General features: G+C 32.9%; 3 protein-coding genes and 1 long non-coding RNA gene across 5 annotated transcripts; 2 read left to right on the top strand and 2 right to left on the bottom strand.

Annotated features, from left to right (window-relative positions):
* Positions 1-3,920: 3,920 nt before the first annotated feature.
* On the bottom strand, positions 3,921-5,606 carry LOC139505190 (uncharacterized). The gene is made up of 2 exons (XR_011659603.1): positions 5,369-5,606; positions 3,921-4,745 (listed from the first exon to the last, which is right to left on the bottom strand). It is a non-coding gene; the product is annotated as an uncharacterized lncRNA (long non-coding RNA).
* Positions 5,607-14,414: 8,808 nt separating this feature from the next.
* Positions 14,415-15,095, top strand: LOC139505194 (uncharacterized). The gene has a single exon (XM_071294956.1). It carries the CDS (start codon positions 14,415-14,417, stop codon positions 15,093-15,095), a length of 681 nt encoding a protein of 226 aa, XP_071151057.1.
* Positions 15,096-21,724: 6,629 nt separating this feature from the next.
* On the bottom strand, positions 21,725-30,550 carry LOC139505193 (mediator of RNA polymerase II transcription subunit 28-like). 2 transcript variants are annotated; one of them, XM_071294955.1, is made up of 4 exons: positions 30,409-30,550; positions 23,703-23,769; positions 22,974-23,086; positions 21,725-22,526 (listed from the first exon to the last, which is right to left on the bottom strand). In XM_071294955.1, the coding sequence occupies exons 1-4, from the start codon at positions 30,469-30,471 to the stop codon at positions 22,119-22,121; spliced, it is 651 nt and encodes a 216-aa protein (XP_071151056.1). In that variant the 5' UTR covers positions 30,472-30,550; the 3' UTR covers positions 21,725-22,118. The 2 variants fall into 2 exon arrangements, with proteins under 2 accessions (XP_071151056.1, XP_071151055.1); XM_071294954.1 differs by lacking the exon at positions 30,409-30,550 and adding an exon at positions 27,357-27,544.
* Positions 30,551-31,236: 686 nt separating this feature from the next.
* Positions 31,237-38,517, top strand: LOC139505191 (transmembrane protein 127-like). The gene is made up of 3 exons (XM_071294953.1): positions 31,237-31,713; positions 34,474-34,644; positions 35,701-38,517. Exons 1-3 carry the CDS (start codon positions 31,341-31,343, stop codon positions 36,021-36,023), a joined length of 867 nt encoding a protein of 288 aa, XP_071151054.1. The 5' UTR covers positions 31,237-31,340; the 3' UTR covers positions 36,024-38,517.
* Positions 38,518-62,239: the final 23,722 nt, after the last annotated feature.

Genomic DNA, 62,239 nt, shown 5'->3' with positions numbered 1-62,239 from the left:
CATTTAGAAATCCATGTACTGCTCTAAGACGGATGTAGCTTGTTCTAATGTTTCTAGCGGGCATGTTCAGTATAGAATCTGACTGTTCATTTGTAATGGCTACATATAGGTCAATATCAACTTTATCCCATTTGACAGCTCGGTTTGTACAGTCCTTAGTTAGATTTTTGCAATCAGCATCATTCGAGATTCCATATAATATTTTCATTTTTATAGGATGATGGTCCGACGTGTTGTTCATAACGCTGTTCAGCACTTGTTTGTGTGTTGGCTTGATTTTTCCAAGTTTATGTAGGAAGTAGTCCAATTCTGAGCATTCTTCTCCATTGACTTTTACGAATGTCTTTCCTTCATTGTCGTATTTAAGTCCAGTCTCTTTTACAAATTTTTCCAGATAGTCCTTTCTCTTATTTATTCTATCGATGTTTCCTAAGTCTTCGTTTAGATCTCCTCCAATTATTATGTAATGTGTATCTTGATATTTTAGCACTATTTCATTAAGTTGGTCTATAGTGTCTTTAAATTCCTCATAATGATCTCGACTTCCAGTTGATGGCAAATAAATAGATATTAATATCAGATTGTTATTATCTTTTCCTAAGACTTCCACGCATTGTATACGCTCTCTTCCGTCATCTAATGTTTTAATTATACTATCCAAATTCATTTTCCATATTATAGCTACTCCTCCATAACCTCTTGGCAAATATATCGGTGGGAGTGGATCATACTTATCCACACCTTTAGCGGCATAGTTCACATTTGCATCGATTTCTCCTATCAGATTTAATTGTCCTTCAAATAGCCAATGTTCTTGAATAAGTACAAAGTCATTTTGTCTAATCAGATCCCTAACCGTTGCACTGCATGATTTAATACTTTTACAGTTGAATGATACTATTTGCAGTGTAGTATTTGAGGCTTCTGTTGATTGTGCTACCTAATCTGCCATTGGAGGCTTTGTTGGCCTAAAAAATGCTGTTGGTGATTTGGAATTAACGGGTTGGCAACTAAGACTTGTTGATTGAGATTAGTTGACTCTATGTCAGAAACATCGGTTCTAGCACTATTGTTTCTGCTTTGCTCGTTACGTCTCCGGTCTTGTACCGTAACATGTTTTCTATTATTCGGTTGTATGTACTGAGGCCTGTTGATTGATGTTAATTTTTGCGGCAATGATGGTATAGTGGGTCTTTCCTGTGGGGCAGTATTATGTACCAATGGCATCTGGGTTATGATGATAGGTGTCATTTGTCCTGTATTCTGGTGAGCATTATACATAGGCGGCGGAAAGTTGTACCGAACAGTATCGTTGTTGTTGATAGCATCAGGGCCTAAGACTTGTCCTCTATGGCCTTCATTTACATTATATCCTGGTGTCATTATATTGCACCCTGGTTTTAAGTTTGTAGACTCTATTCTTGGCGGGTAATTCATATTTACTTGTGCTACGCCGTTGCAAACTTTGAGAGGGTTCTGGATGACCTCAGGGTTTGTAGGTACGCTCGGGCTTACTGTTGAGGCTATATTCATTGCAGCTCTACCATTTTCTTGATTACTTTCATAGCTTGGGTTATTGACCCTATTTTCATGATGTATGTCTAGTCTTTCATCAGTGATGTTAAGGCTCTCTGCTACTTTCTGTAGCTGATTTTCTACCTGATCCATAACGAGATTTGTTAATTTTTCATGGAAGGCTAGTATTCTGTTGTTAATTTTTCCTTGCATTTGTTCATTTAATGGTGTTGAATGCCCCATACCTTGCGGATTACTGATATTAGTACTAGTGTACATGTCAAGTCTACGTTTCATTGTATTGACTAATGATTCCAATTCACAATTCTTGGATTCTAGGTATTGGCAACGAGTTTCCAGGAGCACTATTTTAGACTGTTCTTCTTTGAATATTTTTTCTTTCATTTTCAGATGTTCTTCTGCCTTTCGCAATTTAAGTTCTCTCTCACGGATCTCTCTTAGTTTTACAATTGCAACCTCATCTTGCTGAATACGCTCTGATGTTGATTGTTCATGAGTTGGGAATGGATCAAGGTTTGTCCTTTGTGTTGTTTTTTTCCCATTTCTCTGGTTTGTCTTTTTCTCTTGTGCATATTGTTGGTTGTTATTTGCTATTTCATGATTGTTATGCAGTTCCTGCCTTTTAGGCCTATTTGTTCTTATAGTAGCCATCTCCTGGGATTGCTCTGGGTTGTTTTCTTCATTTTCAGGCAATTCACAAGACTTTATAAATGTTTGGCTAGTATCGATCTGTTCATTTTCATCTTGAGTTGGTTCCAGTCTTTCGATTGTGTTGCAGCAGGAGTGGCATGTGAGACTGTTACCACTGATTGTCATGCACTCAGGATGAGCTATATCATTACAAATATCACAGATTTCATATTTATCTTCAATTATGATTGTGTCACATATATTGCATGTTTCAGGACTTTTTTCAGTTGAGTCATCATTACGGCTACTGCTTATTTCTTGGGTGATTGCTTGTACGTCATTGTGATGGTAAGACGTTTTACTGTTTGCACCTTTTTTTACTGGAGACAATACTTTTTCTAATATTTTCAGGTTGACATCTTGGCATATTCGACATGTGTAGTCTTCAAGTTCTTCCTTTTCTAACAATTCGATCTCCTTTGTTGAGAGGCGTTGGCAGTTGTAGTGTACCCAATGTCGGCCTGAGTTACAGAATGTGCTTTTTGTTCTACAATTCTTGGTACATTTGAAACATTGAATGCTGACTTTTTCATCTTTATCTGCATATTTTGGTTGTACTCTTTTTCCTTGTAGAGCTTGTTCAAGTTTGCTTTTCATGATCTCATTTAATTTAGTGATGGTTTTGTTCTTATCTCCATTATTCACATTTTCTATAAGCTTATGTATTTCCTTTATGTCTCTGTCGCCAAAATTTTCAGGATTTTTCCCATTTACCATTAATGTACAGGTAGTAAGGTACAGGTTGACTGTGTAGGTTTTGCCACATTTTTCTTTCATCTTTATAGTTATTTGCACCGTGGCATTTTTCGAACTGTCAGTTTCTCTTTGGATAGTGGCTTTGGCTATATTGCATGGCAATTCCTCGAAATAAGCAACAGTTGCATGTTTCAGAAGTTCAAATGTTGCTGCATCTGCTTTAATGACTAGTCCTCCATTTGTTTGCTTGTATTCCATGCTTGTGGAGCGCTGAGTTGCTTCTAGCTTTTTTAGCAGTGCTTTATCTACATTAAGGGAATAATTCTTTATGATCTCTCTGTGTATTTTTGCATCCTATTTCCTTCTTACGACTTGCATTTCAGAATTGCTCGCCATTTTTATATTTGTTGTCTGACTTGGAGAAAAAACCTCTTCCCACAAAACACAAAAACGTTCAGGAAATGTTCTAGGAACGTTTCTGTTTCGTTGTGAGAACGTTGTGATTTAACATTGTAGAAACGTAAAAGTGTGGACTACCAGTTACGTTGAAAGAACGTTATGATATAACGTTATGGAAAACCAACCTGGAACCTAAATAGAACCTTGTGTAACCAAACTGGAACCTTGATAGAACCTTGTATAACCAATCTGGAACCTTAATAGAACCTTGTGTAACCAATCATAAACCTTTATAGAACCTTGTGTAACCAATCTGGAACCTAAATATAATCATTTGCTATCAATCTGGAACCCAAATTTAGCCTAGTCCCAGACAACCTTTGTATGTTGGCACAACAATGGCCCAACGTATCTACATTCATTGGCTCAACGTTGTTTTTCTCTCCATCTTCCTGAACATGCATGAACATTTTGCCACTGGACGTTTTAGCAAACAACAATCAATTAATCTTTCTCGCCAGGAATTGTACCCATATTTGAATGAATTAAATCAACACATTCATGTTACCTATTTTTCTTAAATAATGAATACAAAGATATGAATACAAATACATAATTTATTTTAGCTAGACAAGGAGCAAATTCTTAAAAGTTTAATTTTATGTATCTACACGTTGCAACATCAGATCTAGAATGAAAATTATAAAGTATATTCATGATGTTTCATTTCTGTAAATGTAATTCACTTCATCAGGTTCATACAGTTATTTCCTAGTTCTGTAATTCACTTCTGACATCAGTTATTTCCTAGTTCTATAATTTCACTTCATCATCTTCATACAATTACTTCCTAGTTCTATAATTTCATTTCATCATCTTCATACAATTACTTCCTAGTTCTATAATTTCACTTCATCATCTTCATACAATTACTTCCTAGTTCTATAATTTCATTTCATCAGATTCATAAAATTATTTCCTTGTTCTGTAATTTCACTTCATCAGGTTCATACAGTTATTTCCTAGTTATATAATTCACTTCATCAGGTTCATACAGTTATTTCATAGTTATATTATTCATTTCATTAGGTTCATACAGTTATTTCCTAGTTCTGTAATTTCACTTCATTCGGTTCGTACAGTTATTTCCTAGTTCTGTAATTTCACTTCATTCGGTTCGTACAGTTATTTCCTAGTTCTGTAATTCACTTCATTCGGTTCAGACACTTACTTCCTAGTTCTGTAATTTCACTTCATCAGGTTTATACAATTATTTCCTAGTTTTGTAATCTAACATGGGTTGTATTCACAAGAGTGTTTCTTTTGTTTTCTGCTACACTTTCATTTGGCACTTTTTCTGAATCCGTCTTTTGTTTAATTCTTATCCAGTGTAGCAAATCTTCATAAAAATTATTTCACTGCCCCTGTAATAAAGAAATGAACAAATGAGTACTCAATGTATACTTCTTATGAATATAATAAATCTTAAAAGACTCTTGTTTAAAACTAGACTATACAAGGCGATGCCATAGGGATAAGGCACTCATACCACATCTTCCAACATCTATTTAGATTGTTAGGCTTCACTGTGATAGCTAAGTTTAGCAGGAAAATTGAGGGTAGATATGGATACAGGAAACAGAACCATGTAGAAAAATGTTCTAACTAAATGAATATTTCTAGTGAAAAAAATACAAAGTCAAATCTAAAAACAATAGCATTATCGGTATTATAATATTTAACATTTTAATTTTGCATGTATATTTGCAAATTTCGAATCGGAATACTAAAAGTAATTTATTGTGCATTTTGTCCTATTCTTTTAAATTTGTATGACCTAAAAATATTTAAACAACATTCTGAAACAGTATGTAATAAGGAAAATTCGAAAATACACTAGGGTTATAAATGCAATCTTCACATCTAACAAAGATTTCAGAAATAAAAATAAGTTTTATTTGTGGTTAAAAAACATGTATTATTTGTCATTCATAATCATATACGTATACATGGTATATCAGAATTGTTAAAGTAACACTCAACTTACATGTTTCTTTCTCTTTAGATGATGCGATTTTCTCTTTTGTTTTCTTTGTTATCACTGCTTTCTTACAAATACACGACAGGAAATAGTCTCAAAAGTGACTATCCCATTACACTTAGATTTCCTATAACCTTAATTACCATAGCAACTATCTTTGAAATTTGTCTGACATCTGGTCAACATCATTCTATAGGTCAACCTTATCAGAATATGCTTGATTAACATAATGGCTGTATCAAATATCATTATATAATTGCTAATTATGTTTCACAAATCAAAGTTGAATGAAAAAATTTATAATAAATAATGAGAATAATGAATTTTAACTTTTAATCGAGTAATCTATATGTTTAAGGAACAAACAGTTATTTTGTTCTTAATACAGTGTCGGTTTTTTAGTTTTAAAAACTATCAGCATTCACTTTCTGAAACAAAATAAAGGTTTGATTAACATGCAAGACGGCAAACATCTTCATGATCTTACTTGCATTTTTTGCTATTAATTTGCTATTTTTTTGGAAAGATTATTTTTTTCAAAAAAAATGAGGAACATTATTCGAACGTTTTAAGAATGTTAGTAAAGTAACGTTAAAAAGTAACTAATATTAAACGTTTCTACAACGTATTATTTGTAACATAACCAAACTGAAACTTCCACACAACGTTAAAACAAAACGTTCCTAGAACGTTGAATTGTAACGTTTCATTTTAACGTTCTCACAACGTTCGTGTAACGTTAAGGTCCGAAATAACCTTACAGGAACCAATCCACAACGTTCTTTAAACGTTATGTGTTTAGTGGGTTACTACTGATCAGCAAAAAGGTACGTCGTGGATAATCCCACTATCGACTGCAATTCACTGACCAGCAGTCTTTATTCAGAATATAATATGGGAGAGTCTATACGTACAAAGAGAATGTTTAAGTCAAGATTATTTCCTTTTTGATTGTTGATTTATGGTTCCCAGCTGTTTTGTATTCACTATTTTTATATGGTATTATGTCAGTATAATGGATGGCACTTTTTAACTCTTTAAGCTATGGTTTTGTTATATCCTTGTTTCTTCGGGTTGGAATATATGGGTCCAATGCACTAGATTACGATTGATCAGCAATAAGGTACGTCGTGGATAATCCCACTGTCGACTGCAAATTACTAATCAAACGCACTCTGTGTCTACTCGTGGCCTGAAGTTGTTATGGAAACAGCAAGTTAATAATAATATAGTTGGTATTGCTTTAAAGTTCTTGTTGGTATTGGTTTAAAGTATTTGTTGATATTGCTTTGAAGTTCTTGTTGATATTGGTTTTTAGAGTTGTATTCTTTATTTAAATTTAGGTGAAACAGTCGGTTCGCATAAGTTTGCCAATTTTACGCATCCAAACTTGAGCCAGGAGGGGATCTGGATGTACTCCGTCCTTGTATAGAGTAAAGTTGTACTTGTCTGCTAGCCTTTTGTGGCGATTTTTTGAGTTTTTGCTTTGGCAGTGGCTTAGGTCAACGGATAGTGAAGGTGATACAACTCCAAGTTCCTGATTTATAGTCCTAATGTTTTGATTTAGTTGGTAGATGTATCTGCTTAAGGCACTGTCTTGATTAATGAATTGGTTGGTATCAGGATGTTTCTGTTTAATATTCCACTGTTGAATTGAGTATGGAGGAGTTTCAATGAAGGTTAATTTACAGTTGGCATATGGACGTAGAAGTTCTGCAATATTTCGAAAATTTTGAGTGGCGGTTTCGACAGCTTCTTCAGGTTTAGGGTGTAGTGTGACGTATCTTGTCTTTGGATCGAATGCTGTCAAATCGCATGTACCCAACCATATATATATTGATATATTATCCAGGTGGCCAATTTTATGGGCTAAATTTTGCTGTAGCCATTGAAGTCCTTTAGATGTTGTTCTGGACTTTGCACACCAAAATTTAATGTGGTGGTCAATGCCTGGTTTGATTTGCTTTTCAAGGTAGTTGCCTTTACTGTCTGCAAAGAGTACAGGTGTTAGTTTCTTCTTTCCAGTTATTGGAGTGGTTGGCTGACGTAAGTATTTATTGAGTTTTGTTGTTGACATACCAGTTATCTTCACTTCTGGGGAAGGGGAAGGGGAGGGGGGACAGCGTTCTCTGCCAGACTTTACTCAAATTTAAATTTTAATTGAATTTACTAGAGAATGATTAGTTATACAGTATTTAGTTATATTTTTACAATAAAATTTAAGAAACAATATAGGGGAAAAGAGTTTGCCCTTAAGTAAAAATGTTACCTTGACAGATATTAACCAGGTAGTTCTACCGGCCCGTAACAATGGATATCCGAAAAATCGGTTATTTACACAAATTTATGGTAATTTATGGAAATATTTATATCATAAGATGTATTTCAATTAATTTATATGTTTTTAGATAATGTGTGTTGTCACAATTGCTTTGTTTCTACTTATATCACAAAATTTTCTTCTCAGTTTCAAGATGTCGTCTTCTTGCTTCGACCTCGTTTTCAAACTCACTTTACCAAAAGAGAAATATTACGACAGTGGTCTAAAATCTTTGATCCGCTTGGCATACTTAGTCCCGTGACAGTGAAAGCTAAGATACTAATGCAGTCACTATGGAAACGTAATTTTGGATGGGACGAACGCTTACCTGAAGATGTAACTACGCAATGGACTACTTTATCTACAGATCTTAAAGTTACAAAATCAGTTGAACTTTCCAGACTACTTAACCGTGGATTATCGCTACAAACAGCTAGAATACACATTTTTACCGATGCTAGAAAACAAGCTTATGGAGCATGCGCCTACATTGCACAAGGAAAACAGTCGCAATTTATAGTTATAGCTAAAAACAGAGTTGCACCGCTTAAAGTAATTACTTTGCCGAGATTGGAGTTGATGGGTGCCGTAGTTGGAGCAAAATTAGCTATACATGTGTCAAATATTTTAGGAATTACAGAAATTACATTTTGGTGTGATAGCCAAATCGTTCTGAGTTGGTTGTTGTAATAACAACCACAGTTGAGTTGCACGTTTTATTTTAATAAGGGAAGTTACAAGGATGGGGAAGGTAACGAAGTCACCTAGGCATAAGTATTAACTACATGATAACAGCAAACTACATGATAACAGCAAACTACATGATAACAATTGAATGATATTACAATTTTCTCGCAAATGAAACTAATTAAAGAATTTTAAAAGTCTCTAATCGCACTCACAAATTGAATTAAATTGAATTGTCATTATATGAAAATTTCGGATTTCGGAACTAGCAACTTTAAAGTCTATTCTAATGAAAACTAAAAAAATGAAACTCGCTCATAAAGTTCTACGCTAATATGAGAAAACTTAAAAGTCTAATTCACAAAATTTTACAAATCAAGCTTCTCTGGTTTCTTGACAAGCCTTCCTGATTTAGTCATTGTCACATCTGAGCGCATCACTTCCTCGTCGCGTTCTTTACTTACATCTAGCTTATTGTCATTTGCTTCTTTCGGGGCGGTCTCGATTCTATTAGGTAGATTGTCTAATTCAAAATTGTCACTTGTTGTCTCACGGTTAATGTCCTTGGAGGCTGTTTCGGTAGAAGTACGCAAGTGTTTACGATTTCTCCTGTACAAGCGATTGTTTTCTGAATCGGACCTTTGCACAATATAAGATCTCGGTTTGTCGCTGTGCTTGACAATAGTTCCTGGTTTCCATTCCTTCGAGCATGGTAAAGGTGTCATACGCACGGCACATTTATCATTTATTGTTGGTAATTCTTTCACTCCTCTGCGTTTGTCATAATAAAACTTTTGCTTTTCTTTCTCGCGGTCAAAGTGTCTTTTTACATTCATTGAGTTGTTCATATTAGGCTTCAGCACTTCTTTTAACGCAGGCAGAGTATTTCTCGGTCGTCTACCCATTAGAAGTTGGGAAGGCGACAAGTCAATTCCTTCTAATGGTGTAGTACGGTAATCTAATAGGCTCAAATGTTTGTCATCAGATTTTCTCCAGAGATTTTTAACGGTTTGTATTGATCTTTCGGCTTCACCATTTGCACTTTGAAAATGTGGACTCGATGTTTGGTGGTCAATTCCGAGTTCCTTACTGAACTTCTTAAACTCGGACGAACTAAACTGTGGTCCATTGTCTGAACGTAATGTAGTTGGTATTCCATGTGTTGCAAATATGGATTTTAGCGCTTCAACTATAGCTGCAGTATTGGTTGAATTCAACGGTAAAACATCAATGTACTTAGAATAATAATCCACGGTAAGTATGTAAGCTTTACTCTGAAAGTCAAACAAGTCACATCCAACTAACATATACGGTAGATCCGGGGTCGGAGTAGGTTTAAGCGGTTCAGCTGGCTGCTGATTTTGATATGACGCGCAAAGCGCACAATTTTCAATGTATCGCTCAACTTCTGTATTCATACGTGGCCAGTACATTACTTCTCGAGCACGTTTCTTGCATTTTGTCATGCCAAGATGAGATTTGTGTATGAGTTTTAACATATTGTCACGCAAACTGGGCGGAATCACAATTTTAAGTCCCTTGTAAATAATTCCATCAAGAACAGATAACTGATCACGAGAATCCCAGTACTCTCGGACTTCAAACGGAGTTTCGACTTTGAGATCTGGCCATCCTTTAAGAATTATTTCATTAAGATCAAACAATTCGGATTTTGTTGCATCCTGTATTTCGGAATATTTGTCTTTGCTGACTGAAATCATGCAAATCATGTCCTGGACGATATCTCCTTCTTCAGTATTGTTTTCTACGGACAAAAATGCTCTTGATAAAGCGTTGGATATTTTCATGTTTTTTCCTTTCCGATAACACACTTGAATGTCGTACCATTGTAATTTTAACATCATTTTCTGTATACGAAGCGGTGCTGCTAATAATGGCTTTTTAAAAATTTGTTCTAGCGGTTTATGGTCGTTATGTATGATAGTTTTCTTCCCAAAGATATAACAATGAAACTTCTTCGACTGAACACTATGGAGAGCATCTCCTTCTCAATCTGTGCATAACGTTTTTCAGACTCAGATAAGGAACGAGATGCATAAGCAATAACACGGCCTTCTTGCATTAAAACGGCGCCTAGCCCTTCTTGACTAGCATCACACTCGATTTCAACAGGTTTCTTAACATCGAAAAATGCAAGAACTGGAGTTGTACTACACAAACGCTTCAATTCATGAAAGCTCTTTTCCTGTTCGTATTCCCATATGAATAAAACATCAGATTTCAATAGTGTCCTCAACGGAGCATCCACTTGACTGAGATTTGGTATTATCTTTGAAAGGTACTGAACAAGTCCTAAGAATCTACGAACACCTTCCTTGTTTTGTGGAGCAGGCATTTCAACTACAGCCTGAATTTTAGCAGGATCCGGTAGGAGTCCTTTGTCGGTGATAACATGGCCCATGTACGCAACTTTAGCTTTTCTCACAAAGCATTTATCAAAATTTAAACGTAAGTTATGTTTAGTAGCACGTTCAACCACTTGTTTCAGAATTTTGTCATGTTCTTCCATGTTTCGGCCTGCAATAAGAATGTCATCTATAATAGCGGTAGCTCCTATAATGCCTTCGAGCATCTGATCCATAATACGCTGGTATATTTCTGGTGCGGACTTGATTCCGAAAGGTAAGCGTAACCATCTATATCGGCCAATCGGAGTATTGAAAGTTGTCAAATATGAAGACGGTTCTTCTAGTTTAATTTGTAGGAATCCAGACTTAGCATCTAGTACAGAAAATACCTTTGCATCTGGTATCAACGGTATTACGTCTTCAATTGTCTTTAACGGATAGTTTTCACGTTGAATCACTTCGTTCAGATCTTTCGGGTCGATACAAATTCTTACTTTGTCCTTTCTGAGTGCGACTACCATGGAACTGACCCACTCTGTCGGTTCTTCAACTTTTGTTATGTAACCATTTTCTTCCATGTTTCTAAGTTCAGTTATCGCTTTTTCCTTAATAGCGGCAGGAATTCGTCTCGGTGCATGCACTACACCCTTTGCATTTTCAGCTACTGTGAGCCGATATTCACCTGGTAATGTTCCAGAAGTTTTTATCAGTTCTGGAAAGTCATGTGACAATTCATTTGGCTTAGCAATTTCCTCTATAGTGTCAATTGTGTCTATTCTTTTCACGAGATTCAAACTCTCTGCAAAGTCACCACTGATAATATTGTCCTGTTCCATATCGACAATTTCAAAAGTTTCATGAATTTCACGATCCTTGAACATAACCGGAAGTCTTATTTTACCGATCTGTTGAATCTTGTGTCCTGTGTACGATTTCAGAATTTTCTTCGAATCGGTAATTTCAAACACTTTACTCTTTAATTCTAATTTATTGAGTGATTTTTTGGAAATAATACTACACTTTGCACCTGTGTCAATTTTGACCGGAAGTGCCTTGTCACCGATGTGAACGTCTACAATCCATCTATCTTCTGAGTTTCGCCAAGTCTCGGTTTTTGCGGTTGATATGTATAATAATTCATCTCCACTATCTTGACTATCACAACTGTTCTGATCTACTTCTTGAATCATGTTGATTTTTCTAAGTCTCTTTCTACAAACTTTTAACCAATGATCAGGCTTTTTACAGTATTTACATGTTGTGCCTTTTGCTGGACATCTGTTGTTTCCATGCGTTGTTCCACAATTTCCACATTTTGACTGATGATCATGATGATAGGTATCTTGTCTTCTTTTATCTTGTCTATTGTTATTTTGAGTGTTTACAGGCGGTCTACGGTATTGTTGTTTTGTACCTTTGTGATCTTTCTTTTTGTCGTAAGAGTGTTCACTGACGCGTAGAATTTCTTCGCCACGAATCATTTTGAGTTGTTTTTGTGATAGTTCAAATTGTTGCCCAATCTCAATAGCTTTTGCTATAGTCAAATCTGAGCCTTTGTCAAGCATTCTCTCTTGAACTTTTGAATGTTTAACGCCACTGATTATTAGATCTATCAAGATATCTTCGGTGTTTCCATAGTCACAGTCCATCAATAATAATCTGAGGTCTTTAACAAAATTATCAAAGTTCTCACCTTCAGTTTGTTTCCTTTGACATGCTTTAAATCTGGCTACACGTTTATTTGTCCTAGGGCGGATGTATGTTTCCAGTTTTCCAAGAATTATGTCGGGGTCGTCTTGCTCATTTTCTTGCCACACAAAAGTTTTGTAGACTTCACGTCCTTGTTGTCCAATCCATAGTCCTAACCAACCTGCGCGGTCAGCAGGCTCTGCCTTAACTAGGGGACCCTTGAATGTAAACTCAACATGTTGTTTGAATCTTTGAAACTTGGTACACGTCTGGTGCACCCCAATTTAATGATGGGTGTTCGAACTGAAACCCGGTTGCCATACTTGTTACTGATCAATGTCACCTGTTGTACACAAATTGTGCAATAATATTCTCTAAAATATCTTCCGGACGTTACTGCTGACAGGATTAATTGAATTGTTACTTAAATTCCGGCGTGTAATACGTCAAATCATCTGACACCATGTAATAACAACCACAGTTGAGTTGCACGTTTTATTTTAATAAGGGAAGTTAGGCAGCAACCATTTGATTTTCTGGGGGGGGCTATGGTTTTTTTTGGAAAAAAAAGTTTGTTTCCAGTTTTAGGAGAAAAAAATAATTTGTTTTTGATTCTGAGAAAAAAAAATTGTTTGTTTCACCCTCAGCTGCCACTATATGTAATGCTAAAATTGAAAGAAAAAAATTGTTTTCGACTTGTCGCGAAAAAAAAAGATTGTTTTTCGCCGCAGGCGAAAAAAAAAGTTTGTACAGAAAAAAAAACCATAGCCCCCCCCAGAAAATCAAATGGTTGCTGCCTTACAAGGATGGGGAAGGTAACGAAGTCACCTAGGCATAAGTATTAACTACATGATAACAGCAAACTACATGATAACAATTGAATGAAATTACAGTTGTATTCGTCAAAAATACAAAAACCATTTATAGCTTATAGAATTACAGAAATACGACAACTTGTGGAAAATAAAACTTGGAGGTATTGTCCAACTGACTGTAGCCCCGCCGACTATCTTACCCGCGGCATGTCTTCATCTAAGTTTTTGAATAATGATACTTGGTTCAACGGACCAAAATGGCTTGCACATGAAGAACAGTGGCCGCATTGGGATCGAAATTACGTTGCTATGACAACAATTACAGACAATGAAAGTAAAGACATAGACCGGCAAATTCAACAAAATGATGACAGATTCACAGTTGTAAAGGAAGTCATCAATATAGAGAAGTTCAGCAGTTTTCCGAAACTGCTTCGTATAATGTCTTACGTATTGCGCTTTATAGCGAATTGTAGAACACTTTCACAAAACAGGAAATACCAACATTTAGAGGTAGACGAGATTCAAAATGCTTCACTCGTGTTGCTACGGAATGTACAGCAAACTATTTTTATGAATGAAATCCGCAATATTGTTTCAAAGGATACTAATCGACTACCTATTGTACGTCAGTTACGGTTATATATCGACGAAAAAGGACTACTACGTTCCGGCAGAAGAATTGACAATGCGCTCGTAAGCGAAACAGTGAAATATCCTTATTTACTTCCGACAAAACACCCGTTGACAACATTGATAATTTTGGACGCACACAAACTACAAAATCACAGTGGAATAAATGGGACAATTACGTTAATTCAACAGACGTATTGGATACCGAAAATCCGACAAAGAGTGAAAACCGCATTACGGAATTGTATTCCCTGTAGGAAGATATATATATAATTAGTCGACCGTATGTGGCGCCTGACCCACCACCACTACCAAAGGATCGTCTTGGAGAAGACCCGCCATTCAGCGTCACGAGAGTTGATTTCACAGGAGCGTTACATGTATGACAAAATGGTAACAAGGAAACAAAAGCGTATATATGTCTTTTTACGTGCACCTCAACCAGAGCTGTTCACATTGAGTTAGTTCAGGATTATACGACACATTCATTTTTATTAGCTTTTCGCAGATTTGTTAGCCGTCGGTCTTTACCGAAAATTATGATATCTGACAATGCTTCTACGTATAAATCTGCAGCGACAGAGATTTCAAAAATATTCAAATCAGAAAAAGTGCACGGAAAACTTAGTGAGTTAGGAACATTGTGGAAGTTTATACCCAGCAGAGCTCCTTGGTACAGAGGTTGGTGGGAGCGACTTATTGGACTCACAAAAACTTCGCTCAAGAAAACATTAGGACGTGCCTGTATCGACTTAGATATGCTACATACCGTTATTACAGAAATCGAGTGCACACTGAATGACCGACCGTTAACGTACATCTCTACTGATGAAAAGGATCCAGAACCACTTACGCCGTCTCATCTTTTGTATGGCAGATTAAAGACACTTCCGTATCCTTTAAGTGACAAAAGCGAATTTAAAGACACTAGAAAAACACTAACTTGCGCTCATGCGCTAAAACGTAACAAACAACATCAAGATTTACTACAACACTTTCAGACGAGATGGAAGAAGGAGTACCTTACATCACTACCAGAATTCCACAGAGCCAGTGGCAATAATTTAAAGAGGATAAAGACCGGGGACATAGTACAGATTCATGATGACTCGCCTAGAACTGTATGGAACATTAATTGGTATCATCGAGTACCTTGTGCGTGGTGGAGATGGTTTGGTGAGATCAGCAATAGTGCGTACAAAATTTGGACTTACGAATAGAACAATCGTCAAACTCTACCCACTAGAGATAAATTCAAATGACAATGATGAATCACAAATACTTAGAAGAAGTGTCCGTTTACAAAACCGCAATCAGAATCTGTAATTATAATTGAGAACATTTTTCAATCGCAACATTGATTCAGAGATAGTTTTAAATGTGATTTATGAGATTCACTTGTTGTCGAGTTGCGAGTTGCGAGTTAAGAAAATCGAGTTGCAAGTTAAGAAAGTCGAGTTGCGAGTTACGAAAGTCGAGTTGCGAGTTAAGAAAGTCGAGTTGCGAGTTAAAAAAGTCGAGTTGCGAGTTACAAAAGTCGAGTTGCGAGTTAGGAAAGTCGAGTTGCGAGTTACAAAAGTCGAGTTGCGAGTTACAAAAGTCGAGTTGCGAGTTAGGAAAGTCGAGTTGCGAGTTAGGAAAGTCGAGTTGCGAGTTACAAAAGTCGAGTTGCGAGTTAGGAAAGTCGAGTTGTGAGTTACAAAAGTCGAGTTGCGAGTTACAAAAGTCGAGTTGCGAGTTATAAAAGTCGAGTTGCGAGTTACAAAAGTCGAGTTGCGAGTTACAAAAGTTGAGTTGCGAGTTACAAAAGTCGAGTTGCGAGTTACAAAAGTCGAGTTGCGAGTTAGGAAAGTCGAGTTGCGAGTTACAAAAGTCGAGTTGCGAGTTGAGAAAGTCGAGTTGCGAGTTACAAAAATATTGTTTACCCCGAATTTTCAGGTTTGATTCACATTTGATAAACAAAACATGCATGTACCCGAACTTAGTTATTCCCGTGATTGTGGGATTTGAAACAGTTATATGTGATACTTATTTATAAGAGTCTAATATAAGTTTAGTTTTGGAAGCATTTAAAAAAAATAATGTATCCTTAATGGACGAGATCGATCTTATTTAATCCAATGCGTTTACACTACCGAACATAAAAAGAACCGATCTGACCCTAAATTTATAAATTACCTTTCGTAAACAAATAATTCTTAAAATAGAATAGTAAAGGAAATTCTTCACCTCGCGCGAACTATAATAACACATTGCAAAATCATTGAGAAAATATGTGTGTAGACCATCGCTAAATAACGAACGGCCAATGCGTTTGAAGATGAGGATTTGCAGCAAACAAATAGAACTTATTGATTTAGAAGATAATAAAAAAATAGCCGAATCTATGTTCACTTTTCGTATTCCATCCATCATTTTTAAACACGCCGAACATTCACCTGAAAAAAGCGATCGATCTAAGCATTTACACTTGAAAAAAGATCGATTCAAATAAGATTGATCTTTTTAAAACTACATCGATATCTGGAAGTAGACTTTTTTAGACCGATTGAAGATCGATCTTTTCCGTTTTCATTATTCCATCCATCGTTTTGAAAAACGTGTGTTTTTGCCGCCAAACATAGGTAGTAATTTCCATGCAATCGTGAGAGATATGTACAATAAAAGGGAATTATGTGCTAAAATAGACAATGTGCTTACTTCTAATTTGTATTCCCAAATTGGTGTAAACTAAGGGGATATTTTGAATCCCAACCTTTTCAAGATTTTTATAAATGAATTTTACCGGATGCATTTAATGAAACCCCAGATGCTGTTGATATAAATGACCGCAGAATTGACAGCCTCATGTATGCAGAGGATCTTGTTATTTTTTGTCTAGTTCCAAGACAAGTCTTTCAAAAAACGAATTGATAGTTTATCCTGTACTTTAAAATGGTGTTTAGAGGAGAATCTATCTAAAACCAAAGTTAATATGTTTAACAAACCTGGAAAACTTTTAAAAGAATATTTGTATTGCGAAAAAGATATAATAGAATGTGTTTACAATTACAAGTATCTAGGTTTAAAATGTATATTGACTTTTTAAGCATGGAAAGGGAGAGTTATACAAAAAATCACTATAAGCAATATTCAAATTGCGAACTTCATCATCTTACAATCCAAGTAATTTTACTCTATAACATATATATATATATATATATATGACCATACAATAAAACCTATTTTAATGAATGGCAGTGAAATTACAGGAATGTTCAAAACTATCTCTGCAGCATGCCAGAAAGAAAGTGACTATTTTTGACAGCACCTTTACATATGAACGATTTTGTTTTAGATGAATCCAATTTAAAATATATGAAATATATTTTAGGTTAAACAAATAGTCTTCTAACTTTATAGCTGTGCTAGGAGAGCTTGATATATTCCCTTTATATTTTTCAGTTGTATTATTAATTATGAAAAATCGGTTTAGAATTAAAAAAAAACAATATGAAAGATGGTTTATTATATGATACCTTTATGTGTAACAAAACATGTTCACTGATAATATTGAATGCTTTAATTCATCCATACACATACATTATTTTTTTCAAAAAGCTGAAATATTCATAATTTGGAAGTAAAGCGTGACTTTGTTATCAAGTCAGTTAAGCAAAAACTTTGTTATAGTTTGGTAAAATTTTGGAACACAAAAAGAATAGATACAAAGAGTAGTAAATTGTATCTACATGAATCTTTAAACAATTCTTTGATGAAGTGTCGTCATATGTAAAATCAGAATCAGTGCCCACGATCTCAAAATAGAAAGAGACAAGATATAAAACTTTGTATATAGCAAGAGACCATTTTAAAGGATTTGTAAGAAATGTAGTTGAAGATGAACATTTCATTACAAGTTGTCCAGCATGTACAAAGATGATCTTTAGGGAGATGTTTTTCAAGGAGATATTTTTCAGTATTTTTGCTAATTTTTCATATTTCTCAAATGAGACAAAAATTTTATTTGTTATGTATATTTGAGAATGTATCTGTACATAAATATTTAGGGAACTACATTTGTATATTATTACAGTGGCGGATCCAGAGGGGGGGTTCCGGGGGTGCGCACCCCCCTTTATTTTTGCCGATCAATGCATTTGTATCGGGACATATGTTTTGCACCCCCCCCTGCACCCCCCTTTGCCCTGGGTTAGCACCCCCCCCCCCCCCCTTTCGAAAATTCCTGCATCCGCCCCTGTTATTACAAGTCTAGATGTTAAACGAAATGTAAATGAATATATGTTACTTAACAATGATATTTGTTATGATTTTATAGTTCAGGTCCTGTCTTGAAATGTATGTGACTTATTTAGAATAATATTTCGTTTCAACGTATAAAATATGGCAGTGGCTGTTTTGTCGGCTCCCTTCGGGGCTATTTTACCAGCTCCAGCAGAATAGCGATTTATATAGAATTTTGCTATTTTGCCGGTTTTAATTAAGTTAAAAATAACTTATAATTGACAATATCAAACATGTGAACACAATATAACTCAAGTTTAAACCTAAGTGACTCAGTTTAATAAGTTACCCAATACTTTAAAAAAAAATACTTATGAAATCACGATGTAGCAATAATCATTTTATACTTTCCAATTAAATCTTACCTGTAAAATGGCGCAAATGTAGTTTTTACAATAGTATCTTTGACAGCTACATTTATAAAATAAAGAATAAAAACGGGGAATGAGTCAAAGAGACAGCAACCAAATCAAAATATACAATTCAACCAAAGGTCATTGGGTCTACAACACAGCGAAAAATCACTCACCTAGAGGGAGCCGTGAGCCGCGAAACACAATATTAGATAGATCAAGAATATAGACGCCATTCTATGCTGCTAAATATAAAGATGAACCAAAATTAAAACATATACAAGAGCAACAAAGGCTAAAGGTTCCTGACATAGGTCAGACACAAAAATGCGGCGGGTTTAAACTGGTTTTATTCACGCCCATCATATCCCCTTCATCTCTAGCCAATGTATAAGACATATATAATTTTAACATCCTCAATTTTGAGTGTCACTAAATTTTGCGGTCCCTAACGAATATTGATTGCCCGGCACTGCAGCTGCCCCAAAGCCCACTTTAAACGAAATCTGCAGAAGGGGTGTTTTACATATATGAACTATAGTTTAGTTGCTATCTCCCTTTACGTTTAATACGACGGTGCTATGTATGAAATTTAAAAATAATTAAACTGCAAGCCATCTTCTGTATTTCAAAAGGCTATCTGCTTCTACAGAAAATACTATACGTAGTTATTATCTAGTCCATTTTATTTTTACAAGCGACTCAGATAAAGTCAAAACCACAAACATAACCAACAACACTATGTACACCAAAAATTAAAATATTTTAGTTTCCTCATTTTTATGCAATTCGACTTTCTCAACTCGCAACTCGACTTTCTTAACTCGCAACTCGACTTTTGTAACTCGCAACTCGACTTTTGTAACTCGCAACTCGACTTTCGTTACTCGCAACTCGACTTTCGTAACTCGCAACTCGACTTTTGTAACTCGCAACTCGACTTTTGTAACTCGCAACTCGACTTTCCTAACTCGCAACTCGACTTTCCTAACTCGCAACTCGACTTTTGTAACTCGCAACTCGACTTTCGTAACTCGCAACTCGACTTTCCTAACTCGTAACTCGACTTTTGTAACTCGCAACTCGACTTTTTTAACTCGCAACTCGACTTTCTTAACTCGCAACTCGACTTTCTTAACTCGCAACTTGCAACTCGATGATAAGAAACCCTCGTGATTTATAGACTTTAAAGTTTCAAATATTTCATTTCTTTTCATTTATAGATAATTTTCTTAATTTGGATAAATTGCTCATTGAGACTTTAATTGCACAAATTCGCGGCCCCGAGTATGTCGAGGATAATAGAGACAATCACATTACGCGGGATTCATACATGTACTTATAAGTGTTACCGCTCTCTATATGTAACGTCATGGTTGCTATGTATTAACGTCATTGTATTCCAGCATTAAATCATCCATTTGTATAGACGTCTTATTCTCTCCTCTGCAGAAATGAATCTTTTAAATTCCCAACTGCATATACATGTACTGCATACATACATACATACATACATACATATGTATACATAGTATTGAAGTTTAGTTATAACTAGGGACTTTTAAATGTATTGGCAAACATACTACGCCAAGCGGATCGAGGATTTTTTTTTTTTTAAGGTTTTTGGAGCCACTGAATTAGGCCCAAGAAGCTATAGAACAAATGATGCAAAATCATGCTTTCTGGGTGTTCCGAAGACCCTTTCATAATCTGAAAATGAAGTTTTGTTTTAATAATTTTTAACAATATTTTGGTCTCAAAGCAAAATGTATAAAATGTAAGACTGAAGTTTCTAGGGACAACATCAAAAGACCAATATGCATGATAAAGCAAAAATGGAATTCACATAGTTAAGCCTGTGGCTGCTGTTTTTTTTTAAACTCATGATCAAGTTCATAACAAAATTACTATGGGCTATTCCAGAAAAAAATGTATGGAGGGGTTGGAAGGCAGTTTTAGTCAGCACTCGCCACCCGGACAATTGTAATTGAGAATATAGTGCATTATAGTGTGAAAAGTTGCTTTGATACCCATCACCCATGTATTATTGATATATTGTGCCTTCCAACCCCCCCACACATTTTTTTCTGGAATAGCCCTATCTTAGAAAAGGAATGCAACACTAACAGAATACAGAAGGGCAATCAATGAACAAAAGACAAAAAAATTAGAAACATTGATCCTGAAAAATCAGGGCTATAAGTCTGAGAGAAACAGAACTTTCTTCTTGCAAGGCCGTGAAAACAATTTGATATGGAGACAAGCGTTTGGTTTTGAAATTTCCGACATGTAGTTACGGCCCTGTTGAAATAAAAGTGAGGTAAGGTTTCCTGAGACAATATACCTCAAGTTAAATGAAACCAATTTTCAGACATTTCAAGTATATTTAAATAATAATCCTCCTGCCCCCCCCCCCCCCCCCCCCCCCCCCCCCCCCAGAATATCAAATGGTCGTCCCCTAACCACAGAAAACTTTTTAATAACTTTAAAAATGCAGTCAAGGTCAGGTGAACTGTGCCAAAAAAAACCATATTCACCTAAGAATCATTCCTTACAAATCATATATAGTTTATCTAGTGTTTATACCGGTAGTATCTGAGAAAAGGACCTAGCCCCAAAATCTTTGTTGACCAATGATCAATGAAAATGAAGTCAAGGTCAAACCAACCCCTTCAAAGGGTCACTTTCCTCTTACAATCATTTCATATACCACATACAGTTGACCTATTGCTTATATCTGAGAAAACTATAATAGCTATTCATAGATTTGACCCAATTCTCATATTTGGTTTATATGTAAAACATGAAAAAAAAAATTCAAACATTCTCTAAGCATTGTTGTGATTTGGAAGGAAGGATGGAAGAACAGGCATACTTTGCTTCTTCAGAGTGTGCACAGGGGGGTGGGGCAAAAACATACTCTTGCAAACATTTCTAATGCTGAGTAAAATAAGTCCATGTTAAATCAATTCTCTAGTCTTGACTCAGAGAAAGTCAGATTGACATGCGACACTATTGTTGAAAAAACCAAATTGACCACTCAAATGTCTTATCTTTGTTTTTTTTAAGTTGTTTGGGTGCAGTCTTATTAAACAAAATACCAACACTCCCATACCTTTAACTTATAATAGATAATTCCTCTACACTTTTAAACAATATAAGAACATTTATGATTAATTCTAGCTATAAAAATACCAAATTCAAAGTACATGTATATTTCACATCATACACTTTTATTGAAAATCTTTATAAAATCCACACTAAATGCTGATAAAATTCAGCAATTTTATATATTTCTTCTATGTCTGCATTCCATACAACATTTATTTTTCAGATACTGCAACGTATGATACAAATGACTCGGCACTATTCCAGAAATAATTGCACTTGGGTGTGGGGAGCACATTTTGTATACCCTCTACATGCATGAAATTTTAATTGCCTGTGTGTAACTTTTTCTGATCTAAAATCAAAAGCACATACCGGTAACAAAACAAGTATATCTTAATATAAGTGACTCCAAACTTAACTAATTTCTGGAAAAGCCCTTAGTTCAAAACAATTTAGAAAAGCTGCCATGATTAACAATATCAAATACAATTTGCACTATCTTCGTTCCTGCATCCCCAAACTGGACATTGTCTCCAGACTGGCCAATGCTGATGGCACTTGTGATGAGTATGCTGGTGGTGGCTGATGTCCAGGACCAGGCCCCTGAGGTGGCATCATCATCCCTACAGTCTGAGGGGGACCTTGATTATGGTGGGGATGATACATTTGACTTCCTCCCATTGGTGCCATCTGTGTCCCTCCTTGAACATTATAACCATGAGGTGGATGCATCTGTTGTGACTGATGGGGTTGGTGGTTCTGAGCTCCATGTGACCCAGGCAAGTTCCCACCTGGTCCCCTCTGAATATTATTTAATAATGTCTGCCATTGTTGTAATTTTTCTTGATTGCGTTTGATTAAAGCATCTTTCCTCTCAAGTTCTGCTCTCAGATCCTCAGTTTCCTGTAATCATAGAAATATATATACATTGTATCATCTTTCTTGACAAATTAAATATTGTTTTTATCACAATGTATTTGTTAAGGAAGGAATTGTGCATACATATTGTTGCCCTTGTTATTATGGCTATATTTTTTTATGCCCCATTTATGCATTATGTTTTCTGTGCATCTGTTCCTCCGTCTGTCCCGCTTCAGGTTAAAGTTTTTGGTCGAGGTAGTTTTTGATGAAGTTGAAGTCCAATCAACTTGAAACTTAGTACACATGTTCTTTATGGTATGATCTTTGTAATTTTAATGCCAAATTAGAGATTTTACCCCATTTTCATTGTCCACTGAACAAAGAAAATGATAGTGCGGATGGGGCATCCATGTACTGGGGCACACATTCTTGTTTCTTCATATAATGATACACATGATAAAGATCTTTTAAGAGATGATTAAGACTTACATCTTTAATGACTTGTTCAGGTTTCTGCTTTGACAACACCAGCCTTTTGTTGAGGAAGAATGCCTCTGTTTGTCTACATAAATCTAGGAACTTTTGGAAAGTTTGCTCTGCTCCTGAAAATTTACAAAACATAAATGTGAAAATAAGTCTACACATTATGTCATAAGGATGAATACATCAGATTACTCGAGTCTTACTGGTCACAATACAAAATTTTGAATGTTACTTATTTTTTAACTATAGGTAGATTTTTGTTTACTTATTTTTTAGCTATAGGTAGATTTTTGTTAACACATATATGAAATAATTTATATTTTTGCTATTCAAAATATATGAAAGGGTGGGATTTTGTATTGTCTCATCTGCTCACCTCTTACTGTAACATTAAGAATTGAAGTGACCCCTCAGATGATCAAATCTATTTGTTTACTGATTAATCTGCTGTTTTTTCATCAAATTTCTTAATAGACCAATCTCAAAATAAAATTCAGAATGAGCTACACCAGTTGACACTGAGGTCAATCGATATGAATGACGTTATTGAACAATGATTCTTACTTTCAGACTCTCTGACATAATAACATTACTTATATATCATGTATATTGTGACATTATAGGAAATGTATGGAAATATGCATAAATGCGAAAGTGGTGTATTATTATCAATATTCTATTTTGAACCTCTTCTTCCTTCCTAATGATCATAGATTAATTAGTCAGATAATTCACCTGGTTTCAACTCGTCTGTGTCTTGGGTGTTAAAGTGTTCCTGACTGGTTACAGCTGCTGTGCAATTCTGAAATGTTAATGAAAGAGGCTTTTGCTTTTCAAATTACCAAAAGACTAAACACTTCTCAAGTTGCAGTTTGATTTGATCCATTCTTTAAATAATTCAATTCAATAAAATAATAATTATAATGGCTAAAAAGCCTAAATCCTTCTGCAGAAACAGAAAACGGAAAAAAAATGTCCATCAAAATCCAAAAATGATTTTATCTTTCTGAAACGCAATGCAAATTGCATTTTTATATATCTAGAGGATGCCAGGCCTTGCGACTTTTAAAACTGTACATGTAAGTCTGTACATAGTGTAGTTTTTGAGGAATAAATACAGTCATAGTCATGATATTTGTCCATTTTTTATGATGAACCTAAAGGTTCATCGGACCCTATGGCTTAAATGGATGATTTTTCACCTCAAAATTTACTCTGAGTACAGACAAATCTGTACATCTGGGAAAGATTTAAGGCATAGCATGCCCTAGATAAATAAATTTCAAATATGTAACGTTTTATGTTTAAGAAAAACCAGGTGCTCCGCAGGGCGCAGCTTTATACGACCGCAGAGGTCGAACCCTGAACAGTTGGGGCAAGTATGGACAAAACATTCAAGCGTGATACAGCTCTGAATTTGGATTGTGATCAAATTTTTGACATAACATGGTTTTTTTTTACACAAAACAAATGTCAAGATTTTACAAATCAATTAAAGATTTCTTCTTCAAACTTTTAAATCTAAAATTAAATAGTTGACACAGCATAGGTTTCTGACACAGAATGAATGTGGTCTAATGAACTTTTTTTTTTTTTGCCTTTGAGCAATTCACTATGCTGTTGAATATTAATCCTCTCAAAAAAATGTTTGAAGAAATTTTCTTTTTATTTATGAAATCTGAAATGAGAAAAATTTAAACCCCCCACCCTTTTTTTTCACATCCCCGTTTCCCTTTTTCCAAAACTGATATCAATTCAAATTTCTAATGGAGTTTGCAACAATAACTACTCTTTTAAATACATCATAAAATATTAAAATGTAAAATAAAGTGCTTGTTATCACTGAATGGTAAAGATTGGTTGGTAGTAAAAGTGAATATACATTGTTTATTGTATAAAACAATAAAAAAAACTTCATCTGCAACATTTTATATTGGCAAATTTCCAATGAAGTTATTTACATTAAGTTATTGGCAAATAAAAATAGAAAATGACATCATAGTCATGTCTGGCAAATGTCCAACATACATTATCTAAAAACATTTTAGATAAGATAAGGAAAAAAAGCTTCATCAGCAACATTTTATATTGGCAAATTTCCAATGTAGTTATTTACATAAAGTTATTGGCAAATAAAAATAGAAAATGACATCATAGTCATGTCTGGCAAATTTCCAACATATATTATCAACTACTATTCTATACAAAGAAAGATAACTCCAATTGAAAATTAATTGCTATTGCACAATATTGTGCAATTAGATATTTCTTGCTATTGTGCAATACTGTGCAATTGAAAATTTCTTGCTATTGCACAATACTTGATATGGAATCCTGATTTGGACCAACTTGAAAACTGAGCCCATAATCAAAAATCAAAGTACATATTTAGATAAAGCATATCAAATAAGCCCAAGAATTTAATTTTTGTTAAAATCAAACTTAGTTTAATTTTGGACCCTTTGGACCTTAATGTAGACCAATTTGAAAACTGGACCAAAAATTAAGAATCTACATACACAGTTAGATTTGGCATATCAAAGAACCCATTTATTCAATTTTTGATGAAATCAAACAAGGTTTAATTTTGGACCCCCATTTGGACCAACTTGAAAACTAGGCCAATAATTAAAAATCTAAGTACATTTTTAAATTCAGCATATCAAAGAACCCCAAGGATTCAATTTTTGTTAAAATCAAACTAAGTTTAATTTTGGACCCTGTGGACCTTAGGCAGCAACCATTTGATTTTCTGGGGGGGGCTATGGTTTTTTTTTCTGTACAAACTTTTTTTTTCGCCTGCGGCGAAAAACAATATATTTTTTTCGCGACAAGTCGAAAACAATTTTTTTCTTTCAATTTTAGCATTACATAAAGTGGCAGCTGAGGGTGAAACAAACAATTTTTTTTTCTCAGAATCAAAAACAAATTATTTTTTTCTCCAAAAACTGGAAACAAACTTTTTTTTCCAAAAAAAACCATAGCCCCCCCCCAGAAAATCAAATGGTTGCTGCCTTAATGTAGACCAATTTGAAAACGGGACCAAAAATTAAGAATCTACATACATAGTTAGATTCGGCATATCAAAGAACCCCAATTATTCAATTTTGATGAAATCAAACAAAGTTTAATTTTGGACCCTTTGGGTCCCTTATTCTGTTGGGACCAAAACTCCCAAAATCAATACCAACCTTCCTTTTATGGTCATAAACCTTGTGTTTAAATTTCATAGATTTCTATTTACTTATACTAACATTATGGTGCGAAAACCAAGAAAAATGCTTATTTGGGTCCCTTTTTGGCCCCTAATTCCTGAACTGTTGGGACCTAAACTCCCAAAATCAATACCAACCTTCCTTTTGTAGTCATTAACATTGTGTTTAAATTTCATTGATTTCTATTTACTTAAACTAAAGTTATTGTGCGAAAACCAAGAATAATGCTTATTTGGGCCCTTTTTTGGCCCCTAATTCCTAAACTGTTGAAACCAAAACTCCCAAAATCAATCCCAACCGTTCTTTTGTGGTCATAAACCTTGTGTCAAAATTTCATAGATTTCTATTAACTTAAACTGAAGTTATAGTGCGAAAACCAAGAAAATGCTTATTTGGGCCCTTTTTGGCCCCTAATTCCTAAAATGTTGAAACCAAAACTCCCAAAATCAATACCAACCTTCCTTTTGTGGTCATAAACCTTGTGTTAAAATTTCATAGATTTCCATTCACTTTTACTAAAGTTAGAGTGCGAAAACTAAAAGTATTCGGACGACGACAACGCCAACGTGATAGCAATATACGACGAAAAATTTTTCAAATTTTGCGGTCGTATAAATAAAAACTTTACAGGATTTTGTGGTGCACTTTTTTTCATTCCTCCAGAAGGTGCCAAAATAAACATGTTTGGAAAGGGGAAGAGGTTTGAGTACTTCCCCCAGGTAATAATTGAAGTGAGCTGTATTGAGTGACATGGACAATAGATGGATTAAAAGGCACAGGAAAAAAAGTCATAGAAAAAAAGGCACAGGAACAAAGGTCACAGGAAAAAAGGTCACAGGAAAAAAGTCACAATATATATTTTGTATGGAAATAAACACATTTTAATTCAGTTTTATACTATTTGGCTTTAAAAATTTATATACAAATTGCAAAGCATTTAAATGAAACATGTACATGTTAGTGTATTACTGGTATTATTATTTTTTTCATATATATCTAGCTCTTATGAAGAAGATGAGAGTTAAACAGCAACAGTTTTCTTTAATTTGAGTCAAAGTTAGAAATTCAGTATACATGTATGGCATGTTATTTGATTTTTGAAAATATAATAGGAATCCTTCCATTTAGTGTTAAACAAACAACTCATTGCCATTAATAATAGTGTAGTACTTACAACAATTATTGATATTGGCTTCTTGTGGCACCTTTCCCTTTTTGTAGGGGCACAGGACGTTTGCGCTTTTTTACCTGTAAAACGATAGGACATTTAATTTGCGCTTCAAATACTATGGACATTTGCGCTTTTAATTTTGATTCACCTGTATTAAATTGACTGGACATTTGCGCTTTTTACCTATAGTCGTCTACCCGTTATTTTAATGAGAAGTAATCATTACGTAAATTTAACTTATATTTCTCATTAGTACGACAAATGGTCCAGAATCCTTTAATGCTTCTACTTGACCATCCTGCTATTTTTTTTCTTATCCTTTTGAAGAGTATCATTTAACAATAATTATTGTAATGAATTACATTAAGATTCGTCCTATCAAGAATTGAGAAAGAGAAACTTGATTATTTATTTGAAAATGTGGTCGAAATACCATTCAGAACAGATAACAACAGCTAAATTTGTTCACTCCTTGGGCTTCAGATATCAAGCGAAAACTGACCTGTGATGACTACATACATGTTTTTATGTCTTTAGAATGTTTACTTTAGCTCAGTGTATATAAACTTTTAAGCACATATCAATGTGCTGTGCTATGAAATGATTTTTTAAACTTTTAACCATAAAGAAAAATATGACTTTAACTCTGCCAGGTCAAACATGCTGGTTCCAACCCCGGATAAAAGAGGAGGATAGTCATAAAAACCAAATATTGCAAAAGCGCAAATGTCCTATGTAAAAAGCGCAAATGTCCTATGATTTGAAGCGCAAGTGTCCAAAAAAATAAGGGCAAATGTCCCGCGCCGTTTTGTAGACCTTTCAAATGCTTTATTGGTAGGAAGCCATACCCATGAAATACAACTTGATCTCATTTTTAGGTTAGAGGAAACAATAAGCTTTCCCAATTTGTTACAAAAAGTCAGTTTGAAAAAAATTCTATAATTACACTTTTATTAGTTTATCTATTATGTCACATGTACTGATTTAAGGTAGCACAATACAAAGATTTGTTCACTCCCAATCGGACAACTTTAAACTGATGTAATTCATTTAATCCTGCTTTAAATATTATAAATGAGGTACCAAAAGAAAGAAGAAAGATTCATCTTTCAAATTGTGATAATTTCATTATGACATAATTATTACATGATTAATTATTATGTAATAAGTTGCTATATTGTGATGTCCACACTTGAATGAATTTAGCGTCTTTGTTCTTCATACCATCCCAAAATATTTAATAGATTCTGGTACAATTATGTCATAATGAAAAATTATCACAATTTGGAAGATTAATCCTTCTTCTTTCTTTTGGTACCTCATTTATAAAATTTAAAGAAAGATGAGTGAAATTACATCAGTTTAAAGATATCTGGTTGGGGTTGAAAAATCTTTGTATTGTGCTACCTTAAATTGCCCTTTAAAGGTTTTAAAAAATTTACCACTTTTAAGATAAATGATCTGATACAAGTATATTATGACTTTTTTCTATGCATTCCAAAACTTCAGTTTAATTATTAATCATATACATGTACATGCAGTTACTTCTTCATGTGCATTCCAACATACTTCAGGTTCTAATAAATAATTTTACTCAAACATATATTGTGACTTTTTTTCCTGTGGCTTTTTTTCCATTTACCTGGACAATAGATACACTACAGCTCGGGTGGATTTTGCTTTGTCCACCGGCCCACCATGGGAGTGGGCACCAGGTGAGTAAAATTTCGACCTTGTCCCCTCTGCCCACCCATAGGAGTGGGCATGGAATTTATTTTGTTGAATCTAAAGACTTGCAAGTACAATCCTTTGAAAAAAGCAGATAAGCATTTGTAATCAATATTTTTACCAAAAAAGAGATTATAGCTAATATTTTTACCAAAAAAGAGATTATAGCTAGAGTGTGCACGGGTGGGCTTGCCCATGGTGGGCCGGTTGAAAAAGCAAAATCCACCCAGGCTGTTGTGTACCTGACAATAATTGGTGATTTAAACTGATTACCTGGGTGGACAATATGAGGTTAATTAATTTTATCATGTTTATCATCTTCTGCAGAGACTAAAAAAAGTGCACTGCAAAATCCAATTAAGTTTTTAATTTTCTAAATCATACAATGCAAATTTGAATTTTATTTATCTAGGGCATGCTATGACTTAAAACTTTTCGAGTCTGTATGCAGAGTAAATTTTGAGGTGAAAACAGCCATTTTAGCCATACATGTACATGTAGGGTCCACATGAACCTTAAACATGACACTGTCACCCATATAAGTATAAAGATTATAGTCTTAGTAAATTATACATATGTTGTCAATGCTTTTAACCTATATTTCTTCTCACTAACAGATATTCACCTGGAATTTTTATATTAACAATGCCATAATACCTGTCCAGTTGAAGAAATATTATATACATTTTTATTTCATTTGATCAGAGACATATACAGTCATGGGACAAAAGTGAGTTCTCACTCAAAAATTATCCTATCATTTCAACTACAATCAATATTTTTCAAAAAATATTACAAAGTAACTGTATGAGCGATTTTTATAAAATAGATATCAATTTTTAAAAGATGTTAAAATGTCTAGAGTTTTATTGTTTATTTAGTCATAATGTTCTTGAGTTTCGTTTTCATCATCTGATGAGTTAAACACAAATGCAAATTTTTGCGATTTTAATTTGGTTAGAATAATAGCAAACTTTTCACGAAATAGTTTTCTTTGTGTTCATCTCGTCAAAAAATTAAAATGAGCATGCATAATATTATAACCAAATAAACAATAAAACTTCAGACATTTCTACATCTTTTGGTATCTATATTATGAAAATCGCTCATACAGTTACTTTGTAATAATTTTTTGAAAAATGTCGATTTCAGTTGAAATGATAGGACTTTTTTTGACTGGGAACTCACTTTTGTCCATTGAATGACTGTGTGTATACTACAATTTAATTCGGTATGTTGTCAAAGACAAAGAAGTTCTATTTCATGACTTGTAATTTTGAAAAAATAAAACATTATTTTATAGAAGTTATTTTGAATGTAAAATTACCTGAAAAGAAGCCTCAAGCTCATCAATTAAATGAAAATTGGGTTTCAAATTTTCTGGGTTCATTGTATTTTCTTCCTACCAGTATAAATATCTATTGTCTATTCTTCGTTGCAAACATATTTCGGAAACCAGTAAAATTATAAACCTTAAAACAAGAACGGAATCCCGGACTTAATTATTTAAGGTTCATTATAAGATATCCTAATAAGTGTACTAACTTATTCCTTTGCGTAATTTTGTTAACAAAAAATTATCCAAACGTTCTAACCACTTATCTTTCTCACACAAAACAAAAAACAGTGGAAATAAACGAACAGTTAAAAATATCCGGACTTGATCATATCTTTTTCCAATCGGAACAACTCGGCCTTTCTGGTTGCACGAAGAAATAACCTCGTATGCATTAGGCGGAGGAATCATTGTCCGGAAAATTTTCCGATTCGATTCAAAATTATATTTTTTCGACTGGACTGGTACATTTTTTTTACCACTACTGATTTAACTTGCTCCTGTCCGGAAAATTTTCCGATCCGATTGAATTTTATATTTTTTCGACTGGAATGGTACAAATTTTTTACCATTACTTATTTACTTTGCTCCTTCTTTCGCGCCAAAATATTTGGCAGAGTTAAAGTTCTTGATTACTGTGATATGTAACCAAATTATAGCGCCACCTGGAAAATATAACTTCTTTGTGTCGCGGATCACTACAATTCCGGCCAACAATTTAAGAAGAATTTCTCCGTAGTGCATACGAGGCTATTGTACTGCGTAGCGAGAATGGCCGAGTAGTTACGATTGATCTTTTTCCTGCAGCTATCCTAACCGAGTTTGGTTCAGAATTAGTTACGACTTCGAAGAGGATGTAAATATTTGCAAAATGGTTTGACAACCTTTCCAATCCAAATTTAGTTGTACAGAACATTTATGCAATGCCCAGGTCAAACAATGGACGTGATAGTAGTTCTAGACGCAGCCGTTCGTCCAGAAGTAGATCAAGAAGTCGACATCGTGACAGACGTCACCACTCACACAGACGAGAAAGGGGGAGACATAAACCAAAAGAGAGAAATTTAGGAGCAGCGTTTTGTAGCATGATAACAATTGTTATTATGTCAACGTCTTTAGCGGAACCAAACTGGGTATCTTTACAAGGCGGTGGATGTGTTGTAAATGGTGTTGGACTTAATCATTTGGGGGCATTCCAATTTTTCTATCCAGGAAAGTTTTTGGAACAGTTTATTCAGGGACCGAACAACGAAAAAGTTGACATTGTTTACAAGTTTGGACCAAATGATTTAGATAGTATGTAATCTTTAATAAGCATTATAACATGGAACATAAAAATATTGATCCATTTTATCATGAGATAATTCCTAGTACCACAAAATGAAAGTAAAACTGTGAGCGTCTTTTTATGAATCTGGGTCAGTTTGCCCTGATACCTGTTCGCTCAGGGTCCATTCGCCCTGATTTTGATTTTTTTCTAATTGTTGTCTAGCAAATGTCTTGTTGCATAGTTTTTGTATTTTAAACAAAATATGTTATAGTTTGTTGAAAAATTGACCATTGACAGAATATTTATATTTCCTCAATCATTTTATCATTTTCCCTTTGATTTGCAGAGTAGAATGCTGGAATACAATGTATTTATCTTTATTGATATTTGTAAACAAATAATTGTATTCAGTCAATCACGAACGTATGCAGTATAACTGAGACTAAGTCTCAGAGTTTAATAATAAATGAACTTGTAAATCCATTTCAAGATTTACAGTTCGTACATCATTGTTTTTATTAATTTCAAGCTGAATATTTTATCAAAACAAAACATTTGTTTTTATTATTAATTCATCAAAAGAAAAGTATCACAATAATCAGTGATCTGAATTATTTTGTCATTGAACAATTAATGATCCTTAACAAGCCATAAACTTTTAAATATTTTCATGTTTACATAAATTTCAAGAATTTCCAAAGAAATATCTGAATAAGTTTATTTAACTTCAATGCCTGAATATAAATATTTTTTTAGTAGGGCGAACAAACTCTATGGGCGAACGAACTCAGGGCTAACGAACCCAGGGCGAACATTGTTATTAGGGCGAACGGACCCGATACCATCTTTTATTAACCAGAAAAAGACTACAATATAATGATCAGGGAACATAAAAACTGTAATGCAGCAGATAGTATTATTGTTGTTTTTATACCCCCGCTTTCAAAAAAAGGGGGTATACTGTTTTACCTCTGTCTGTCCTTCTGTCGGTCCGTCCGTCCCATGAATATTTTTCGTCACATTTTTCTCAGGAACTACACTACCAGGATTTCTGAAATTTGGTTTCAGGCTTGATATAAGTCAGCTATACTGTGTGATGCGTTTTCAGATTCATCACTCGACAACTTCCTGTTTACTGAACACTTGTATCATTTTTACACCTTATAGCCAAGTTGAAAATTTTTCAACACATTTTTCTCAGGAACTGCACTACCAGGATTTCTGATATTTGGTTTCAGACTTGATATAAGTAAATTTGGTTTCAGGCTTGATATAAGTCAGCTATACTGTGTGATGCGTTTTCAGATTCATCACTCGACAACTTCCTGTTTACCGAACACTTGTATCATTTTTACACCTGATAGCCAAGTTGAAAATTTTTCGTCACATTTTTCTCAGGAACTGCACTACCAGGATTTCTGAAATTTGGTTTCAGACTTGATATAAGTCAGCTATACCGTGTGATGCATTTTCAAATTCATCACTCGACAACTTCCTGTTTACCGAACACTTGTATTATTTTACACATGATAACCAAGTTGAAAATTTTTGTCACATTTTTCTCAGGAACTACAATACAAGGATTTCTGAAATTTGGTTTCAGGGTTTATATAAGTCTGCAATACCGTGTAATGCGTTTTCAGATTCATCACTCAACAACTTCCTGTTTACCGAACACTTGCATATTTTTACACTATTAAAATTATCCACTTGCGGCGGGCCGGGGGTATCATCAGTGAGCAGTAGCTCGCAGTTTCACTTGTTGTTCATTTGTTAACATTTCCTTTATCCAAATAATAATATTTTCCAGGTTTAAGGGTCACGGCATGCGTGCAAACTAAACTACGACCTATTCCATCACCTGAATCTTTGAAGAGACGAAAGGTACCAAAGGGATATTGAAACTCATACATTAAGTGGGAAACAAACTTGACAATGCCATATACATGTACATGTAGAAAAAAAGCAAAAAATACCCCCCCCCCCCCCCCCCCCAAAAAAAAAAACCCAACATGTCACGAAACACAACATAGTTAACTCAAGACTGAGCAAAATGAACCCCAAACAAACCATGGGTTATCTCAGGTTGTCCAGAAGCATGAAGCAGATCTAACATATCATTTCTTAACTTTCAAGAACATACAGTGTACAACATACAGTTACGGCGACACATTATTGAAATTATATACATTTTACCTTTGTGATAATTATTTATTAGATACAATAATTGAAAAGTGATAATGTAACCATTTTTCATTTAAATATTTTTATATATAATGCACAATTTTTTACATGGGTTTATGGAAGTGTATTGGGGACATTGAAATTATATTTTTATTCAAAGTAAAAAAATAAAGACATTAAACAGTCAACTGTCTTGGATTTCCTCTTAAACTTGAAATTTCAACCATGTTAACTGTTCAAATCTTAAACTTTTGGAAAGGTTATAAAAAAGAATTTGCCAGAGACTTGTTTCAATTAAATTTTTTGACTAGAACCAATATTTAATTGAACCCAATTTGGAGTGGCTATTTCTTGGATGGTCCTATCTTCTCTGACCACTGTTATTATTACATTAAACATGTTAAAGAGAAGTACAAACTATGTATACACATGTCTAGCTACAAGTTCTTTGCCATTAAGAAAGAATCTTAGATTTTAATATGAACAGATTAACTTAGGAAAGGCTTATTGTGATGACATTTCTCTTGTAGATAAATGTTTTGTAATTTTTAGGAATGTAAAATTGAGTTACATGAAGTATAAACATGTTTTTGTATTTTAAGGAATGGAAAACTGTGTTACAAATAAAGCTGTGATACTAATGAAGACAATCATTGCATTTACATTTATAGCCATGTGCTGTACACTTATAGCTTTCTTATTAGATCTGATTGGACCACAGCACAGAGCTTTAAAAATATTGAGGAGAAATGCAATATTTAATATTGTGTCTGGTAAGTCCACTGTTCGGATGAATTTTTATCCAAAACACATTTTTTTGAAGTCATACATTTTATTTTAGTTTCTTGTTTACAATTTGGAAATTAGTATGGCGTTCATCATCACTGGACTAGTATATATTTGTTAAGGGGCCAGCTGAGGGACGCCTCCGGGTGCGGGAGTTTCTCGCTACATTGAAGACCTGTTGGTGACCCTCTGCTGTTGTTTTTTATTTGGTCGGGTTGTTGTCTCTTTGACACATTCCCCATTTCCATTCTCAATTTTATACAATAGTAATAAGAATTTTATTGATATTAAGGCTTTAATTTACTATGTTAAAAAGAGGCAATAAAATCCATAGTGACATTCAAATTCATAAGTCGAAAATAAATTGACAAAGCCATGGCTAAAAAAGAAAAAAAAAACAACAACAGACAAGCGAAAGTACATAAAATAATAACATAAAAATCTGAAGACTGAGAAACGCAAATCCGACCAAAAAAATGGGGTGATCTCAGGTTCATGGGAAGTGTAAGGATCCTGCTCCACTTTTGGGACCTGTCTAGCTGTTATTTTGCTCATGTTAGTAGAAATCAGGTAATAAGTCTAATTTGGTAGGTGACATTAGGGCAAAAGGGGATCAGATTGTAGTTATGATAATCTGGACATATATGCTATCATCTGTAAAATGGATATTCAATATCAGTCAACCAATTATGATGTTGTCTGTCAAATTTATGAAGGGATGATTTCAACTTCACCACTTTATGTAGAAATTCTTTGTTTCCCTTTTTCCCTCTTAAGATTTATGATATAATATATAAGATACCTTGGTAGGTTGTTTAGATGTATAGTATAATATGACCATTTAAATTGTTGCTTTTCGTTTTGTTGTAGCAGATGAAACATATTTCTGTGTTGAAAGTTGTATACAATGTATTGTTATAAATTGTATTTTACATGAAATTGCATTTTGAAAATATCCCTGATGGCATCCTCATGTTTAAAATAGTTGAATTGCTTATCACAACATTTAAACATCTATATTTAAAGGAAGTTTTATTTTTCAGTTATCTTGTGTGTGATTATCAATTTGTTTTGTTACTGGTTAACCGTGGAAGTTTCTGGATTACAACGACTCACAAAAGTCCATGTTGGAAGTAAAGTAGAAGTGACCTTTGACATTAGTTTCTATCTGATCACTGCTGCAGGTGCCATGGGTGTCATAGCAACAGCCATGAACTGTTTGAAGAGATTTCCAACACATGATCATATGACAGAAGCCTTATTAGAGGATTATGATGGACTTGAAGGGGCGTTTCCCGTCTCTCCCCCTGAGGCACAGAGTTCTCCTATGTCCAACATCCCCCCACCACCAGCATATACACCATGAATTTCTGTTTTTATACACAGTATATCATACTAATTTTAGTTCTGCTTTTTTTCATGCTTTTGGCATTTAAGCTTATTAAGGTGGTACCCAACACCTTGACTGAAATTAATTTGGCTCGTTTAATTTTCATAAAATTTTGACAAAATATTTACTTTGACCCTTTGATAAAAATATTAAAATTTCAAAAAACTTCACCCAATCACTTGGTTGGATATATAGCAGTTTGAAAAACACTAATTTTGATCATTGAGAAGCTTAATATTTCCTTAACAATGCAATGTGATTAAAACATTCAGCTAATTTTACAGAGTTATCTCCCTGTAGTGTTAGGTACCACCTCAAGTTGAGCAGGATTTATCATTGTATTATTTATCCATGATTCTGATGCTGGTAAAACTTTTTCTTGTCAACTGTTTATTTTGAATATCAGAAAATTTTGAAACATTATGTAAAAGCATAATGTGGATTCATTGTTATTTGTGGGAAACTTTTTTTTTTGAATTAGTAGGAATTGCTAAACCACTTAATTGAATGTTCAATTAAGTACAAATTTTCTAAACGTTTGTATTCATAACTATGAAATCAAATATCCATGAAGGTGCAAGTTTTCCCCAATCCATGAAAATTGGTACTCAAGAGAATAAATGAATCCAAAGTACCATTTAAAGTGTATTCAAGAATCATGTGCAGTTTGCTAATTATGTACACTGTATACATGTATCATTGTTTGATTATGATGAGTTCGTTCATATAGAACATCAATTTAATGAGAAATAAGAAAGAAAAATTATTATCAAGATATCATGCTAAAATAAGTTATGACAATTTTATACACGAAACATGGAATATTTGGACTACCTCCAATTAAATTTATTTTTTATAGTCATGGGAAAAAGAATTCTTGCAAATGCATAGTTTTTTTTTAAAATTTACCCCCCAAAAATACTACAGTTTATATTGATGATTTATTAGAAATTTGAAGATCTACTGTAGACCTTATTTTTGTGGTCAAATTCAAACTTGTAACATATTCCAGGAAACTGGAGATAAAGTTTATATGTATTTTTTTTAAAAATTGCATGTATTTTCAGTAGAAGTTTAAATTTACATAATGAATTTACCCAAGTTATTATTTTCAGCAATATGACCATTTCAAATTATGAGGTTTCCACTTCAAGGCTGGTATTTTATATGTAGAAACCTCACCAGTCAGTTAGATTTGGCATCCTATTTGATCATGTTGATTCAGTATGATTTTTTAAATGATAATAAATCTAGTTTGGTACATTGAGTATGTACACAATAATGTATGTAACTTTTGTATTGACATATATGAGAATTTATTTGAGAAATTTTATGAGAGTTTATGTTGATTCTCATTTTATCTGCTGATAAATGGAAAAATTATTTTAACCTTTTTATTCACAGTTGTATGTGCATATTTAAAAATTTCTATAATTTATCAAAAGTCAAATATGGTATTGTTTTTATCTAGACAAAAATAGTAATCTCATTTTGATGTAAACTTGTTTGTACAAAGAAATTTACAAAGATATCAATAAAGGACATATTTTATACTGTTCATAATTTGCTAAAATCTTAGAACTTTGAAGTTACCTTTTTTTAAATGTTTTATCTTTTAAAATTTAAAATCTTTGCAATTCTTTTTAAATCAAGAGAAGGTTATTTTTGTGTCCTTGGGGGAAAAAGTAATGATTTTAAAATAAATATGTAAATGCTGCAAATCCTTAGATATTGAGAAGAATAATTTAATAAAGCAAAGGCTGGTTCCTACTATGATTTTGACTTTTTTTCTCTCATCTGCATTTTTTAGTAATACAAATGCGTAGTAATACTTGCATTCACACCATTGTCATCAACAATTAGTGAGGGTCTAGAAGGGATTAACAGAATAAAGTGCCAAATGTATCAAAAATTGGTCCCAAAAAATAAAACATGGGGAACAATAGGCAAAATAGTTAAGAATAGAAAAAAATGGGATAGAGAATAATGGACGAAAAATTATATAGAATAGAAAATAAAGAATGTAGAACTGAAGGACCCCATTAATGATAAGTTGATGACTTATACCATTACAGAATAAACACTTATTATAAACCTTTGTGTATTACTATACATGTAACTTTTACCTAAGTGGATATGTTCTTAGTATTATGAAGTTGATGCAAAATTGACTGAATTGTGTACAATTTTATATATCTTGTGTTTGCTTTGTAAACTTTAATTGGATCATGTAATGAAAGTTTTCAGTAGTCTTCTGTTTTATTGCATATATATAAATTGAAAGATTAAGTCTCATTAATGTTTGCTCGGTATATAAATATATGTCATATTATAGATCTAGATGCTATTTGGTATTTTTTTTAAAAATCAAAATGACATTTGTTGTTTGTTTGGTTGTTGAATATTTTGATTGTTTTCATGTGTAAAAGACGTGCTTTTATTTATATTAAAATAATACAAAAAAACTTGCCACAAGTCTCTTATTATACTCCACGCAATGAAGTTGCAGAGGGTATAAAGTTTTTGACCTGTCCGTCCGTCAGTCCTGTTTCTTGTCATCACAACTCCTGTCAAACCACACAACAGAATTTCATGAAACCTTTTTAAATAATAAGGATATGCTATGAAGATGTGCATATCGACAGGTAATTACAATTCAATTTTTTTCTAGGAGTTACACCCCTTTGAACTTATTTGCTTCAATATACTACTGCAACAGTTTGTCATCCCAACTCCTCTCAAACCACACAACAGAATTTCATGCAACTTTGTAGATAATAAGGACATACTAAGTAGATGTGCATATCGACAGGAAATTATGATTCAATTTTTTTTTTCTTGTACAATTTTTTTTTCTTGCAGTTATTTTATTTCTCTAGTGACAATATGGGGATGTGGGGTATGTGAGCGCACTCACTAAGGTTCTTTAATAACTTATAAAGTCTTCTGGTGTCTAAACAATCTGCATGAAAGAACCATTTAAATAAACACTTGCACCAAAAAGATAATGGTTTTCTACCTTGTTCTCAAATTGATGGATTTTTATACACAAACTTACCTCTGGACCTGTGAAAACTTATTGTCTTGAACCTTGTTAGATCAGATTAATAATTCTGTATGGTACAAGTTTACTTATAACTGTAAAAACAAGGAGATATGTGGTCTGATTGCCAATAAGATAGCTTCTATCTAACAGAATTCAAAAGACGAAGATAAAAGCAACTTTTGGACACCATGCATCCTTTAACAAGTAGAAAAACACATAAATTTGCTCAGTTTCATGTTGCACTTTGTATTTTAAGTCTTGTGCATCTATTCCATCAATATTAATATTTACCGGGTAACCCTTTGAAGACAGAGCTATTTATTATACCGGCAGTGTGGTTTTAACTTTGGCTTATTTTTGTTGTTTAATAATACTACTACAGGGTTTTCCTCCTCATTTACTACCTAATTAATGGAATATGGACATGGATGGTTGGATACTGAGGGGCAGATGCAGTCATTTTTAAAAAGGAGGGGAAGGGGGGGGGGTTTCCCAACCCAGGACAAAGGAGTTCCAACCATATGTTCCTATTCAAATGTATTAATCATTTAAAAAAGGAGGGGGTTCTGGAACACAACCCCCACCTCCCTGGATCCATCACAGATACCTTTAATCAGTTTTTTATGGACTAAATTTTGTAAATATAAAAAAAGATGTGGTATGATTGCCAATGAGACAACTCTCCACAAGAAACTCGGAGACGATTTTGTTACTGTTTTAGGTTGTGGTACTTACTGGTAATTGTTGGACATTTTGGATTGGTCTATATACAAATTAATAATTTTTTTTGCTTCCTTATGTATGATAGTGTTTGGTTTGCAATATTTGTTTGTTTTTTGTCATCATATTTCATTATGGTACATTGATCTGAGGTGTATGCCTTTTGTATGTGGGTACATTGGAACCTCAGGCACTTATCACAGATTGTAGCATAGTTGGCATTAAGTTTTACCCTTGACCATCTACGTCCAGAAATTGGTTTTTCCATTCTCTAACTTTAGTTTGCCTCAACCAAATGTTTTGAAACTTACACACAATGCTTATTATCAAAAGACACAGATCAAGTTTGAATTTTGGTGGTGTCACTTTTACCTTTCTAGAGTTCTGCCCCTTTTACAAATGGAAAAAATTATGAATTTTAGGTTTTTGTTCTCTAGCTTTAGTTTGCCTAAAACAAATGTCATGAATCTTATACACAGTGCTTATTACTACAAAATGCAGATCAAGTTTGAATTTTGATGGGAACACTTTTACTGTATTAAGAGTAATGTCCCCTTACAAATGGAATAAATTGCTTCTCCAAGCGCAGCTGGATACGGCAACAGAGGTGCAGCCCTGAACAGTTGGGGCAAAAATGGTCACAATATCGCACATGATACAGGTATGAATTTGGATTGTAATTAAACATTTAACACATAATAGGTTTCTGACACAGAATAACTGAAGGCAAAGAATTTGAATTGGTTATGTGATTTGAATTTATATTCATTTTTAGCTCATGGGCCCCATGTGAGCTTATGCTATCACTCATCGTCCGTCATATAAACTATTTAAAATTCTTCTCTTCTGAAACTACTGGGCCAAATATCTACAAACTTTAACTAAATATTCCTTAGGGTATCTAGTTTTGAAAATTGTATCTGAAGTTTTGATCCATCGACAAACATGGCCACCATGGCTATAAATAGAACATAGTGGTCAAATGCAGTTTTTGGCTTATATCTCAAAAACTAAGTCTTTAAGAGCAAATCTGACATGGTAAATTTTTCAATTGGTCAAGATCTATCAGCCCTGAAATTTTCAAACGAATCAAACAACCCATTGTTTGGTTGCTGCCACTAACTTGATAGTTTTAAGGAAATTTTAAAGTTTTTGGTTACTTTCTTGAATATTATTGAAGAGAAAGATAAACTGTAAACAGCAAACATGTTCAGCAAAGAAAGATCTACAAAAAAGTTTTATATGACAAAAAATGTCAATTGACCCCTAAAGGAGTTATTGCCCTTTAAGGACAATTTTACACAAGTCAAAATGTTTGTTTTTTAATTTTAAACATCAAATGATTTATGAATCTAGTATAAATTTTGTATTTTATGTCCTTGTAAGTCAAGAAACAAAGACACTATGGCTAAAATGGAACATATGGGTAAAATGCATTTATTTGCTTTTGAAGAAAATATGACAGATACAATGAACATTTGAATGGCCTTTTTAAGCCACTCATTTTAGTATATATATAAAATATATATTGAAAAGCAAAAATAATCATTGATGAAAGACTTATGCAAAAAAATAACAGGTGAGCGATTTAAGTTCTGGAGAGCCTTTTGTTTTGCTTTTGTTGCGAATTGACCAAAAAATTTTATTTACCCCCCCCCCCCTTTTTAAAAAGATATGGTCATAATCTCACTTCAAATGTCCAATTAAGTTTGAAACCATAATAACCCATTCAAATACATCATAAAAGTCTTAAAAAACAAAATGACATACATAATAATGGCTAAAAGTTAATTACCTTCATAAGCATTTTTAACAAAGTAACTTAAAGTCATAAGAAACCTCAAATTAAAAAAAAATATGCATATGGTTTTTTTTATAGCTAAATGGATAGTTTTCATTATACAACTGATGAACATATACTTTTTTCTGAGGAAAATTCTTTAAATTGTCCACATTTAGAAGTTCACTTATTTTTAATTGCTTCCTTCTGTATGCAAAGTGACCTGAGCGTAACCCTCCTCGTAAAAATCCGGTGATTGCAATACGCATGAATCTGTCATTAAAATAAACAATTATCTGATTGTACATGTGAAACACGTGCACAATACCCATGCTTTTTGTTATTTGTTTACTATAAGGTGACAATCGGTAAAAAACGGCATTTAAGGAGGTAGACCTAAGTTAAAGGAAATAACTCTTAAATCATCAGTACGTTTGTGTCAACTATTTTCAACCAGATGCTCCGCAGGGCGTAGCTTTATACGACCGCAGAGGTTGAACCCTGAACAGTTGGGGCAAGTATGGACACAACATTCAAGCTGGATTCAGCTCTAAATTTGGATTGTGATTAAATAGTTGACACAGCATAGGTTTCTGACACAGAATGAATGTGTTCTAATGAACTTAAAAATTTTTGTTTTCTCCTAGAGCAATTCACTATGCTGTTGAATATTAATCCTCTCAAAAAAATGTTTGAAGAAATTTTCTTTTTTATTTATGAAATTTCAAATGAGAAAAATTGAACCCAATTTTTTTAATCACATTCCCCTTTCCCTTATTCCAAAACTAATCTCAATTAAAATTTCTAATGGAGTTTGCAACAATAACTACTCATTTAAATACATCATAAAATATTAAGATGTAAAAAAACTGCTTGTTATCACTGAATGGTAAAGATTATTTTAATTTATCAGTTGGTAGTAAAAAGTGAATATACATTGTATATTGTATATAACAAAGATTTAAGTTGATTCTGGACAAAGAAAGATAACTCTAATTAAAAAAAATCTTGCTATTGCACAATATTTTGCAATTAGATATTTCTTGCTTACTATTCTGGACAAAGAAAGATAACTCTAATTAAAAAAAAATTTGCTATTTCACAATATTGTGCAATTAGATATTTCTTGCCATTGCACAATACTGTGCAATTGAAAAGACTTGCTATTGCACAATACTTAATATAATAATTTTGGATCCTGATTTGGACCAACTTGAAAACTGGGCCCATAATAAAAAATCTAAGTACATTTTTGGATTCAGCATATCAAAGAACCCCAAGATTTCAATTTTTGTTAAAATCAGACTAAGTTTAATTTTGGACCCTTTGGACTTTAGTGTAGACCAATTTGAAAACAGGACCAAAAATGAAGAATCTACATACACAGTTAGATTTGGTATATCAAAGAACCCCATTTATTCAATTTTTGATGAAATCAAACAAAGTTTAATTTGGACCCCGATTTGGACCAACTTGAAAACTGGGCCAATAATCAAGAATCTAAGTACATTTTTAGATTCAGCATATCAAAGAACCTAACTGATTCATTTTTTGTCAAAATCAAACTAAGGTTAATTTTGGACCCTTTGGACCTTAATGTAGACCAATTTGAAAACGGGACCAAAGGTTAAGAATCTACATACACAGTCATGACAGTTAGATTCGGCATATCAAAGAACCCCAATTATTCAATTTTGATGAAATCAAACAAAGTTTAATTTTGGACCCTTTGGGCCCCTTATTCTGTTGGGACCAAAACTCCCAAAATCAATACCAACCTTCCTTTTATGGTCATAAACCTTGTGTTTAAATTTCATAGATTTCTATTTACTTATACTAACGTTATGGTGCGAAAACCAAGAAAAATGCTTATTTGGGTCCCTTTTTGGCCCCTAATTCCTAAACTGTTGGGACCTAAACTCCCAAAATCAATACCAACCTTCCTTTTGTAGTCATTAACATTGTGTTTAAATTTCATTGATTTCTATTTACTTAAACTAAAGTTATTGTGCGAAAACCAAGAATAATGCTTATTTGGGCCCTTTTTTGGCCCCTAATTCCTAAACTGTTGAAACCAAAACTCCCAAAATCAATCCCAACCGTTCTTTTGTGGTCATAAACCTTGTGTCAAAATTTCATAGATTTCTATTAACTTAAACTAAAGTTATAGTGCGAAAACCAAGAAAATGCTTATTTGGGCCCTTGTTGGCCCCTAATTCCTAAAATGTTGGGACCAAAACTCCCAAAATCAATACCAACCTTCCTTTTGTGGTCATAAACCTTGTGTTCAAATTTCATAGATTTCCATTCACTTTTACTAAAGTTAGAGTGCGAAAACTAAAAGTATTCGGACGCAGGACGACGACGACGACGACGCCGACGACGACGACGACGACGCCGACGCCAACGTGATAGCAATATACGACGAAAAATTTTTCAAATTTTGCGGTCGTATAAAAATATATTCTAAGCTTCTAGGTTACATAGATTATTTTCAATCTGTTTCAGGTAAATGCTTAAAATACATTGATGAACTTGACTTTTACAAACGCTTAACTGATTTAAAGAGTTATCTCCCTGAACCAAGGTCTACCACCTTAATGAGCAGCCATATTTGTTAAATCAGACAGAGAGAAAAAAAATTGACGATTAAACGATATATTTGCGTAAAAAATGAGAAATTCGTGCATAGAGGACTAAGTTTATGATATATACATGCATTGGTTCAAGAATTGGATAAACATTATGTTTCACCACACTCGTTTCATATGACTTTAACTTCTAAAAAAATAAACCTAAATTGACAGCTAATCACTTAAAGATATCACACTATATCATTTCTTTATACATAATTTAAAAGCAGTGAAAGGGAGGTAATTCAAACCGGGTTGTGTTTAGAATTACCTCCCTTACACTGCTTTTAAATTATGTTTTGTACTTTTAAGTAATTGTCCATAAACCACGACACCCTTGTTACCCCCCCCCCCCCCTAATTCCTAAACAGTTAGAGCCATAACCCCCAAAGCAAATTCTAACCATCCCTTTGTGGTATAATTTCAGAGAGATCCATACACCATTCCACAGGTTATTGTGTGACTAGATCAATGCCCTTATTCTTAAACTGTTTGGACTATAACCCCAAAAATCAATTTCAACCTTCCTTTTGTGGTCATCAACCTTGTGTTCAAATTTCATAGATTTCTGTTTACTTATACTAAAGTTATAAATGTCTTCAGACGACGATGTGATACCAATATTTTTTTGCGATTGTATAAAAATTGCTGAAGTTTTCATCTCCTTATTTAAGACTGCCTCCACCAAATGTTTTGAAACCTTTCAAAATGCATATTACTACAAAATTCAGATCAAGTCCATATTTGGGAGAATCACTTTTACTGATCTTGAGTTATGTCCCTTTACAAATTTATAACTATAACCTCCAAAATCAATCCCAATCTTCCTTTTGTGGTCAGAAACCTTGTGTTTAAATTTCAAGTCGTATAAGAACATGTGTTATGGATGCCTATGAGACAACACTCCATCAGAGACCAAATGATATATGAGGTTATCAACTTTAGGTCACTGTACAGCCTTCAACATTGAGCAAAACCCATACTACATAGCAAGTAGATGCTAGTATTAGTACAACTAAAACTCACCTGCGAAATCGCGGGCATTTAGAGGTTGGTTGAAAGTATGTAAACTGTTGTAGGGAGAATTTTTGTAAAAGATTTTATGTCTGGAGAAATTCAGAAAAGGTATCAAAATTCATAGGTACTTGGAGACAGGACAATTATTTTAAGCCCTGTCCCTTTTTTCCAAAGACCGTTCATGATTTTTTTGTTTTCTTTTAATTTCCTTTAATTTCGCGTTTCTGTAAACTATGAACGTCATACATATACTATAAATAAAGTGTATTTGATATTAACTATCATTTTCAAGTTAATTCTCCATGTGATCACTGCTATATTATATAGAGAGTCTCTATCAACGCACAAATTATTGTTGTCCCCGAGTACTCTTTTTATGTGCAAGTTTAAAACCGGAAGTCTTGTATGACTTAAAAGTTGGTCAGATGAAGGAAACAATATCTGGACGCCTTTATTTTCATTTTTCTCCCAAAATAACCCAAACTGAATAGTCATACGAATAGATGACAAATGCGACTATGCATGGTACCTAAAGAACACAGAGGCATGATGATTAATTTATTGTGGAAGGAAGAGAAGCAACACACAAAATGAGGTCTTCTCATTTAAAAGTATAGATGCTATCATTTTCTAATATCTTTCTTGCCTTGGTTCTAGTTTGTCTGTAGCTTAAAGTCCTACCTAAATTTCAAAATACAAAATTTGAAATTGGCAATGAAAACTTTATTATAGAAGTCATCAATTTAAGAATCACCAGTGACAAAAGGTTGTTTTGAATTTAGTACATGCATCATATTGGGTAAAGAACATTGTGCCATCAAAATCTGTGAGAAAAAGAACATTTATTTATGATATTTGCATAACAAATCATTTCAATGACAATCAACCTTTATCTCTTTTTCATATATAAATAAATATATTTATTCCATATTGATAAAACTTTAGTAGGTTCTTCCATATGAATGGGATTTTGAATAAATAAGCATATTCACCTGCGGAAAAAGGATATTCACAGCGCATAACGTCACATGCTTTTACCTGCACTATTTTGGTAAAAAAACGATTGATGTACAATATTGGTTTTGGTTAATAATTGCCATTACATACATTTCTCTCGGAATATGGAATAAAACAATTAATGTCTTTTGTTTCGGTAAATACATGGTTTTTATAATTGACTTTTGAAAAACTGATATTCACTTCGGCCGTTGGCCTCAGTGAATATCAGTTTTTCAAAAGTCAATAAAGCTACACATTTACCTCATCAAAAGACAGTAATTGTATAATATTATAATTGAGAGGAAAAGTATATATATATATATAATACACGAGTTGTATATATATAATACATATATACATCAGAAAAGTCAATAAAATGTTTCTTTGGATATTCTTTGCATTGCAATGACTAATCTTAATAATCAGAAAATAAAATGTAAATGTACCAAATTGTTTTCAAATATAACAAAGCAAAACTGAAAAGGAATACAGCCATACATAATGCATTTGAAAGATTATTAAAATTATGAATTGGTAATATCATCACTAATCCCCTGTAGATATGCTCCTTATTTTAGAAAAATCAAAAATATATACATATTTAAACAATACTTTTCATTGCAAAGTTGTGGAATATTCATACCACAGTCTGAGTGTAACAATCGAGAAATATAAGAATTATTGCCAATAAATTAAGAAATATTTTGATACAGTGGAACTACTGTCATTTCAAAATTTCTAATAGTCAGCGTGGGGTAAATCACAAATGGGTGGGATAAAAATTGAAATGACACTAATGTTATAATTTGTGACAATTAGAATTAAGGTTTAGATTATTTTACCAGAAACATTCTTTTTCTTTTCATTGTTTGCATCAATGAATACAAAACTCCTTCCCAAAACTCTGGTAGTAATCTGCATAGTATGACACCAAAAACACAGAGCGAGAATGGTACACAAATTTGTTTATAATCTATTGAAGTTTTTTACCTCAATACTTTTAACAACTTAATATAGTGGCAGTGAAACATTGGTAGAATGATACAAAGACTGTGACCAATCTTGACAATGTTAAATAATTAACAAACATAGTTATATTCTGTTTGTATGCTGTATAACAGCCTAGTGTTTCTTCATATTTGAAGTAAACATTTGTGTATCTTGACTTTGTCACATTTTAAGTAGACATATAAAGAGTTTATTTAATGCATGGCGATATCTTTTGTTTCATGGATTAAGAATTTGTGTTTTTCAACAATATTTTGTGCACATAAATATTCAAAGAAACTAGTTTAACAGTTAACACATCAAACAAAGTATTTTTAAAACTTTAGTTTGTTTTTAAACAAGAGTGCACACACTGAAATGTCTTGCCTTCTTTACTAATCATTGATATTATGTTGATAGTCCTAAATATAAAGCTTTATTACAACTGTCACATAAACTTAACATAAACCAAGACAAGAGGCTGTCACAACCACAGCAAACTGGATTTATTTACATTTATTTGTGTCCTGCCAATATCACAAAAACCATAACTAATAAACCATAACTAATGAACGGTGTAGGTGAAAATTGTCAATATCAAATTTGACCTCAATTTTGTCATCAGTATCAACATATTAAAATTTGAAATGCTTAGGTTGATTGGTTCATGCGTAAATGCAACAACATGAATGGAAACGCCATTTTTCGATTTTTCAAGAACCATAACTCCTGAACAGTAAAAGTCAAAATCGACATTATTGAACTTGACCTCCATTTTGTCATCAGTAACAACATATTAAAATTTGAAAAGCTTCGGTTGAACAGTTCATGCGTAAATGCACGGACACGACTGGAATAGTCATGTTTCAATCTTTAAGAACCATAACTCCTGAACGGTAAAGGTCAAAATCGTCATCATTGAACTTGACCTCCATTTTGTCATCAGTAACAACATATTAAAATTTGGGAAGCTTTGGTTGAACAGTTCATGCGTAAATGCACGGACACAACTGGAAATGCCATTTTTCAATCTTCCAAGAACCATAACTTCTGAACGGTAAAAGTCAAAATCGTCATTATTGAACTTGACCTTCATTTTGTTGTCAGTAACAACATATTAAAATTTAAAAAGCTTTGGTTGAACGGTTCATGAGTAAATGCACGGACAACATTTGGTTGCCACCCGACTGACCGCCCGCCCGCCGTACATCCCAAAATCAATAACCGACATTTTTGTCAAAAAAATCTGGTTAAAAACTAAACATTGACCTTTGAACCATAAAAATGATGTCAAGGTCAGATGAACCATGCCAGGCAGGTATGTACAGCTAACAATTCTTCCATACAACAAATTTAGTTGACCTTTTGCTTAAAGTTTAAGAAAAACAGACCAAAACACAACCAGGTGCACCACAGGGCGCAGCTTTATACAACCTCAGAAGTCCAACCCTGAACAGTTTGGGCAAGTATGGACACAACATTCAAGCTTGATACAGCTCTGAATTTGGATTGTGATCAAATTTTTGACATAATATGAGTTTCTGACACAAAACAAATGTTAAGATCTTACAAATCTATTTCGCAATTTTGTGTGATTTAAGATTTCTTCTTTTAACTTTAAAAAAATTTGGAATTTGAGAAATTTGAAGAAAAAAAAATACTTTAGTAGTATTGAACCTTCTTGTAAAATTTTATAGAGATCCATTCACTTAAACACAAGTTATTGTCTGTAAACTAGAAAAATGCTTCTTTTTGGCCCCTTCTTCCTACATATTCATAAAATTAAGCCAAACTAAATCCCAGCCTTCCCTGTGTTATATGGAAACTTGCAGTACAATGTCAGAGAGATCCATACAGTTACACACAAGTTATTGTCTTGAAACTAGAAAAATGCTTGTTTTTGGCCCCTTTTAGGCCCTTAATTCCTAAACTGTTTGCCCAATAAGCCTTTAAAATAACCTTCTACTTATGGTATTAAACATTGTGGTACAATTTCAGAACAATTGAAATACAAATACACAACTTTTTGTCCTGAAACTAGATAAATGCTGTTTTTGGTCCCTTTTGGGCCCCTTATTCCTAAACCTTTGGGACCATATCCCCCATAATCAATCCCAAGCTTCCTATTGTGGTTATAAACATTGTATTAAAATTTTATTGATTTCTTTTTACCTATTCAAAAGTTATTATCCAGAAACAACCCACCTTTGGACGACGACGTGATACCAATATACGACCAAACATTTTTTATAATTTTTGCGGTCGTATAAAAACTTAACACTGAGCAATGAACCGTGAAAATGAGGTCAAGGTCAAATAAAACCTGTGTGACTGACATATAGATCATAAAATATTTCCATGCACCAAATACTGTAAACCAACTTATTTTTCGCGGATACTTTATTTCGCGTTTAGCCCTTTCTAGTCCATTTCACGACTCTCAAATTTACTTATTTATAATCAAAGTTTTACATATTGGCGACGATTTATACTCGCGATATTTTTCTTCTCGTGAAAGTCGCAAAAATAAATCGCTCGCAAAACTAAGTTGGTTTACAGTATAGTTGACCTATTGCATATAGTATTTGAAAAAAAAGACTAAAACTCAAAAACTTAAGTTTGACCACTGAACCATGAAAATGAGGTCAAGGTCAGATGACACCTGCTAGCTAGTCATGTACACCTTACAATCATGCATACAGTATAAGAAAAACAGACCAAAACACAAAAACTTAACTGGTCAGATGAACACCTTACAGTGCTTCCATACACCGAATATACTAGATCTATTGCTTATAGTATCTGAGATATGGACTTGACAACCAAAACTTAACCTTGTTCACTGATCCATGAAGTGGTCGAGGTCACTGTCAAATGAAAATTATCAGATGGGCATGAGGACCTAACAAGGTACGCACATACCAAATATAGTTATCCTATTACTTATAATAAGAGAGAATTTAACATTACAAAAAATTTTAACTTTTTTTTCAAGTAGTCACTGAACCATGAAAATGAGGTCAAGGACATTGGACATGTGACTGATAGAAACTTCGTAACATGAGGCATCCATAAACAAAGTATGAAGCATCCAGGTCTTCCACCTTCTAAAATATAAAGCTTTTAAGAAGTTAGCTAAAATTGCCGCCGCAGCCACCGGATCACTATCGCTATGTCCAGATTTCGACAAGAATTGAAGCATTAAGTATCAAAATTTCAAATGTTCACTTACTAAACCTTTTCCTAGTACTGATTGTTGTTGTTGCGATACTTGACCCAAACAGGAAGTTGTCTTAATGTTTTTTTCAGGAATGGACTTTAAAGCGATATGGTGTATTTAATAGCAATTGATTCAAGTTTGCTTTATTTAAGAATTCTAAGTGAAGCAAATGCTTCTTATATCACTTTTTCAATGATAAAAATCTGAGTAGATATGAACATATATCTATATTTCCCAATGAAAACTAAAGTGAAAGAAATAAAAACACAGACATTTGTGACTTATTATAACACTTCCCTCAAGTTCAAATGGTTCATTTATATACATAAGATTTAGATACAAAGTTCTATTGATATGACATTATGGAGGTGAGGGTATACGATCTGGTGGTTTATAGTCCATTATAACTCGGTTAGCTTGACGTAAATACTGCTGTTGTTTGTAGTAAATCTTTAGTACACCTTTGATTGCTATGAATCCAATACCACCCTGAAGAAGAAAAAAACAACATTTTCACACATATTTTACTTATGCATCGAGACTGCTAATGAATAACATTTTTAGTTTGTTTTTTTCTTCGTTCGTTTTTATAAGGTTACTCACGGGCAAATGGTACTTTTTGGAAGTGTTAAAGCACTGTTTCATGAGTGATACAAGCAGATCATTAAATGACAAATAGGTGACAGATGTCCGTTTCAGACTTTGAACTCTATTTTCTTTTATGTAGCATAGCTGATGGACTGTATATCACTTTTAGTAGTTGTCTTAATTTTTTTCTGTCAAAAATCTAAGTATATGTCTACTCAAGCCTGTGCAATATCTATGTACAAAACAACTCATTTAACTGATTTGTGCTTGGTTCATTCAAATGTGTAATTGTATCTCTAGATCATACCTGATAATGTAAGATAAAAACATAATATTCTAAGGGTAAAAAGATTTTTTTCAAAAAGACCTAAGCACAGTGATACTGATGGTGTGAAATATGAAAATAAAGGAAAATAAGACACAGCAAACTCATTTTATCACTAATTAGACAGGAACCATTGCTTTCAATGGACAGACAAATTAAGTGAGGTCTTCAGTATTCGACCATACTTAAGATTTGAATAAAATTTTGTATGCATAAAGGATTTATAAAACTGCTTCTGAATATTGAAAAAATTATATTAAGAGACGAATATTTAAATCTAATTAATGGTCTCAAGGGGCATTCACATTTGACATGACAATTATAACACCAATAATTTGTGATTAAAACAATTAAATTACAAACATTAAAATCTAGATGATATATATGAAGCATTAATATTTCAACATTGTGACACTCTTTCTGTGAAAAATTGCACTTTTTCATGTTTTGTTTGTATATATACTAAAACTTAGCAATTCAAACAAAAATTGAATCCCATGACACTCACATTTTGTGATATTGAAATGAAAAAAATCATTGCAATAGCATATCATATTTTAAAATAAAATTCTGTGAATTTTTTTTATTTTCTGTTGCTTTTTTGTGCATTCTATACATTTATACACACATTTTATTTGTTGTATAAAATTCTTAATGCTGCTTGTATCTATTTTGGTTTAATTAAATTGCAGCTGAAAAATTTCTTAATGCATACAAAATTTCATAAAAATACAAAATACTGCCCGTTGATATAAACAATGCCCTCCCGAAATATATTCCATTATTTATCAAGACCTACCAACAGAGTTCTTTGAAAGTTAGATCTGACAGTTCCAAACATGACTTTGCCTGCAATAGTAGCAATAGTTGGCATGATCAGAGCACCACACATCACTCGAAGAATAGAAATAGGGTCAGATAAAGGAGCTGTTTCTGCAGGTATTCTGGAATTTCTAAACGCTGAAATATAAAAATATCTATAATCAATGCAATTGGATGTTCTTATGTATAATAAGACATTTATTAATAACAAATAAGAAATGCAGATTTTTTTTTAAAATGTTAAAATAGCCAAATAAAGTATGAAGTTAAAGATCATTGAGGACCAAAAGGTGTGTGTTGTAATCTTATTATAATGACTAAAACTATGTGATTATTTTCCTTCAATTCACATGATTTTGCTTTTCTCCTGAGTAATCCTTATAAAATATGCCATCTTTTACAATCTATAGCTTGAACACAAGATTAAGTGACTTATGATTTATATAAATATCATATTTTTGGAACTTCAATTCTGAATAGTATGAACAAATTTAGTAAATTTTTTTTACATCCCCACACTTTCTTAAACCGAATAAAAGAATCTTGTTTAATACTACATTTGTTCTAATAAAAATTTCAAATTCTGTCTATGACTTTTCTGCATGGAATCTTATAATGAATCCAGAGCTTTGCAAAATTTCATGATATATGCATGAGTTATCTCTCTTTGAACCATATTAATACTCTTATCTTGATGCTTATATTTTAAGAGTATTTCAGGAATCTTTTAAATCAAGCTGGAAGATTTTAAAGCTGGAGCAGATGTTTGTTCAGGTCTGTTCCAGCTGTTTAAATCTTCTCAGAAACAAATATCTATAAATAATTGTAAATAGACAAAGAAACATAAAACAATGGTATATTAAATATCCTCAAGAACACAAATTTCTTTTTTAAGACCTTCAGAGTACAATGCTTCTAGGAATCATTGCCTAGTACTATTTATCACGTTTATATTGCAACTACATACCAAACAGTAATGGTTTATGATAAATCATTACTGTAACACTCAAATGTACCTATGATTACTAAAGAATTAACATAAAAGTGATTGGTTCATTATACAAACATATCATCCATGCTTTAAGAAATTTTTCTTATCCCTACAACTAACAACATCATTCATTCTCCTTAATTTATTTTCATAAAAGAATGCATCAAATGCTAAATTTTTCCTTTGCAAAAAACAAACAAAAAGCATAATACCAATGTCCTTTCTAATGGCATATGGCCAGCAGACATGGTCTGAAGGAGTTACATGTTAACTATATTTGATCAGCAATTTGCCTTAATCTACTGGTACATATTAACTGAGCCAGTGATGTGTGATGCATAGTATAATGTTATATAATATCCAACCCTCCATTGTTTTGTACTGACCCAGTCCTGTAATGATCAATACCATTTGAAAGTAATTACAGGGTAATTATATCTAGATAACCGTCAAATAGTTATCATCAAATAATTACAAACTCAACTCTGATTGTTATAAGACCATTAATTTCATATCAACCAAATCAATTCATGAATCTAAAATCTAATTTTAAATAAAAAATGTATTGTCTTGTGAAAGTTATATAAAGTTCTATTATGACAAGTCAGAATTTAACAAATAGTTCACTCTACCCAAAGTCGATGATACTTTGTACGTTGTTTTTGTTTACTTTTTCCACAAAATTTATCAACAATACATCTTCTGTACATTCAAAGGTTAAAAAAAACCACTAGAAATCCAAGCATGTTAATAAGAGGACAAAAAATATACATTACTTTGCCAATTCATAAAACACATTAAAAAGATAATCTTTATAAACTGGGCCAGTGCACTTAACTTATCAATTAGCCATTTCATTTTCCCCCTGCTACCTAAATATTGCATTGTAGCAAACTGTTATTGAACTTGGTCTTAAAATGAAAAGTTGATTATGCATCTAGAGGCAAAGCATTGTACTAAACTTTCATCAGTGTAGATTTCATATCAAAGTGAACAATTTCTGTTTTTATTCGTTTAATAATGCAGAAAATGATTGTATTTCAAGTAGTTTTATATGACAAGTTGTTGAACAATCGACAAATTAAGTAATTCTTCAAACGGCAATGGACCAAGATGCAATACAAAACTCGATACTGACATCAATTTATATGGAAATGACTTACAGGGAAAAAATTTATAATATTGATAATAAGGTTAATAACAATAGTTGCAAACAATTGAAGCTTTGATTATATTCATTGGCAATACAAATCTATAAAGGGTATAAGGTAATTAAACTGTTGGATACTTTCATCACAAAATGTTTCTGTTCAAAATAACTTAACAACAATATATGCATACTCTGCATATACAATTTCCTGTTGTCTGAGTTCTCAACAAATTTCCTGTTATTCAATTGTGTGATTTGAACATTTGTTTTAAACAAAATGATAAATAAGCAAATACATGTAATTTTTTTGAATTTCCAAACATGCTTGGTTTGCATGTAAAATATTTGTTAAATTGAGCTCAATGCCTCTGGATTAGAATGCTTATCATAAAGATTGCTATTAAGTACAAACTGACCATTATTGATATTTTCTACTGTTTTCTCTGTTTTATTCAATAACAAAATATTAATTTTTTTTGTCATCTTTAAAAAAAAATATACCGTATTCAAAAATAAATCACCAGACTTTATAATTTAAGTGTCAATGCTAGACCATTTAATACATAAAACAAAATAATTTGCATTTATTATTAATAATCCTATTTGTTACATCAATAAAGACAGATCTAATGCTATAAAATCAAGCCAAGAGAATAAGATATCCCTAGGCGACAGTCTGTCAGTAAGTAAAGGCTAGGCTACTCTTCTAAGAAAATACACAAAGGAATCATGAAGTGAAAGTTTGATGTTTTGTCATTTTTTACTTTATAGAGTAAAGCAACAGTGGTTTAGCAAGTCCATAGTTCAGCCTAATTTCCCCTGTGAAAATGACTTGTACGCTGAACCACTGTATAGATAATCAATAAAACTCTGTTTAAATATCGTTAACAATTGCCTCGTATTGCACTATGATGCTAAATATTGACGTTACATCAATATCCTATTTACAATAGAACAATTATCTCATATTTGATAGATTCTGTCTATTTGGAGAAGACCTCGACTCTAACCAATAATAGCTTATCTTCAGTAAATGCTTCCTAGTGAAAACAAAGGGAGTTAATCCATAAAGCTTCAGAATGTTTGATTGCTTTTATCATAAACTGAAGATCTGCGAGTGGGTGTTGATGAATGGTTAAAATATTAATCTGCGTTAATATGACATTTCTGACGCCAAATAAAATTTGTATCAACCGTTTCAAGCAGTTATACAAAAATTAAAAGCATCCCTCCTTACTATCACGATATAGTGGTTAACAATCCAAAACATTTTGTATGGTGAAGAATTGTTGACAAACGAAATTATAATCTATACATTAATATTTAATTTAAAAAAAAAATTCTTTGAAAGCTTGCCTTTGATCAAATCTGGGTGTAAGTGAGAGCCTCCCCTTTTACCTAATAGCTTTGATTCATATTTTCATTCAACTTAACTTTAATGTTAATGTATTCGTGTAATAAAGGCATTAAAATATCAACAAAGGGTTCTTTGATATAGCATTATTTACTATTGAATCAATGTACCAGTAGTAGCTTTTTTGTCATCTGCAATACCAATATTTTTTAATAAAGTGCTTTTAAACAGAATAATTTGACTAAGGTTAGAATAGGAGGTTAGGGTGTTAAAAAAAAAAGGTTAACCCCATCATATGATGATTTTGTGGAATAACCTTGATGGTTGTCACTATTATGTTAAGAATTGCTGTCAGTTGTTTTCTCTATTAATTTTTGTCATAGCTGAGGGTGTGGATGGACTTTACCAGTGGCGGATCCAGAAATTTTCATAAGTGGGGGCCCACTGACAGCCTAAGAGGGGGCCTGCTCCAGTCATGCTTCTGCGATTCCCTATATAATCAACCAAATTTTTCCCTGAAAAGGGGGGGGGGGGGGCAGTTAGCATCTATTTATTTGACCGAGATCACCAAACGAAACGAATAAATAAACATTAGACATCAAAATTGAGATGGTTTTCAACAGAATTAACCATAAAAATGTGTGTATGCCACTTAAATCAAATTCTGCAATAACATCTTCCCTGGAACTATTGTTCTGATATACAAGGTAGTTGTGGCCTGGTGGGTGTAGTAAACAAATTATGTTAACATTAAAAACACTTGTTACCAAATGTTTTCAAATACAATGCTGCCAATCTAATTCAAGTCAATTAATTCCCTTGTAACTAATGACATTTGAAAATTTAACTGCAAATTTATTTTTTTTCAATTTATTTGAAACAGAACAAGGAACTAGAACTACATTAAAGTACTGTAATCCTCCAAGTCTGATGAGGAAATATATAGTAATAACAATTTAAGGACCTTCACTTGACATGCCAAGCAACAATTCATTCTTTCTACACCAGGATTCAGTTACAGTTAATAATTCAAGTCAATCATTTCAGTTCTAATTTACTGATCATTTTTACACTGTAATCAAATGAATTTATATCAAGTGTTACAGTTAAATGTATCTGGCCCTTGGTTTTTGTCTGAATCTGAAGAATTGTATAATGTGACAAAATTCAACTAAGTTTAATGACAGATCTCAAATTTATTACTTTTTCTCAGTATTTTGAAAATAAAATATGAATACCTTTTCTTTATAGCTGTTCTTCATCTCGAGAAACCCTGCCACATATACAATTTTGTAAATGTGCTTGTCCCATAATAACAATAATATTTTGTCTGTGTGGAATTTATGCTATTTCCCGAATCCTGACACTTGTTGAAGACTGAATGGTGCTCACTTAATATCTTATTTTGAGGTAAACTTGTGTTGGGGAGTTACTGTCTCATTGAATTTACCCACATCTCCAATTCCTATTTAGTATAATTTAATCAGAAATTCCAATCATTTGTAAATAGTGCTATGGAGTGAATATATTAAAAGGTGATTTACAGCATACACAATACCAGTCTGGCTAGGTGTTCACGAAGACTTCAATACTATTTCATTTTTCATTTCAAAAATGTAAGGTGTTGAGAAATAAGTTGTTCTGATGTAACTAATGTAAAAGTATGGTCCAGTTACCGGAATCAAGCTGTTTCACCTGTACTGTATTGATTTTTGTAATTGGCTCTTGTTAAAATTTAATACAACCCAACAATTGAAAGAGAATGGTTAAAGCTGTGGTATATCAACATCTGGTAAAGGAAGATAATCTGAAGCCATTGTATAGACATTTGTCTTTTGTTAAAGACTGTTCACTTCTTTTATGTGAAATAGAAATTCATTTTTTTAAAAGCCAAATGTTGCTTCATCTTTCATGTTTTTGGAGTGGTTCAGCTCACAAAAACTGAGCAAATTCAATACACTAGCCGTAATACTAAACGTTCTAAAACATATATAGAGCTTTGTTAAGGGCATTTTTGACAAAACTTGAATGGTGTACCCGTCCAAAATCAACCCATCCTTTTTAAAAGGTATATATGAAATAAACCATTAGTTATAAAAAGAAATTAAAAAAAATACACACAGCCTTGGATTAAAACCGTTTTCTAGAAGTAAAATTAAAAACATTCTCTAGAGGTAAACAAACTTCACAGTTAATTCTGTTATTTATAATAAAGCTTTGACATTTGGATTGGGGTAATCATACACTTTAATGGATAGTGTCTAGTAGTAAAGAACTCAGTCAACAGGACATATTGTTAACCTAATCACAATTAATTATCAGATAATCAACTCTAGAGAGACCTGTAGCAATTGTTCTCCATACACCATAGAAATTCATCAATATTGTTTAATACCATCCCAGAATCGTAAAAAAATATGTAAAAAGTCCCTATAAGTACCAATAGCGTTAAATATTCATTCCCGACTTTCAATTCCTTTGTCAAGCAATTGATCAACAAGGAGGAAAATCCAACTAACAGCTATTACTAGTGACATTATATATAAACTGCCGTTTATGTCATAGATGTAAACAATGAAGCATGTTTAAAGTTAGTTACAGATTTGATTATATCACAGACCATGAATGGTTAATCTAAAAGAATCTTATTGATTCTTGTGAAAACAATAAAACAGTTTTCCTTGAAAAGTGAACATGTTGTATACTGTTAGAGGCTGGTCTAGTAATCGAGAAAAAAAGGGAGAATTCTTGGTTGACCTTATAGAACTAAGTTGTGAACCTATACCAGTTCTAAATCATGAACTTCATCAGTTGTTTAATATCCCATCTTGTTGTTGTTGGTGGTTTTTTTTACATTTGAACTATCCTTTTGACATTTCTATTGAAAGAAGATATCTTATAAGTTTAATAGACTTGTTGTTAGAGTTTTTTGTATTGTTATTTTGGTGACAGAAAAACTAATTTGCAGCTAAACATATGGAGTTGTCTCATTGTCAAGCAATCCATATCTCTTTATTTTAATATATGAACACTGGAATATAACTTGTGTCTATCTTATGCATGTACTGTAAATTCAGAAATATCTAAATTTTGTCAATAATGTGAGAGAGTTGTTATGATTATTACATTATCTAAGTTGTTTCTGTACGACAGATGTAAGTACAGTGGTTGATTTTAAGAGTTAGCTGTCAGTAACATTAATAAAGTCTTATAAAGTAGGGTTTTGTTATCTATCAGGTGCGTAGCAACCCATAAGCAAAAACGCAGTTGCGTACACATCGAAAATTTCACAAAAATAAAAATATGGTAAATCTAGTAAGACTATAACCATGATAACTAAAGTAATGAAGTTAATAAAAAAAAAATATATACAAATATGTTAATGATCTGACGCTTTGTAGCTATATTCTTCTGAAAACTAGTCTTCCCTTTTCATTTACGAAACCAGCATTGTGATTCTGTTGCTGATGCAAACAATTTAAAATGGGTGAGTCCTCCGGGTGTCAAAACACCATTGTCATGTCTTTTATGCCTCCCTACCCTGACATGCATCTTTTCTGAAGATTTCAAAATAACTGATGAAATAAAATATGACATTCTTAAGAGACCATGGACATCAACTCATTTTTATGAAACTGAAAATGTAGAATGTATCTACCTTTCGTCGATCATTTGATAGCAAAGTTGAGCGGCCCCCAGACCCCCTGCCGTATGAATTCCTTCTCTGGCATTGCGTACACATCAAAATTGCCTAGCTGTCTATAGTACCAATTCTATAAGTGCTATTCCTGGGTAAGTTTGTATTGTATGTTTTTGTGTCATTTTCTTCCTCAAACTGGAAGAATATAACTACCGTCATTTGCTTGCTTAAAGCTTGTAAGAGAGTGCTTATGTTGACCCCTGTATGAATGTAGGTTAAAAATAGAAGTCCTGTAAAATGTATTTTCTATAGTCCTCAAATAGAAGTCCTGTAAAATATATTTTCTATAGTCCTCAAATAGTTGTCCTGTATAATATATCTACATTCGACCTAAAATAGAAGTCCTGTAAACTATATCTTAATCTGACATGTTTTACAAAACAGCACTATCTATTAAAGAGTTTGGTCCTATTTGGTAGACTAGCTGTGATAGAAAAAATTCAAATTACTTTCAAATAATGAAACTATCCTTTATCAGCATCTAGCTGTATAGTTCTACAACACATACATTTCCATTTCAGCAAGTCTGTGTGATTCCTAATTCAAATCTAATAATGTTGTTGAAATTTCACTTTAAATCTTCACAACAGTGATTTACTACCCACTTAATTGCAGAAAACATGCTAAAATCACTAATGCAATAAAGTGAGAAAAAAAAAATCAAAGGTTTTATATTAATTACATGCTTTCAATTTACAATGATACCTGGATAACAAACAGCATATTATTCAGGGATGATTCCAGGTGTTTTCAAATGGGTCCCTTGAATATCAAATTGGGAATTTTTATTCTAATTGGGAATATTTTAAGCATAAAATCTAAGACAAAAATAACATTATTATCCTGTTAAAACGGAAAATGTATATTATTAAGTTTAACTTGTACACTGATGTTCATGTAAGTTGTAACATTTTGAATAATTCTGGATGGGCTACTGTTATTACATGAATATCATTGAACATAATGCACAAGTCTATCATCTTAGCTATACTTACCTAGGCCTATTACAAAAACATATTTCAGCTAACATAAACCAGGTGCTCCGCAGGGCGCAGCTTTATACGACCGCAGAGGTCGAACCCTGAATAGTTGGGGCAAGTATGGACAAAACATTCAAGCGTGATACAGCTCTGAATTTGGATTGTGATCAAATTTTTGACATTACATGGGTTTTTTTACACAAAACAAATGTCAAGATTTTACAAATCAATCAAAGATTTCTTCTTCAAACTTTTTAAATCTAAAATTAAATAGTTGACACAGCATAGGTTTCTGACACAGAATGAATGTGGTCTAATGAACTTAAAAGTTTTTTTTTGCCTTTGAGCAATTCACTATGCTGTTGAATATTAATCCTCTCAAAAAAATGTTTGAAGAAATTTTCTTTTTATTTATGAAATCTGAAATGAGAAAAATTTAACCCCCCCCCCTTTTTTTTCACATCCCCGTTTCCCTTTTTCCAAAACTGATATCAATTCAAATTTCTAATGGAGTTTGCAACAATAACTACTCTTTTAAATACATCATAAAATATTAAAATGTAAAATAAAGTGCTTGTTATCACTGAATGGTAAAGATTGGTTGGTAGTAAAAGTGAATATACATTGTTTATTGTATAAAACAATAAAAAAAACTTCATCAGCAACATTTTATATTGGCAAATTTCCAATGAAGTTATTTACATAAAGTTATTGGCAAATAAAAATAGAAAATGACATCATAGTCATGTCTGGCAAATGTCCAACATACATTATCTAAAAACATTTTAGATAAGATAAGGAAAAAAAGCTTCATCAGCAACATTTTATATTGGCAAATTTCCAATGAAGTTATTTACATAAAGTTATTGGCAAATAAAAATAGAAAATGACATCATAGTCATGTCTGGCAAATTTCCAACATATATTATCAACTACTATTCTATACAAAGAAAGATAACTCCAATTGAAAATTAATTGCTATTGCACAATATTGTGCAATTAGATATTTCTTGCTATTGTGCAATACTGTGCAATTGAAAATTTCTTGCTATTGCACAAATAATCAAAAATCAAAGTACATCAGTGTTCTCCCCAGGCCATTTTAGCGTCGCGGTACCGTGACGCTATAATTTCTTCCCGCGACGCTATAATAATTACCGCGATGCTATAATTATTTTGAGGATGTTATTTTCCTCGTTTCTATAATGCAAAGCCATGTCCTAAATTTTGAACTTTCATCTTATAATCATAAAAAAATAAATCACCTTTGACCCTTCAAGTCGGACAATAGACAATTAAGAGTGATCAAATAGGTGTTAATTGCCCTTTGGGGATAACTGTTTGGATAGGAATACCCCAAGCTGTCACTTGTGACATGATAAATACCACGTGGTTTGCAAAATATTACAGTAGTAATTACTTTCTTTCTCTTCCTATCACTTTTTGTAAATCGAGAGTGAAAAGTTTGATTATGAGCTAAATAAGTTTTGGTCTTTCTTTGAAAATGATCATAATTGGCTTTAGTTTATGTTTCATCCATTTAATGCATTAAAAACGCCATATTCATTCCAAATCTCTTGTCAAACATTGTTTATTTTCGTATTTTTCATTGCTTTCGGCTGCCATTTAATATTTGAGTGTAAACTACTGGTCGAAATGACAAAAATCCGTATTTTCCGCTAATAATTACATTTGCACAAATGGCACAGTAGACAGAAAACAATGATACCTAAAGAGAAAACTTAGCATTAAAAGACTTTTTGTTGGATAACTTTGATAAGAATATATATCATTTTTATAAAAAGAAACAACTGGGACTGATTCATTGAATACCATGAACCAATATATTTCATAGACATGATAAAGATTTTTTTTAACTG

Source organism: Mytilus edulis, unplaced genomic scaffold, assembly GCF_963676685.1.
Source record: "Mytilus edulis unplaced genomic scaffold, xbMytEdul2.2 SCAFFOLD_198, whole genome shotgun sequence".
NCBI classification, from domain to species: domain Eukaryota; kingdom Metazoa; phylum Mollusca; class Bivalvia; order Mytilida; family Mytilidae; genus Mytilus; species Mytilus edulis.
The sequence above is the reverse complement of the archived record's forward strand: the minus strand, read 5'-3'. Positions and strand labels throughout refer to the sequence as shown.

Coding starts and splice junctions, on each gene's coding strand:
- LOC139505193 (XM_071294954.1), bottom strand. CDS start 27,449: ATGTCCTATCGTTTTACAGGTAAAAAAGCGCAAACGTCCTGTGCCCCT. Junction 23,087..23,702: donor CACAGACGAGTTGAAACCAG/GTGAATTATCTG, acceptor GTAAATTTTCAG/GAGCAGAGCAAACTTTCCAA. Junction 22,527..22,973: donor CTGAACAAGTCATTAAAGAT/GTAAGTCTTAAT, acceptor CTATGATTACAG/GAAACTGAGGATCTGAGAGC.
- LOC139505191 (XM_071294953.1), top strand. CDS start 31,341: ATGCCCAGGTCAAACAATGGACGTGATAGTAGTTCTAGACGCAGCCGT. Junction 31,714..34,473: donor TGGACCAAATGATTTAGATA/GTATGTAATCTT, acceptor TTGTATTTTAAG/GAATGGAAAACTGTGTTACA. Junction 34,645..35,700: donor AATATTTAATATTGTGTCTG/GTAAGTCCACTG, acceptor TTTATTTTTCAG/TTATCTTGTGTGTGATTATC.
- LOC139505194 (XM_071294956.1), top strand. CDS start 14,415: ATGATATCTGACAATGCTTCTACGTATAAATCTGCAGCGACAGAGATT.